Consider the following 70,331-nt stretch of genomic DNA (forward strand, 5'->3'; position numbering starts at 1 on the left):
GACATAATTTGACACAACAAAATATAACTTTCAATTTATGACCGATAAAAATTCGAGCATTGGGAACAGTCGAAATAGACAAAAAAAAAATCATTGCACTTCATTTCAACATGTCAAGTTATTACGACAGCATTTTTTGTATTCAACGATATCCCTATAAACACACTTTATTTTGTATTACAGGATGCCGCATCGATTCATTCGATTATATTTTGTCTTTTCCAGACAGCCTTTTATATATAACTATCCTGTTAGAAAGCTTTATTTGATGTTTCAATCCAACATTAAATTGATCTAGATTAAATCGTGACAGCTTCATTTCAAATCAAATAGCAACACCTTAATGTTTTTACAATATGAACATCATTCTTTTTTCCGATTGTATAATCTTAAATGACTTTTACGAGATCGGAGAGTACTGTTTGGCAGTGCAAGAAGTTGAACAACACAACTAATCATGTTATTTGTAAATTATATCAAGCATTGTAGCTACACGAGAAACTATGTTCACTTTCAATGTCTGATCACTATACAGTTATCTTGTTAAACTTAAAGCATTTTTTTCTTCGGTATATAAAGAACACTCAAATAGTCAACCTTTGGACAGTTGTAAACCAAACATGAAATTGAATATTCAGGAGACTATATAACATACTGTGTTTTCTGTGTAATGCTTTGTTATTTTTGTTCGTCTTTTCGTCTTTTTAATTTTTGGCCATTGTGTTGTCTGTTTTATTGGACTTTCAATTGCCACCTTTGTAGTGGGAAGATAATGTATATATAATCTATAGAATAACCTTCTTATATAGTTTTGGTTTGAAATGGAAACATCCTTCTGTAAACTGTTTTGTTAATTACTAAACTTTTATCATCAACATTTGTCAACGTTGCTGTTGTGAGTCGTGGTTAGTCATTCATAAATAGTTCAGAAACACACCAAAGGATTGTTCCACTCTTTTAAGTATCCGCAAGACGCTATCATACTATGAACTTTAGTAAAGCGTGAATGTCCTGTTGTGAAATAAACAAAATTAGGCCTACCTCTTTTTCTTATTATTCCTTATTGCTGTTGATATGGTGTACAGTCTGGATTTAAAAGCTGCATATAAATTTTTTACCATAATGATGTCTGGGAATTTTGTTATAAATGCTGCAAAGTTTAAATTGTTACAATACAATAATTAATTCATTTAAACTTATTTACGCGTAAACCAATCTTATATCTTATATCTTATCAAAAGTTTACCTTAGGTGGATTTCGCTATTCTTTTCATGTTATTTTGGTCATAAAGCTCCCCAGGTATTCAATTATGTATGACTTCTTGACTTTTTTAGCTTGGGCGTTTCTGGTGAAAGTTAATCCAGAAAAGCGCGTCGGACAGACCAAATTTAAAAGTGTTATTTTGATATTCATTAACATTACACTAGGTATCACTAGCTAGTCGAACAGAAATTTCTTAACCTTCTTAGCATCTGCATTTTTGTGTATTTCGTGCTGCTCAATCTTTAATTTTTTGTGAAGTGTTTAATGAACTTTTGGTTGGTCTCCTCGTCATTCATCTTTTAGTCGTGGCGTGTCTGTTAATTTTTTGAGTTATGGGTTTTTGATTGCCCACTTGGTGTCTTCTCCCATTTTATAGTACCTATAAAACTGAAATATGAGTGGCTTGTTCTGCATTGTCTATTAGTTCCTCCATATCGTCTTATTCATCGGTGCAGTACAACTTTTGATATAGCTACATGTACCATAAAAACGAAAAAAAGACAAAAAACTATTAAAAGAGAAACAAACAAAAAAATCGAATCCAGCTATGTGTAACATGTAAACATTTGTTTGGTCATTTAAAATTATTCTTTATCAAATGATTATTAAACTGTAAACTACAGTTTAATAATATCATCTTAACAAAGTCTTGCTATTTATCTTTTCAATTCTTTTCAGTTTATTTTTTTTGTTTTTTTGTTGTTGTTGTTTTTTTTTTTTTTTATCTCAGTTGTCCGCTTTAAACTATAATTGTGGGGTTTACATTTCTTGATTTTGTTTTTTAAATTACTGTCGTAGTTTTTCGCAGGTTAACGTCAAAAATAAGATTCGGGGATGCATTGCTTATTCTTTTTTGCTATCCCTTCCAATAAAACTGACCCAGTCTATATGTTTTCAAACGTTGTGATAATCAGTTATAAATCAATTCGGAGAATATTGATTAACCTCAACATTAATTTGTTTAAACATACATATAAATATCTTTTCCGAGGCAGAGACATTAATTTAAAATCAATTACAAAAAACAAGGAAGGTTGTTAAAAGTTATCAAAGGTACCAGGATTATAATTCAATACGCCAAACGCGCGTTTCGTCTACATAAGACTCATTAGTGACGCTCCGATCAAAATAGTTATAAAGCCAAACAAGTACAAAGTTGAAGAGCATTGATGACCCAAAATTCCAAAAGGTTGGGCCAAATACGGTTAAGACAGTTACTGTAGTTATACACCTACCATCATATTGTGATAACCCATATTTTAAATGTCGCTACCAAATAAATTATTTTAAAAGATAAATTTTAGCAAGAAGTGATGTTTGTTTTCTTGATTTATTTTTATTTTGTTTGTTCAATTGTCGTAACCACAATCCCGTCCTCTTTTCCTCGAATGCTTGTAACATCACAGAATGAGATTGATCACCGAATTTGTACTTTCAATAAACAACATGATGGATGCCACATGTGGAGCAGGTCTGTTTACCCTTCCGGAGCACCTGTGTTCACCCCATTTTTTTCGGTTGGGTTCATGTTGCTCAGTCTATCTGTGGACTTGTTTGTCTTTTCGTCGTATTTTGTTTGGTTTTTTTTTGTCTAACCGTTGTCAGTTTCTCTTCGACCTATGCGTTTTGAATGTCCCATTTGGTATCTTCAGCCTCTTTTTTACTGTATCGTATTTGATTCGGCATTATTTCAGATTAATGAAAGTTTCATTCCAGTCTCATTTGCGCTTATCTCATATCTTTTGCTTTTACCAATCACTCCTAATTAATATATTATTTTGAAAAATGCACACTGAATGTTACAAAGCAGCATCACACATTTATGTTACAGCCATCGAATAGGCTCAGTCCAAATGGTGCAATTCATCGAGCAGTCAATTCTTCTGTATAAGCAGTTTAATTTTTTTGCAACTTTACTTTAACATAGGTTGTAACTCTTTTGGGCAAAGTTGTCTTAAGACGGATTTAGTGCTTTTTCTGCACTTGATCTTTAGCTTTAGTGCTTACCATTTTGTGTTTATGTCGGCCACAAAGAAATGGGTATTATACGTTTATACACAATTACTAACACAATTCTATATTAATATTCTTGTAATGGTTAGAAAATACATCAAATATCACCATTACAAACTTAATCCCAATTTTATATTGTGATTTTAGAAATTTACCTGTGACGTCACTTTTTGTGGCGTTGATACATTCGTGTGACGTACAGTTCATAATTTTATTTTGCTGTTTTTGTGTTGTGTCGTAAATTAATTGTAGGTGGTCGTTGTTATTCTCTGGTTTACATGTTGAAATGTACTATTATATTATTTATTTATGTATTTCTCTGTCCTGAATGTTCTTACATTTATTTGTACTGTATTCCTGTCACATTATGTCGTCATTTTAGCAATTTTTTTAACATTGCCATATAAGCGGGAGGTTTGGCTAGCCATAAAACCAGCACCATTTTTTCTTAAAATGTCTTGTACCAAGTCAGGAATATTGCAGTTTTTATCACATAGTCCGTTTCTATGTATGTTGGCGTTTGTTTTTGTAGCAGATTCAGTATTTCTGTTGTGCCGTATTGTTTCCTCTTATAGTTGATGTGTTTCCCTTAGTTTTAGTTTCTGACCCGGATTTGTTTCGGTTAATTCGATTTATGACTATTGAACAGCGGTATACTACTATTGTCTTTATTTATTTTGATTGAATAATTGTTGTTTGCTAAACAAATATTTCATGCGTAATCATCACGAGAACAAATGCACACATGAGTCATCAACATCAATAGGGATGTATAATTTTAAAGAAATTTGAAAAGAACGCAAAATCTGTAGTTTTCAATGAGGTGTTTGCATAGACTGCTGTTTGTTTGTTTGTCTGTTCGTATATATTTTCTTTTAGGGGGGCGGGGGTATTGATCAATGGATGTCAATTAATAACAACCAATCAATCAATCTTTTTTGTGTTTCTTCGTCTTATGGGTTTTGCACCTTTCTCCCTTTTATAAAAATCAGTTAAGAACCAGAGGCTCCAAGAAGCCTGTACCACTCACCTGACATTTTTCCTTTGCTGATGAATTTTGCTGGATCAAATTTTATCCATTCATTATGATTTTCAAGGTAATAAGCGAAATTAAAAAATAGGGTACAAATTGTGATTAACAGACAACAGGTCGATTGAAAATGTTATTCATAATGACGTATTCGTAAATCTTATGTTGCTGATCATTTTTGCTGTTAAAAGTGTAGTTCAATCTATCATAGTATTAAAGATATCAGTTCAGAAACACTAAATTGGCCGAAAATCATCATTCAAAGGTTAATAACTCGTGTATTGAGTCACGCTGGTGATTTGGGTTATGTTAACTTATTTGTAGATCTTATTTAGCTTATCATTTTTGCGATTTATTTTTCTCTCTATCTACTACAGTTTCCCCAAACAAAACAAAAAAATGGTTATAAAAGTCATTTAAGGACAACAACTCCAATATGGAGATGACTGACGATTTCCACCATTTTTTACTCGTTTGCTGATCTTATTTTGCTGTTAATTTTAGCTATTTACAAGTTGTCCATCTACCATGGTTTCCACAAAAAACAAAAATGGGTAAACATTTCATTCAATTACTCAAAATAGAGTGTCGACCTGTTGATTTCACAGTTTTGACTTATTTTGGGATCTTATTTTGCTGATCTTTTTTTTTCCTTTATACAGTTTCTTACCATCTACAGTAACTATAGTTTCTGCAAAAAAAGGCCGCTAAATCTTGGTAAAAATCATCATTCTGAGACAATTACTCCTATAAAGGCGAAGGGGTTACCCTTGTCCGTCCGTATGTCTGTTCGTATGTGTGCTTCCCAAAATTAGTTTCCGTTCTCTAACTTTTATAGTTTGCCTCAGCCAAATGTTATGAAACGTATACTCAATGCTCATTACCACAAAACACAGATCACGTTCAAATTTGGGTGGCATTTGTAAGCGGGCCATTATGTGTGTCCCATGGACACATTCTCTATTTATTTTGCTGTAGTTATGTTCACTATAGTACAGATTTAACATGTGCTACGGGATATTTTATCAATGCTATCTTGAATAGCGAAAAATGTCAACGAATGAAAATAAGCAAGTGTATCTTTTAGTGTATTCAGATATCTGACAGATATAATTCATTATATGACGAATTTGATCAGTTCAAAGATTGGGATCAAACATCTGTGGAATTAACGTGTATGATAGCTTGAGGTCATTTCATTGATTGTCCAACCATTTTGTAACTAAGATGTTCACTTTGTTGTGTGTGCTTAAATCGAATGTTATTTGATAAAATTAAGGGTTTTTTGTCCTGATATTTATACATGTTAATTCCACAGATGTTTGATCCCAATCTTTGAACTGATCAAATTCGTCATATAATGAATTATATCTGTCAGATATCTGAATACACTAAAAAATACACTTGCTTATTTTCATTCATTGACATTTAGTATTTTAAGGTTTCTTATTTCATAGTCTGCATGATATTTGAACTATTAGCGTAACTAAATTTGGCTATATACTTTTCGAAACTAAAAACAGGTCCTATGACTTCCTTGTACGTGAACACCTGTTTTTCAACAAATTGTGATCAGAGTTATACGAAAATGAGAGTTTTGAATGGTTTCTGTGTTACGACAATAAGTTAAAATGATGTTTTTAGAAAGGGAAACTAATTCGAAATATTCTCTTTCTCATATAAAACCGAAATTCGAGAAACAACTTTTACCAAAAAATAACAGATGTTGTACGACTTTACCCCCAGCAGAGCTACAGAAAAACAGTACATTAACGGGTGTTACACGGACACTTTTTAGATGATACACGGACATTTTTTAGTTGTTACACTGACACTTTTTATGAATAGAATCACTCGTGCATGATCAGTGAGTTCATGGGCACTTTAAATTTCAATTAGATTTGAACTTTTTGTTTCACCGACATATTTCCTGTCTTTTTTATTAAAATATTTACGTTGGCATCAATAACTATATCTTTGTCAAACAATTCCCGTATATTACTATTCATATCAGTACACTTAGGGATTGACCATTTAACTTCAAAAGGGGGGTTATGGTATTTTCCTAAAAAAATATTCTGATCCCCAATTTTATGAGAACAAATATATTGTGGTCAAGCAGATGACAAAATAATGTTCTGCACTCAGTTTCACAAAAAAACTTACGACTAAGATTGATCGTAAGTATACTGAATTGTTCATGACTTACGATCAATCTTAGTCGTAAGGTTTTCTGTGAAACCGACTCCTAATTCCTGATTTTCCGAATACCGTATATAATAGCGCTAATTTCAAAAAGAAATATTTGGGCGATAGCGTTGAAAAACTAAATAATTTTCTTCCTCAGAAAAAAAACATACCTCCTTTTGAAGCTAAATGGTGGGTCCGTAAATGTATATTTTTTTTTCAATATATGGACAAGAATAGTATTCTGGACAATGCTGAAAGTAAAAAATGCTGGTACCGACGTTTATTTTCAATAAAAAAGACAGGAAATATATAAAAAAAAAAGCAAAAGATAAAATCCCTATCAACTCACCAATGCACGATTGATCCTATAAATAAAAAGTGTCCGTTTAATACGTCATGTTCAAATAGGCAGCAAATCTTGAAGAAAATCATTCAAATTATGTCACCAATTTTGGACGGTAAGCTGCGATTGGATCATATTGTGACACGTGTTTAATCCTGATCAACACTATCAGAGATATAAAAACCTACAAGCATGAAACATTTTTTAAAAAACCAAAATATATGCCTATATATATCTAATAACAGGACAAAATCCATTTTTTTCATAACATTTCATTCACTAATGAAATAGGAAATTCATTCTTTTGATAAATTTATATTGTTATTAAATTTATATATATTGAATTCATATATTTGGGAGCAAACGTACGATTTTAATTTTCTTGAAACGTCGTACAAGTCAGATACAAAACAAAGGTAACATAAAAACCAGGCCGGAAACAAACTGCCGTATAGTTTTTTTGCATTTGTAGTCAGGTCAAGGTCCTCGGCTATCGCCTCGGACCTTCACCTGACTACTCGTGCAGAAAAACTATCCGGCAACGGTTGTTACCGGCCTGTTTCTTTTTTACCTTTGTATTGTATCTAATACATGTGTACATCTACATGATACTTAGAAGGCACATACTAGGGAAAACATTTTAAAAGCTGAACATATTTACAATAATTTCAAAAACATTTTTTTTCTAATTTTTGTATTTAGGTAAAAACATGATTTTAATCTAGCAATATATATGTGATTTTTGCACCAGACTTAAATGCTTCTAAGTCTTGGCTACAGGCTATTTGGTATGGTAAGGAATTCCACAACCTTAATGTTCTAGGAAAAAATGTAGGTTAAATCAATGAGACAGCATTTCTACAACACAATAAAATCAGATAACCGATCTAGATGTCAACAAGACAATTATTCTCAGTGGTTAATCAGCAATGCCAAATAAAACAAACCACTTGGTTAACCATTGACGAAGTTTCCGATTTTTAACAGACACTAAAGCTCGTGGTTCGGCTATATTCCAGTCATCCACAAGGGTTGACTGTGGATTAAAAGATGGGTCACCTAGTTTCATCTCTTTCAGTCGCAAAACCGTGAAGGATTTTTTCCTGTAGTGAGAACTACCCGTCAAACAGGAACTGGTTACTCTTCCGTGACTGCAAGTTCTAGTATTGATTTTAAGTTGGGTTTGTGATATCTCTCGCTTTAGCTATCTGTTTAGTGTTTTGTCGACTGTCCTATTCTGCTTATTTCTTTGGGTTGTCTTAACGGGTTTTTTTTAATCTTTTCTTACTCCCTTGGCATCTTTTCACTTTTTTATCTTCACCTTTTCAAATGAAACTATTAATATTGTGTTCTCTTAAACTAAAATATATAGAGTTCACATAATTTGTTACACGAATCTAATCAAAGCAATGGAGAACCGAACAATGTCAATTATTGAAGTCTTACAAAAGTGTATCTTCTTATTGAATCAAGATAAGTTACATACAGACACAATTAGTTATAGGAATAATTTGATTATTGCAAAGATCGGAAAAAATCTGTGGCGTTCGAAGTGTATATTAAACTTTTTTATGCTCTCTATCGTTATTTATGTTTGTAGTTCAAATTTTAAACTTGAGCGATATGTTTATTAGTTTGTCAAACGCACATGTTGTGTATATGGACTGTTAATCAACTCGGGTTTCATCAGTACGAGATGTAGTGCTTCTGCATTTGCCTAATTTGAATTTTAAAGCTTAATTCAAAACTTTAAGTGTATAACATTATTTACTTTGTTGTAATACTGAACATAAGGTTACAACTCCAACAGGCTTAGCTTACCATAGATTGTGTTAAATATACTGAAAAAATACATTTCATTTTAGGTTCCAACCTATTTAAGCATGTTGGGTTTCCTGACGTTTGGTTTTGATAAAGTTTATTATAAAAACACATTTAAAAGAGGGATCAAGATTTATTATTCTTGTTATGCTCTTTTTTAAATTTGTGCGGCTTTTTCGACTTCGGTCTTTCCTGTCTGCTTTTCATATTTCATAAGGTTATGACTGAATTGTAAATTATTGCTAACCCTGTCATGTTTTGACATGTTTAAAGGAAAGAGAATATACAAAATCATAAATTCGATAAAACACATACAACTTGACAAAAATATAAATTTCGAATTAAACAAACCACAATAACAACTTCACTACACAGAAAACTATTAACTGAGCAATACTTACCTCACCGAAAACCGTATGCACTCAAATAATAAAGGCATTGACAGATTGCCGGCATTTAGAATTATCAAACATTAATTTTTTTTCTCCTCATAAATGATGTTGACTACATGAGGAAAGGTGATCAGCGCATACAAATGCCAAATATGAGGGTTAGTTTGTAATGATTGGCAACATCTACAGGCAATGCACTTGATAAATTATGTTTAGTGTGTCGAAAGCTAAATTTGAACACATTTATGCGACAAGTAAAAATTATATACCGTGGCCTTGATTAAAAATATTGGTTATTAATATCCACGGTAGATAACTGTGTAAAATCGAGACAGTGTAATAGATATTGTGTTTGAAGATAAATCTGCAAATATTTAGAAGGTAAACACATTTAAATTCTAATCTTTTAATTGATTTCAGTGCTAAAAAGGCCTCAAGTGCTTTATTAGAGTTCGCAATTGAATTTCAAAATAAATTTTAGACATACAATAAGAATATATATATACTTACGTCAACATTTCACTTCCTGTTAAGATAATATCTTATTTATATATAATTATTTATCTTTTCATATTATTATATACAGTGGAAACAAATTCTAAGTAAAAACTGTTTATCACACAACTTTTCGACCAACCAAGAAATTAAAGGCCCAAATATTTCATTAAATGTTAAGCATTCGTCGTTGAAGCCCATTAAGGCCAAAACATATTAGTTTTTGATTTTGTTTGGAGTCTACTCGCTGATTTATATCTGATTGTTTTCGAAGAAAAAAGTATAATAACAAAATTAACGAACTCCAAGGGAAATTTAAAACGGAAAATCGTTTACAAAATGACAAAATCAAAAGCTCAAACACATCAAACAAATGGAAAACAGCTGTCATATTCCTAACTTGGTACAGACATTTCCTTGTGTAGAAAATGGTGGATTAAACCTGGTTTTATAGCTACCAAAACCTCTTCCTGAAATCTAAAACAAATATTATTTCAGAAAATCTTTTGCAAATCAAGAAAACTAGTGATTGATAGAGAAATTTGCATGTGATCTAAATCATTTAAAACATGCAATACTTAATAACATAAACGGTACCAATTTTGCTGCACTTAACATGTGTAATGTTCATGATAAAAATTATTGAACACGAGAATGACCTTGATAGTTTAATATTGTATACCATAATATGATAATCATTTCGTCCTTCTTTTGTTATAGATCAACTGGCCATAAGGCCAAGTGAGCTATTAGCATCATTTTGAGTCCGTCGTCGTCCGTCCGTCGTCGTAAACATTTTCAAAAATCTTCTCCTCTGAAATCATCTAATCAATTTCAACTAAATTTAGGGTTAATGATCCTTATGGGGGTATCCAGTATCACATTTGCATGGTTTTCTCCCGGTCAGTCATCAAACATGGCTAGAAATTGAACATAGGAAATAAAATGCATTTATTGGGTAATTGAAAACCATAAAAGATAGAATAAAGTCTGCCTGATCAAAATTTTGAGATCTACGTATTTCCTAAATGCACTAAACTTTTCAGACGAATCTTTAAGTTTAATTCTCCTAAATTACTATTTCTTACTCATTTTAATTGTATTTTCTTTCAAAAACTGTATAGGATATATAGAAACTGTAAAGGCAAATTTTACCAGCAATATGAGATATACCAAAATGTCAATTTGACCGAAACATTAGATTACTGCCTTAGGAGCATATAGCTTGAAACACTAATTTTTGAACCTGTCACATACTTTTTCAAAGAACTCCTCTGAAACAAGCAAACCAACATCAACAAATATTTGGGTAAATGTTCATTAGGGTATATAATATTAAGTTTGTGGGTTTTTTCAGTCAGTCAACAAACATGACTGCCATGGCTGAAACTAGAACATAAGAATCAAATGCATTAATTGATTTAAATCTTGAAAAAACCCACATTAAATAGACAAAATCAGTTAAGCTCCTCATGTCAAGGTCTATATTCCTCCAATAAATTGTTGCATTTTATCAATTTTGGCAAAAAATGCCGGGTGACTTTAACAGGATCATGAAAACCTCTTGTTTTATGGTTTTCATTTTTTGCATTGTAGTTAACTGAAAAAGATAATACATGAAATAATATTTCGCTCAATGTTGAACGACTTATATGTTGCTCTTTGGTTTTATGCAAGTTTTTTTCTCATCTATAATCATATTCAGCTGCCTTTAATTAGTTTGTAGGAACTACAATATATACCTGATGTAATTGTCACTATCTTAGGAAATAAGGGTAAAAAAGTCATTGTTATTTTTCAATCACAACATGCCAGTCAAAAGGTCCTTAATAGTGTCAATGGTAAATAAAATTGGATATTTTTAGGACACCATCATTTAGTAGGGTGACAAATGTCTAAAAGTCCTCTAGTTAACGAGTTTAAGTTAACGGATAACACACGGTTAATGTTTTGGCAAAGTATAGAAAAATCATTATATTTTACAATCATGATTGTCGTCGTAAGTTCCCATGGTCACGATTTTCTAAATTTCGTGTTTTCCAGGGTACCCGCAGAAACCGTATTGTACGGGAAATCTTTAACATGAAAATTAAATTATTGCGCTCTTTGTTGGTGGTTAAACTAATACTTATAATATAGTTTATACATTAAATATATCATATAACAAAAACGGAAAGTATTTAAGTTATTTTAGAACAATTATTTCAGCATTTTAGTAAGACTAAAATTTTACCATAAATCTACCACATTTTCATCGAAAGCAAAATTATTACGTGTATCATCACGATAATTTGAACTCTGATTAAAGTAATAAGACACGGTTCATGTGTGTGCTAAATTTCATGTGTGAAATAAAAGTAGTTTTGAAGAAATAAGCAATTAAAAACACAAATTAAATCAACATTCTGGCATTGATTAAACACGGATTATCCCGTGACATAAACATTTTGTTGCTTACACTATCAGGTCATTAACAAGGACAGTGGTCACTCATTACAATTCTCATTTGTGCTTGTTGTGTGGTTGATTTATTTGTTTTGAATAGCCAACTAACTTTGTAAATTATTATTTTCTTCGGAGGAATATGTTTATTGTCTGCTTTTCAATACGTTAAACTTTTTGTTGAATAGATATTTTTGTTATAATTGTATAAGAATAAAATCGGTCGGTTTCGTTTCACATCCGGAATATGGCACATCAAGAATATGTTATGGTCTTGTTAGGTTTTCGACCTAAATCCCCCTCGGTGTGACAAACAACAAAAATTTATCACCGTTCCTGCTATGAATTATACACCAGCAAAAACAACTGCAAAAATTTGAAAGCTGAATTGGCAATAGGTTAGTTCGAGGAAATCACCGAAGCCAAGCTAGCAGCAGATAAAATTTTCCGGAGTGAACATTTTTTCTTTCGTCTGTTCCTACGCTTTCTTAATTTTTTTCCGCGTCATTGCTGCACGAAAGTTTATTTTCACTTTTGTACACATTTATATCCTCAAATATCTTGCATTTCATGTTGCAGCGTGTTCATTTTTATCCGATTTGTACAAAGTCATTGATTTTCAGTTCATACCAGGCCAAGTTATTGATTTTCAAATCCTCCTCCCCATCTCCTTTCGAAATCAAATGGTCGTTCCCTTACCGAAAGCTACTGAAAGGACGTTATCAATTTATAGTAAGAAAAAAGTATGATCATAAACATCATTACCGTAAAAACTAGGATTATACTGGTACAGCATGTTTTACTAACTGACTGAATTTTTTATGTCGAAATTCTTAGAGAAAAGGATTGTATACATTCTTGGCGCGTTATATCATTGTTGTGCTGATGCGGCGTAAAGCAATCAATCAATCAATCAATCAATCAATAAATCAATAAATCAATACATTCTGTATATGCCTGTTCCAAGTCTGGATCGAGTCGGTATTTGATGTGGTTGTCGTTGATTCAAGTCTGTCATTTTTGTTGGTAAATTGTTTTTTTTTTTAAAATAGGCCGTTAGTTTTCTCAAATGAATTGTTTCATTTTTTTTGTATCCGGGCCTTTTATAGCCAACCATACGGTATGGGGTTTTCTCATTGTTGAAGACCGTGGGGTTGCCTATAACTGTTAACTTCTTCATCTCCTTATGTTATATTATACAAATATTACATAAAATATAATTATCAATGTTACATACAAATGACGTAAGGTCAGATGAACTCGGCCACAAAGACATGTACACCTTGCTACCATCCCATACACCAAATATATTTGACCCACAACTTATAGTACCTGAGATAAGGACCTGACCACTAAAACTTAACCTTGTTCACTGATCCATTCTAGGATTCATTAAATGAGGTCTAGGTCAAGTGAACCATGTATGACCGACATGTAGACCTTGTAAGGATACCATATATAAGTAACCAAATATAGTTATCCTAGAACTCATGATAAAAGAGATGCGAAGGATACCAAAGGGACTTCCCATTCAAACGCACAAGTAAGACATTCACATGAAGACAAAAATGCTATACAGGTTTTTTGCATTCACTAAACCATGAAAATGAGGTCAAGGAAAATAATTATATGACAGACGGGAACTTCGTAACACAATGAATCTATATATATACAAAGTATAATAATCCGATTCCTCTACTCTCTGATATATGAAGATATACAAATAGTGAACGGTGTTGCGGCCTCCACAATCAGATTGTATGCTGTATGCCTCGCATTCTGCGACTTCCTTCGAATCCGATTTATAAAAGAACAACTGAAATCGCCATCTAACCTAAACCTGGTCGGCGGGCTTTCGACTTAACAGAAGACAATGAAACGCGATAGCTACTGTTAGCTTAGGCAATTATTTTTATGTTGTTTCAATCTGATTAAAGTCCTTATCTATATTAACTGGCGTGTTCGTATGTATACGCTCATATGAGGATAACGAAATCAGAGATCTATATTTCAATTAGATTGAATTTGTTACAACCCTCTCTTTGTAGATAAACTTCATGTCAGTTGTAAACCAATTTATGCTCAATAAGGCATATAAGTGTATAAGATGGAGTGATTAACCTGTTTTTAATTGTCATTTTGTTTTCATAACTTTGACGGACAACCCTCCCCCTTTTTCACCGTTTACAGTCTTTCGTATTTCTATAAAGCAAAGTTATACTCAGACCTGCTAATTCAATCAATTATACGTTAATATTTCACCGATTTTAGAACTAAGTACAATTGTATGTGCTTCCACACTCAACAAAAAAACTTGGATATTTTCCCAGAAAAACTTTACGAACACCTTCTATCAAAAGACGGAAAATAACATTTTGGAAGGGGCAACTTATAAATGTTAATATCTAAAAAAAACATCTGTAGAGATCACTGGTATCGAATCTTACGAAAAAAATCCGAATTTGGAAATTTTAATAGGTCAAGGTCACTGTTGTTTAACAGCTGAATGAAAATTGTTAATGTGCACCCTATAAGTACAAATGTCAATCTCGAACCATATCTGGCAATAAAGATATCAAATTAGTCATTATTATAGAAACTATAGTTATAATCCTTTGAATTATTTGAATTTATTTTGATATAAACGCATATATGTTGGGGCTACCAGCTGTCTAAACGTGGCTCTGTGTTTTCCTTGATATTTGACCTTTGACCCAAATTTAAGAAAAATGTGACCACTGTAGACAACGACGACATCAATATTTCGATGAGGCTTGTTCTCCCCTTTCCAATGATATCAAATACAGCCGTGTGTTATTCCGTTAACCCAAATCGATAAAATTCGTTGACTGGGCACCCTACTAATTCATTTTATCTTCCAGGATGAAATGAGGTGAAAAGTAAAATCACAAAAATACTGAACTCCGAGGAAAATTCAAAAAGGAAAGTCCCTAATCAAATGGCAAAATAAAAAAAACAAACACATCAAACGAATGGATAACAACTGTCATATTCCTGACTTGGTACAGGCATTTCCTTATGTAGAAAATGGTGGATTTAACCTGGTTTTATATCTAGCTAAACCATGACACATGGTCTGCATGACGTAGCCAAAATCCATTCAAAGAATGTAACTTAATACCAATCAAAATCATACGTCAATATAACAATGGGCAATAACCATGAAAACTGACACGACAAATGATAATTAACAAAACAATGCAAAAAAAAAACAATTTTTCGAAACGATGACTACTTTAAAACGGGAGTGAACTCGTGTCCCTTTAAACTACATGTAATTATATCTGAAGAAAATGCGTCGAACAGAATTTTGTTAATTCATCTTTCAGGACAAAAATGGCATCAAAAATAGTGATGTGTGATCCATGTTCTAGACTTGATAAATCATCCGAGGGATTAAAATATTGTACAGATTGTGAAGATGCTTTATGTTCCAATTGCACCGCTCTACACAGTGCAGTGAAAATCCTTGCTTCTCACCACTTGGTTGATGTTTCTGTAACAACTGGAAATACGTTCAACATCAAGAAAGACTGCAATGATCATGAAGGAATGTGTTTCGAGTTTTATTGTCCCGATCATGATTGCTTAATATGTCGAACATGCATGGCAAACGCGCATCGCACTTGTGGTAAAATTCAACCAATAGATGTCGCTGCCAAAGGATGCAGATCCTCATCATTGTTAGAAGATGTAAGTAAAGACATTGCCTCATTACTCATTTCAACAAAAACATTGTTAGATAGACAAATGAAAAAGACAAGTGTACGAAAAAGTAAAGAAACAGTTTTAAAGGAAATAGTAAAGTTCAGAGAGTACATCAATGATCATCTTGATCTACTTGAAAAAAAATGTTGCTCAGAAGTGGATATTCTTGAACGCACGATTAGCAAAACGGTAGGCAACGAACTGGGTGAGGCAGACAAAAGGCAACATGTTATTCAAAATATATGGCAACAAGTGGATTTCTTTACTAAACACGGTTCCGAAAGTCAGCTATTCATCTTTCTAAACACCGTGAAGTGGGACATCTCAAGACAAGCTGTAAGTCTACAAGACCTAATTCCATTACTTGAAACTAATGATATAAGATTCGAACCGTCGGATTTGATTTCGGGTATGAAATCTTTTGGATCGGTAAAAAAAAGTGCTACCCCATGTACAGTGAACTATCAACATCCTAAACACATGCAAGCACAAACACGTAAAATACCTCAAAAAGTGCCAACAAAGTTTGAGTTCGAAAAGAAAGTTAATATATCAGGAAGAATCACATGTATTGCAGTAACAATCGACAATAAGCTACTCCTTTTAATGATCGAACAAATCAAATTTCATTAATGACTGAAACTGGACAACACCTTCAATCATGTACTGTTACTGCGGGTAGGGTATGGGGAATAGCTCTCATACCTGGAACAGATGAAGCAGTAGTTACATTGCCTGATAATTGATTTATTCAGTTCTTCAATATAACCAGCTTCACCTTAGGAAGACAAATCGATGTTAAAGGTAGCCCGTATGGTGTTGCAGTAGTAAAAGATAATGTGATCGTAGGTAACAGAAATGGAAAAGTAGTTTTCATTGAGAGAGTAAGCGGAAAGTATCTGAAGACTCTGGATGTTGGAAGCGGATATATTGTGTCAATCGTTTCTGTTGTGGATGATAAAGGTGAACCATTATATTGCTGCGAATATTCGGATGGAACCAAGGTCATTTGTTTAAAGGGGGATGGAACTCGTATTTTCTCCCACTCGTTGAGCGAACCAATGTGTCTAGCATTAGATTCGAAAGGGAATTCGTATGTAACAGCATACAGTACAAATGAATTACATCGTCTATCATCAGACGCTAAAGTAGATCATATACTTCTAAAGAGATCTGACGGATTAGACAATCCTTTAGCTGTTGCCTTCAACAGGACCTTTGGAAAGCTGTACATTTCAAACGGCGGGAATGATCAAAGTGTTATGATATTCAACTGTAAATGAACGATTCACATGTTAAAAAAAAAGAACGCATTTTACTTATATAATATTCTTGAAAATAATTTTCTGAGTTACACTGACACTTTGAATTGAAAACAAGTGACTAATCATTTTGATACATGTTTGTAATTTGTGAAAAGAACAAAAAGGAGAATGAAATTTGATGTATGTTCGGTATGATGTTCATAACCCCCTGCATCATGCCATGGTACCTCTTTGTGTTATCAGAAAAAAGTCCTTCTTATCTCATTTCAGTCAGTATGTAAAGAAGTATACTTCTGTCAAGAGGTTCAAATCCATCCAGGAATGATTCAGATGTACATTGTATTGATAAACTAGGAAATAAATAAGAACAACAACATTTATCCAAAGACGTAGAATAAAGTATTTTCAATCATAGTCCTGTACATAGTCAAATTTTCTCGTTAATCTTTCATTTCTTTTGCGTGTAATTTGTGTACATATCTGTTTTTATTCCTTTAGTATCCATATAGTTTTTAGATTAAATTTTATTTTTACTTCATACATAGTCGGTTCATTAATCCTCCTACTGCTGCTTCTATTTTCGCCCGCCTCGCTTAAAGAGCCAACTCAGGGACTAGTATTTTTCTAGGGCGGTAACGACCTAGTGCTAGAAGATGAAAATAACAATTTATAGTTTGGGTGTCCGAAAGAACGCTTAAATCCAAAAATCTAGTATTTTTCTAGGGCGGTAACGACCTAGTGCTAGAAGATGAAAATAACAATTTATAGTTTGGGTGTCCGAAAGAACGCTTAAATCCAAAAATCTAAAACCCAAGGTTATAGATAATTGAATACTTGAGGACCTAACATAAAATTAATAGCCAAATCCACCTACGTTCAACATTGTCTGAGGGAGATTGAACCTTAACAGTTTTTCTGTCTGTTTTCAGTTTTCTTCGCAGATGTAATTCAGTTATTTAATTGATTATTTTATATTGTATGCTTTATTACAGATCTCAAATAATTCATTCCCATTTACCTATACGTTTGACGTGGAACAAATTCTTGAAAATAACATTTTTTGCACCATTGTAAGTCTTCGAATATTATGATTTGGTTTATAATAACATATTGAGAAGTTGCGTGTATCATAATATATGAGTTTGGCTCTAGTTTACCTAGTTTTGAAGTAATAAGGTCTTTGGATTTTAAAAACAATTCATGAAATGGCAGCTCTCTTCTCCGTCTTCACTTCTATTTGGAGATATATAACTTATATTCGATGAAAAATTGTATTAGGTAGGTAACAGACCACAAATTAATTTAGTTCTAGTTGACTTAATTATGATCATTGGACTATGAAAATACATGACAAAAAGTGTTTTTACAGCGATTGAAAAATTACTTTGATAAAATAAAAATTCTGAACTTTTTTTATAATATATTTTTATTGAGGATTAATGCATTATTTTTATTGAATCTTGCGCCTACGACGTCGTCATTTTTACCGTGCCGAAACGGTTTTCATACTAGGTTATGACATGTTTCGCTACATGTATCATAGACGTAACAAATTCTATCAACAATCACAGTAAAACAAAGAGAAAAAGAATGAAAAGAGAAAGACAAGCTCGTTTTTTCTGTGTTTTTAATCAAATTCAACCATTAATGTAAGATAATTGGGCCTGACCTTTCAAAAATACAAATGATCGTGTTTTTTTTAAACTTATCATGCTCTTTATTTTGTACAAATCCATTCCGTCAGTACAGTACGCCCCAATAGTGAACAAAATATGCATCTTGAAATTAAAAAAAAAATACTGCCGTCAAAGACGAAATACGCGACGTTTATATCGTTTTCAGGGTAAAATGAATCGACCATTTTCATTTTGTCAATTACATAAGGAAAGAAAATCACTTAGTTTCCTGGAAATTCTCTTCTATGTATCCAAAAGAGTAACTTTGTATGTCTCAAAGGTGTTTTAAAAAAGAAACGTCAACCTAAAAAATCGTTCAAACGAGAACTATTTGATTTTTTTAGAAAAAAAAAAAAAATTTTCATAATAAAACTTCTTAACAATATTATCTACATCGAATAACTGAGATAGTATTATATATGAACTATGTAAGAAGATAAATATTTAAACTTGTGAAAACCAAGTTATTCCTACAATTAATCCTCTTTTTTTTTTTGATTAATCAATTTTATTGCACCTTTGCTGTTAACAATTTACACAATCTACAGCTTCAATTAAGTATCCCTTTAAATTAGTTATTGAATATCTAGGGAAAGATATTCAATAAAGTATATCTATAAAGTAAGTTATATTAATACAGATCAATACATTAGAACAGTTCTACATATTTTTTTTTACCGGAATACGGTACGTTTCTTAACCTATACTGTATATGATTTTTTTATTAAAGCTTCACTGAACCGCGAAATTGATGATGTATTGATCTTTGATACTAATAGCATGACTCTTCAGCCGACAATAGAATTTTGAACTTAAAACTTTTTGTTTTGTTTATACCACTGAATTATATAAGAAGTCTTGGATGATGAGGTAAGAATGTTTTTTTTCACACATTATTTTTAACAGTACATGTTAATTTCTATGATAAAGTTAAAGATCGAAAGTTGATCGAAAGTACACGTGGTCTTCAACTTATACATGTATGCAGTAACGTTGCATTGTGTTGTGAATTCTGCTCGCTCTCCTGCTCATTATAATTTTGCATTGTGAACAGGAATAAACATATTTAATAACAATACTAATTCAGTGTAGCTGTAATAAATTATTAAAGAGTAAAATTGCGAATTTCAGTTAATGCACACCAACTGACTGGACACATGTGCAGTCATGTATTAATGAGGTCACAGCTAAGACTTGTATCTAATAATTATCATTTCATTTAAAGGAATTCGAAATATTTCCTTGTTTTAAGTATTATTTTCTTGTTTTTTTTTTGCTTCTGATTTTATTTATATTAATAATGTCCCAGATTTCATTTTTGAAGATTTTGAAGATATCAATGACCTTGTCTTTCTTGTCAGACATATAATATGCTTTATAGGTGGAAAAGAAAATTATAGTTAATAGATAGTTCAAATCAAAATAAGCTTCATCTTCAATTTTATAGCCAGTTACTAAACTTTCAAGACTAAGTATACATGTATGCTTATCAATTCTTAAAAATGCTAATAGGTGGTCAACTTTATGCCAATAATGAACATTATATGAACAGGAAAAAAAGAAGTGTTTATAATCATCATGTTGCCTACAATGGAAGCACAAACCACTTGGTACTAGTTTCCATTTATAAAGTAATTCATTACAGGCTAATATATAATGTATTTTTTCCATTTAAACATTTTAAATTTGTTGTTTTCAAGGTAGTTAAAAAATAAAGTTAAATGTGGACTTCAATTTTGTAGTCATTTTTTTATGAAAAATTCTTTCCCACATTAAAACTCCTGTCGGTTTATCATGTGTAAATTGACTTTGCAAGAAAGTATATACTTCTTTGTTACTCATATCTGGTGAAATTTCATGTTTTAGTAGTATATTTAACTTCACTGATGTTTTTATATTGACAACAGTTTTGTAAGAGCTTTCTTGTTTTAAAATATTTTGCCAGTGCTTTGGTATAGCTTTTTTAACTAATGAAAATTCTCTAATCCAGTCTTGTTTATTCTTTAAATTTTTTAGTACAGTTTCTGATGACATGTATCCGTTTTCATCTAATATATTATTGATGTACAAAATATTACTATTAATCCAGTTTTGAAAGAACAGACATTTCCCATTTTCTTTGATAAGATGATTTCCCCATATAAGTTGTTTTCTAACCTCAAGAAAGTTTCTTGGTATGATTGTTTGACCTCCTTTTATTTCTACCCATGTTTTAATTAATTGTTTATAGAATTCAGGTAAAGATTTATAATCTATTTTATTAAGCAAATTAACATTTGTTAAATTCATTCTGAATAAAAGAAAATATTTCCCAAAATTTATCAAGGTAAAATGTTGGAATATTTTTTCAGTTATCATTTTCCTTTTTTATTAGTTTTAAAACCCATCTGATTTGTTATGATTTTAGATAGCAGTCTAAATCAATCATTTGTAATCTTCCCTCAAGATATGGTTTACATAATATAGTACGTTTAACTCTATCTTTTTTTCCACTCCATATAAAATTATATATTAAATTCTTGAACTTTTGCTTTATTTCATGTGTTATTATCATACTTGAGGAAATGTATATTAGGTTTGGTAAAATTAAAGACTTAACTACAGTTATCTTTCCTATTAATGTTAAGTTTCGTTTGTTCCATCCTTGAATTAATTTTTCACATTTATCTTTTTGCTTTTCTGTGTTAAATTTATGACATTCTTGATAATTGTATCCAAAATATATTCCTAGACTCATCCTAATAAATGAAAAATGATCTTCAAAATAATTTGTTTAGTCACTTATTAAGTTACTTGGGGCAAACATGGTATTTTGACTATGGATTGATACGTTGATTGGTTACTTCTATTTCATCGGGTTGCTGTGACCCATATCAATTAATTTTAAAACAAACACAAAAATTATCATATTCGGAAAATTTCATTATCTTGTTTCGGAACGTGTTTGTTTAGGACAAGATCAAATCAAAGTAAGCAAATTATATTGAAAAATACATCTTACAAGGTCCATATAGTACGTTCAAGTTGTGTCAAACTCTGTTGTCGAGATGCTGTCTCAAAGACGCATTCTCCTCATATTTCTTTTCTAAATCAAACTTGCAAAAAAGTAGACTGCATTTTTGTTACTCCTATATGAATTAATATTCTATCCAGAAAACAAAGGGATTGATAAATCATCCTAAAAATCTGAATTCATATTTTTTTATATATTTTCTATCTTTGCTATAATTTATACCAACTATATTTGTATTCCCTCACGTATTAAGGTTAGTTTGTACGGTGTTCGTCGCTATGTACTTTCGTTCTGTTACAGCTGCATCTGCAACTGATCCAGTAATCAAATAAATACCCACGGACTTTGTTATTTTTTTTTAGTAGCTCGTGGTCTTGAATTTACTATGGTAAAGAGCGAAACATTTGCTCCCAAGGTCCCTCGAATGTGTCATCACCATTTGAGACTTATCACCACATTTGCACATATAACGTATTGACCTCGTCAAAAGTCCATAATTGATAATTTATCTTACTCATGGGGTTGGATTGTTTCATATACATTCAGTATGAATCAAAGGAGATGTATAGTATACACCCATGAGAAAGCAGTCCAACGATTATTATTTCTTATCATTTCATCATGTCACGTTTTTCTCTGTTCATGACGTCTTTACTTGAAATCCATTGGATGTGTACTGATTGATTCTTTTTCTGGGAAACATCATTTATTGTGTGTCTATTTAATATGTCAATCTCTTAATCGTCTGTTAATGTATTGTTTTTAGAAAGTTCTCATTGGTCATGTTGGTTTTATCTTAATATCTATCTGTTATATTTCTATAACATGAAATTTGAAATTCACGAAGAAAAGAACAGTTATAAACACATTTTCTTCTCAAGGTTGAGTTAACTGTCTAGTCAGTTATTTGTCGCTTCACTGTGCAGTTGGGGGTAAATCTGCTCAATAATTGCAACATTAAATAAATGATTTTGTAAAATTTTGCATCCAATGACATCGTTAAATATTGAATAATCGAAACCGGACACAGAATCTTTAATCATTATATATACCTGGTTTTGTGCTACTTTCTAAGATGTAAGAACACTGGACACTTTTAATTTGCAAAACACTCATTTGCAAATCCGCCGCCGCCTCTCCTTAAAGCTACAGTGTCGTGTATATAACCAAAATGTGCGGAATTACATGGGATTCAATAATTTCATTGCTTTTCTGCTGTTATTATTATATATATTTTGTAATTTGATTTAGAAAAACATGGGATTTTCAATACAGTTATTTTGTAGTGCAATTCTTTAAGACAATAAATTAATTATAAAAAAAATCGCATCAGCTCTATCTTAAAAGATTGTTTGCAGTGTAGTGTACTACTTTTGGGACAAATAAAATCAAAATTATAGAAAAGTCTACTAGTTCTAACTCAAAATATAAAGATTAAAACAAAACTCGAAAAAAGAGATCTACATATATTATTATAGTAAAATGACATCTTATTCATATACATGTACTAGTAAAGTTTAAAATAATCTTCTATCAAATTTGAAAGTTTTAACCTTACATTACGTTGAACCAGATACAATATTGATATTATATGAATGAAGAACATGAGGATATACGTCAATGAGACAGCAACCCAATGACAAAAATAAACAAAAAACATCCACAGGCCAACATACTGTCCTAAACAATAGACATGTGTCTATACAAAATGTCAAGCTCTCAATCACCCCGTGTCTACAAAAACTGTGAAAACCTAATTTCAAATCAATGAGTATAACGACCGAAGTAGCTACTAGCGTTTCTCAAAAAATCATTCTTTTGTTGATTGTGTAATCTGTACAAGTTTTACGATGTCCAATTATACTGTTATAATGGCGGTGCCATAAATTGCAACAAACATTAAGATCCGTCATTTGAAATTTTATTCCATATTACAGTGATAGTATTTTGTCTTGAGTATGAAAGGGATAAAACTGTGAAATAACAATATGCCACAGAGGGAAGATTTATTCTGAGTACTGTTTCTCGTCAAACAATATGGGGAAACATGTATTCTATTAAATTATATAAAATGAAAATTGTTTTATTTATCTAAAAAAAATTAAATATATGATTAATTTTAATTACAAATAGCCTAACTACACATTTCCTCTTTTTTTTTTAATAAAATAAGGATAAATTAGGGGGGGTCAGTAGTTTACTGAAGCTAAACTGTAAAGGAAGCGTAATTTGGACAGCAACTATACATCACAAAAACCCAAAATATCATTCAGAGGTCAACATACGGTCTTAAATAGTGAACTTAAGCTTATGCAATATGCCAAGCTCTTAACCCCCTTGATATAAGGAAAGTAGTTAATGAATTTAACATACACTTTCAAAGATATACCATCAACTCATAATTGAGGGGCCTGATGGAGGGGTCTCATCACGATTCACGAGTTAATTTTTCTGTCAATCACGATTCACAGAAAATAAATTTCCATGATCACGGATCACGAAAATATAAAAAAAAAAAAATCTGTAGAAAAACGGATCACGATAGCGAAAATGCGCCGATCACGAAGAACGAAAATAACCCATCAGGCCCCTCATAATTCCCCAAAATTACAATAACACATTAGGATAAACTTCCAAACAAGGACCGCAGATCATAAACCCGGCAAACAAAACACAGGACTTCGGGAAAGTTCGGATAGCCGACAACTTTGCTTCGGAAGTTGACATCATGATTCATGACGGGAGAGGCAAGTGAACATATTTCCGGGAGATCTCAACTTTGAAGCTTTTTTATACATACTGGCTTCCTTTTGGAAAACATCAGTCAACTCACCAATAATTCTTACTTTTTACAGGTATGATACACTTGTAACACTCGATGGAACATAGCCACACTGTGTATCAGGGGTACAAGCTGACTCAAGACGGATACCAAGTTTTACTCTTACATTGTTTGCTTAGTGATGAAGATGTTTGCCTAGATATACTACAAGTTTCACTTTACAAATTTTCCAAAGAATAAATGAATTTGTTGTAAAGGTTACATTTTTATTCCATTTCTCAATAAAACTAAATCTTTACAATATAATGAAGATGTGTCTACAGCTTTTTCTCTGAACAATAACAGCCCTAGCAAAAAGATTACTTTCTAAATTCCCACGATCGCTACATTCAACATTTCAACTCTGACATGTGTTTTCTATCATTTCTCACTCCTATATATGTGATACCAACTTTACACTAAAGTGCACTCGCCACGGGCACAAGAACACATGCTTTGGTTATCCTATTTTTTTTAATTGACTTACCCTCTTTTTGATATACTTACTGTATTTTGGAAAACATTATACACGTGAAATTACAGATAATAAAAATTCTCAATTGAAATAAGACATAATTTGACACAACAAAATATGACTTTAAATTTAGGACCCATAAAAATTTCGCGCATTGGGAAAAGTCGAAATAGACAAAAAAAATCATTGCACTTCATTTCAACATCTGAAGTTATTTACGACAGCATTTTTTGTATTCAACGATATCCCTATAAAACACACTTTATTTTGTATTACAGGATGCCGCATTGATTCATTCGATTATATTTTGTCTTATCCAGACAGCCTTTTATATATAACTTTCCTGTCAGAAAGCTTTATTTGATGTTTCAATCCAACATTAAATTGATCTAGATTAAATCGTGACAGCTTCATATCAAATCAAATAGCAACACCTTAATGTTTTTACAATATGAACATCATTCTTTTTCCGATTGTATAATCGTAAATGACTTTTACGAGATCGGAAAGTACTGTTTGGCAGTGCAAGAAGTTGAACTACACAACTAATAATGTTATTTGTAAATTAAATCTAGCATTGTAACTACAAGAGAAACTACTAGTATGTTCACTTTCAATATCTGATCACTATATAGTTATCTTGTTAAATTTAAACCTTCTTTCTTCAGTAAAGAGCAGTCACATGGCCAAAATTAGACAGTTTTAAACCAAACATGAAATTTTTCTCTGTAATGTTTTGTTAATTTTGTTCGTTTTTTCGTCTTTTTAAAAAAAAAATTTTGCTAATGTATTGACTGTTTTTATTGGACTTTTGATTGCCACCTTGTTATCCTCTCTCTCTCTCTCTCTCTCTCTCTCTCTCTCTCTCTCTCTCTCTCTTAGTGTGAAGATAATGTATAGAATAACCTGCTTATAGAATATTTGTTTGAACTAGAAACATCCTTCTATTAACTGTTTTAATAACTACTAAAATTTTATCATCAAAATTTGTGCAGTTGTGAATTGTGTTTAGTCATTCATAAATAGTTCAGAAACACACCAAAGGGTGGTTCCACTCTTTTAAGTATTCGCAAGACGCTATCATACAATGCATTTTAGTAAAGCGTGAAGGACTTTTAGAAAAATAGTCCTGTTGTGAAATAAATAAAATGGGGCCTAATTCTTTTCCTTATTATTCCTTATTTCTTTTGATATGATACACAGTCTGGATTTATAAGCTGCATAAAAGTGTTTTGCCATGGTGTTGTCTGGCAATTTTGTTATAAATGATGTAAAGGTTAAATTGTTGCTATACAATAATTTTCAATTAGATTTATATACCGATCTTATATAATTATTATCAAAAGTTTACCTTAGGTGGATTTGGCTATTTGTTTTGATTTTTGTTGTTGCTCCGTTTGGTCTTATAGCTCCCCAAGTATTCAAGTATTTATGACTCCTTGGCTTTCTTTTTTTTTTAGCTTGAGCGTTCCTGATGAAGGTTTATCCAGAAAAGCGCCTCGGACGGACCAAATTTATAAAGTGTTATTTCAATATTCATTTGCAACACACTAAGTATCACTGTAGCTAGTCGAGCAGGAATTTCTTAACCTTCTTAGCATCTGCATTTTTTTATGTAGTTCGTGCTGTTCAATCTTTAATGTTTTGTGTAGTGTTTGGTGAACTTTTTTGTTAGTTTCCTGGTCATTCATCTTTTAGTCGTGGTGTGTCTGTTATTTTTTTTTCGAATAATATGTTTTTGATTGCCCACATGGTATCTTCTCCCCCTTTTTAAAACCTACAGAACTGAAATATTAGTGACGTGTCATACATTTTCTGTAAGTCCATCTATATCATCGTGTTCATTGATGCAGTACAACTTTTAATATAGCTACAATAAAAACGAAACATACCAAAAACTATTAAAAGAGAAAAAAAATCGAATCCACCTAGTATGTGTAATATTGATCCATATGTTTGTTCCAATTGTTTAAAATCATACTTTATCAAATGAGTATCAAACTGTGAATTAAAGTTTAAACAAAGTCTTGCTATTTTTCCCTCCAATACTTTTCAGTTTATTTATTTGTTTTTTTTTTTTCTATATGTTGACGTCAAAAATTAGATTAAGGGATGCATTGCCTATTCTTATTGCTATCTCTTCCAATAAAACTGACCCCAGTCTATATGTTTTTAAACGTTGTGATATTCAACTATTAATCAATTCGGACAATATTGTTTAACCTCAACATTAATTTGTTTAAACATGCAATATAAATATCTTTTCCGAGGCAAAGACATTAATTTATAATCAATAACAATAAACAGGGAAGGTTCTAAAGACAGTTTCTGTAGTTATACACTTATCATCATATTGTGATAACCCATATTCTAAATGTCGCTACCAAATAAATTATTTTAAAAGATAAATTTTTGCAAGAAGTGATGTTTGTTTTCTTGATTTATTTTATTTGGCTTGTTCCAATTGTCGTAACCACAATCCCGTCCTCTTTTCATCGATTGTTTGTATCATCACAGAATGAGATTTATCATCGAACCTGTACTCACAATAAGCAACATGACGGGTGCCACTAGTGGAGCATGATCTGCTTACCCTTCTGGAGCACCTGTGATCACCCCATTTTTTTCGGTGGTGTTCGTGTTGCTCAGTCTTTTTAAATTTTCTATGTAGTTTTCTGTGGACTTGTTTGTCTTTTCGTCGTATTTTGTTGGGTTTTTTTTGTCTGACCGTTGTCAGTTTCTCTTCGACCTATGAGTTTTGAATGTCCCCTTGGTATCTTCAGCCTCTTTTTTTTACTGTATCGTAGTTGTTTCTTCATTGGTTCAGATTTAACGAAAGTCTGATTCCAGTCTCATTGGCCCTTACCTCATATCTTTTGCTTTTACCAATCATTTTTTATAAAATTCTATATAATTTTAATAAATGAACCCTGAATGTAACAAATTCGGAAAATTTCCCATTATACTTGTATTTTAGCTGTGAAATGTTTCCTGCACTAGAAAAAAAAACCAAATGCCATTGCCGAAGTTTTTCTTTCGTTCAAAAATTATTATATTTTTTCCCGTAGATCTGAAAAAGTAAATGAATGATGAGCACAGATGTGTTCCCATAAACTTAAGGTCCCAAGATAACTCCAGACTCGCGTGTCTTCTGCACTGAAACCGGCATCAAACGTTTATGTTACAGCAAACGGATATATTCCGTCCCGTTATGTTGCAATCCACCGAGCAGCCGATTTTTCTGTATAAGCAGTTTTTTTTTTAACTGTACTTACACTTTTGGGCGAAGTTGACAAATACGGATTTTGTGCTTGTTCTGCTCGTGATCTTTAGCATTAGTACACAACATTTTGTGTTTATGTCGGGGTAAATTGATTGATTAATTATTGTTTGCTAAACATTTAGTTGCAAATATTTCATACATTATCAGCATGAGAACAAATGCACAAATAAATCATCAATCATATCAATATCAATATGGAATTCTAATTAAGAGATTAGAAAAAAGCAAAATCTTTGGTTTTTAATGAGGTGTTTGCATGGAATGCTGTCTGTCTGTTCGTCTTTTTTTCTTTCTTTTTTTTGAGGGGGGGGGGGGCAATTGACCACTAGACGTTAATTAACAACAACCAATCACTCAATCTTTTGAATGTGTTTCTTCGTCTTATGGTTTTTGTACCTTGGTATCGTTTCTCCTTTTTATAAAAATCTGTTAAGTACTAGAGGCTCCAAGAAGCTTGTATCGCTCACCTGATATTTTTTCTCTTGCTGATCAATTTTGCTGGATCGAATTCTATCTACTAGTATTCATTATAATTTTCAAGATAATAAGCAAAATTGAAAATAGGTAAAAATCGTGATTAACAGGCAACAGGTCGATTGAAAAGTAATTCATAACGACGTATTCGTATATCTTGTACTGCTGATCAATTTTGCTATTCAAACGTCGTTCAATCTGTTATAGTGTTCAAGATATTGGTTTAAAAACACTAACATTGGCCGAAAATCATCATTCAAGGACAATAACTCATGTTTGGAGTTGCCTAGTCACGCTGGTGAATTGGGTCAAGTTAATTTATTTGTAGATCTTATTTTGCTAATCATTTTTGCTATTTACTTTTCTCTCCATCTACTATAGTTTGCACAAAAAAACGAAAAAATTATTTTAAAAAATCGCCATTCAAGGGCAACAACAAGGATAATAACTCCTATAAAGAGTCAACTGACCGGCCATGTTGCCTTATTTGAAGATCTTGTCCTGCAGCTAATTTTTTTGCCGTTTACAGTTTTTTATATCCGCTATAGTACAGATTTTAACATGTGCTGTGTGCTACGGTATATCTTATAAATGCTTTCTATAAATAACAAACAATGTCAAAGAATGAAAATAAACAAGACTTGTGTAACTTTGATTGTATTGAGATATCTGACAAATATATAGCCGGGTCTAATGGCGTTCCGGCTAAATGGAAATCAAGAAGGAATATTTCGCTCCTTAAACTTTTATTTTAGCAGTCCGGCAAGACCGAACAACAAACTCCAAACCAAATGTAAAGTTACATACAAACAATAACAATATATATAAGCACAAGCAATTAAAGGATTAAGATGATTAACATATGCCAAATAGAAATAACAATGGTTTAGAAGAGTAATTGATGTCCGACACGTATAAGTAAATTATTGTCTAAACTGTTACAGAGAATAAGTAATTAAATGAATAGAGTAAATGAATTTAAGTCCTTTGTCCAAGATTATGACACATAATCCGTGTAAAACACTTATGCCTAAATTTACGACAAAGTTCAGAATAATAAAATAAATGCAAAACAAGAATACACATTAAAACAATTGAAAACATTAAATGTTGTTTAAAAACTAATTTCATTGCACAGTCCAAATTGTCCGGTCATATATTCCCGCGGCCCTTGAAGACACGACCCGGGTCTTACTGTTCATCTGAAGTTATGGTTCCGAAAGTTTCTTCTGCGGTTGTGGCGTCCTCTGTAACGATAGTTTTGGTTTTGATGATTATCTTCTCTTGTATTATTTCGAAAATTGTCCAATTCGTCTTCTAGTTTTGTGATTCGATCCCGCATATGTTCTTTGTCGCGTTGTAATTGGTATTGCTGGTCGATTGCTTCACATCGTTGATCGTATATCCGAAAATTAGCTTCTTCAAGATCAGTAATGCGTTCCCGTAATTTTTCCATATCTTTTTTATCATCTGCACCTTGTTTTTGAACTTTTTCTAGATTGCTAACAACACTGGTATGCTTTTGATTTAACTCTTTAAACTTCTTCTCATAGTGTACACTTTTGATTTTGAATTTAACTCTCTCGGAATTCACTCGGTCGTGCCTGAGTCTTAAGTTTTCTATGAATTCCTTGTTATATTCTAAGGTTGGAAAGAAGTCCATCAGTTCAATAGTATTGAGTTCCGCACAAGGAAAAATTGACATAGCTTTCTGTTCTTTGAATTTTCTCATTCTTTCTGCGTCACGACGTAACTTCGATTTGGATTTAACTTTAACTACTTTCACGTCCGGTTGTCTGTGAAAGATACACATTCTGGCGAAATGTCCAAAATTTCTGCACTTATAGCAAAATGACGTTTTTGCTATACATTGTCTAAAATGAAATTGATTGTTTACAGTCTTTCCACAAAACTTACATAGGTAGTTGTCCATATGTTGAAAATTTCTTGTCTGAAAGGTAGTTCCATGATCAGACATCTGGTATCTCCAGTCTCGGCCAAAATTTCTGGTTCTCCGAGTATCCATTTTTCTGTTTGCTGGGGGATCAGCTTCACAGGTAGGACAAGGTATCCGATAGATGCGTTGCCCGGATGTCCTAACACCAGATATAGCCGGGTCTAATGGCGTTCCGGCTAAATGGAAATCAAGAAGGAATATTTCGCTCCTTAAACTTTTATTTTAGCAGTCCGGCAAGACCGAACAACAAACTCCAAACCAAATGTAAAGTAACATACAAACAATAACAATATATATAAGCACAAGCAATTAAAGGATTAAGATGATTAACATATGCCAAATAGAAATAACAATGGTTTAGAAGAGTAATTGATGTCCGACACGTATAAGTAAATTATTGTCTAAACTGTTACAGAGAATAAGTAATTAAATGAATAGAGTAAATGAATTTAAGTCCTTTGTCCAAGATTATGACACATAATCCGTGTAAAACACTTATGCCTAAATTTACGACAAAGTTCAGAATAATAAAATAAATGCAAAACAAGAATACACATTAAAACAATTGAAAACATTAAATGTTGTTTAAAAACTAATTTCATTGCACAGTCCAAATTGTCCGGTCATAAATATAATAAGTTATATGAAGATTTTGAGTAGTTCAAAGATCGGAAACAAGCATCTGTGGAACTAACATGTAGGATAGCTTGAGGTTATTCCATTACGTGTCAATCTACCTTGGAACAAAGATGTTTACTTTGTTTTGCTTGCTCAAACCGAATGTTATTTGATAAAATCAAGGCTTTTTCTGATATTTATAGTTACTTTGAATATTTGAATATTTCTTATTTAATAAGTATGTAAGGTAAGACGTATATCTGTTCAATTGAGTTTAAAAATGCCTACTTCGGTCTTTTCAACAATAATTCGAACATCTTTAATTCAATTATTTCTATAACCTTCTGTTTCCATTCAAATTAAAAATGAATTTCTATGAAAAGGACAGTTTATCAATATTTGTTTTTCATGTATTCATTTATTTCTATATGTCTTTGGTTATTTTTGTCGTTGAGTTGCTGTCTCATTGACGGGTATTTTTGAAGGGAAACTTACGTACCTCAACGACATTGTTCATTTCTTATATATTTACTATTTAGATAATATTTATCTTGATTTAGAAACCAAATGTATCCCCAAAATCTCTTATTACATTTTACTCATAAGGAAATGCCTGTACCAAGCCAGGAATATTACTCGTTTGGTGTGTTTGAGATTTTATAAGGGACCTTCCGTTTAGAATTTTCCTTGGAGTTCGGTATTTTTGTTGTTTTATTTTTTATATAACAATTCATTCAACATGTTCAATGTATAGATCCTTACTTGTATTTCGAAATGTAAAAAGGGCATGAATCTACAATGCAGATGCATCCTATATATGAATTTTATTTTCGAAGGGAGGTTTTAAAGTAATCAAAAATGACATGACAATATACGGTTTTCAACAATAGACAGGCGTCTAAACAATATGTCAAGCTCTTAGTCGTCCCGAGCATATAAAAGCATATAAAAAAATCAAAGATCTGACACTTGCAATTTTTCACTATATATGTCATATAAAATTATGTTTTTTTTTTCAAAAAAAAATATTATGGAGTCAGATTTTATAAACATGTTAACGATAGAAGCAGAATTGTCCAATGTTTTAATTGGTTATAATTTTTGGGTTACACTAAAGACCTAAAAGTGGACCTGAAAAGACCTGAATAGACCTGAAGATATACGACTCAAATTATTCAAATTGCAATAACTTTTTTATTATTCCATGGAATTTCCTCAAGTTAGAATTTTATTAAATGTTAATATCCATATTTCATTAAAAATTATTTTTTTTAAATAAAAAAACATTTTTTTGATGCCAAAAGTTGGACCTGAACGGGGAAATGAAAAGACCTGAACGGACCTGAAAATCTATTGTCGGCAATAATGGATGTTAAGTCTGGAAAAACAGTAACTTCATGGATAAATCCTTCCAAATGATAAGCCAATAAAACCAAATTATAAATGTCATCTTTGCTGATTCGCTTATCTTCATTAACTTTTCTCACGATATTTTCCACTTGCTTTACATTTCTTGCATTCAAAATGCCTTGATGAGTTCCAGGTACTGCATTATCACAAACACTTTCTCTATATATAGCCATGGCCGTCTTGTCACCTGATTGTAATACGTTCTCCATCCTCCTAAGTACAGATGGAGCTGTCCTAGCAACTCTGAGTCAGTTTTCTTGCTGTTACCGTGATGGGTCGGAACATGAACAGTTTCATCACCTTCATAATACACCAAAACAAGTTTCTTATTGTCTCTAAAGTAATAAGCAGTTCGCCTGAAATCTAAAGATCCGACTGGTCTTTTTTTTCTTTTTGGCGTTGTTAGTCTTCATTCCGGGTAGTTTTATCTTATAAATTTTTTTTCCAAAATTTTGTCCCCGATTATCACTGAATTATTGCCGTAATTTATCCACTGATATTGGTCACATTTCCAATCGTCTTCATGCTCACTTTTAATTAGATAAAGATCATTTGCACAGGGTTTCATCGGCGGGATGTCCGAAATACGAGATTCATCTTGGTCACATAGAATGTTCAAAATATCACTCTGGTTAAGGGTGGTGGTTGTTTGGTAAAGCACAACTCCCCCACCTTTAACTTGTTGAGTGTTTCGTCAAAGTGTTGTCACTGGTCGTAGTAAAGCCTGAAGTGTTGGTTTTGGTGTTGGTAGTACTGGAAAGACAGCATCATAGTTGGAAACATGTAACTGTGCTGCTGACACTGTAACTTGTTTCTGCAAATAATAATAAAAAAAAATATTTTATTGTGTCACATATTGATTGACGAAATATTAACATTTCACAGTATTGAATAAAACAATCATTAACCAATCATAAATTTGACTTATGAGACACTTACCACATGCTATGTACATATCAACATAGTTTCACATGAATAAAATACATCAAATTATCATCAAAAAAGTTTAAATAAGTTTATTAATTTTAAAACATATATATTTTTAGCAAAATAAAAAAAAAATCTGAAATGAATGCTGTTTAAAAAAACAATATATATGTATGACTTTAAAATATTACCTGCAAAGCGTTTCGGACTTGTGTCTGAAAAGCGTCTCGGTCTTGTGTCTGCAAAGCGTCTCGGTATGGTGTTAGTCTGGTAAGCACTTTGTTGAATATTTTTATTCTGACTAAAAACGATTCAAAATTGACTATTTATAAAAAGTTAGAGCGTTGATCTGAATTCACTAATTACTTGATATATGCTTATATAATTTATTTGTAAAGTTTATAGTTAAATTTGTGACCGAGCAATGTTTAGTTCGTGTTACTATACATATTTTATTTGAATTATTGAAATTGGGAAAGAAAAGGTTACATTGTGCTTTTATCGACTTTGACAAAGCATTTGACTCTTTACAGCGAAATTTACTTCTGTTCAAATTATTGCAGAATGAAGTAAATGGGAAATTTTTTCGTGTTATTCAGAATATGTATGATTTTGCCAAATTATACATGAGGGCAAAAAATCCGATTTCTTCCCTTGTGAGATGGGGGTACGGCAAGGGGAAAACCTTTCACCTGCTTTGTTTTCTATATTTTTAAATGATATTCAAACTTTTTTTGAACAGAAAAATATAACTGGCTTAAAATCTATATCACAAGATATCGAAAATGAGCTGTCAGTATTATTGAAATTATTTCTACTTTTATATGCAGATGATACTGTTTTATTAGCAGAAAATAGCACTGATCTACAATACATGTTAAATACCTTTTACGAATATTGTGAAGAATGGAAAATGAAAATAAATACAAATAAAACTAAAGTTTTGATCTTTTCGAGTGGCAGAATGCCAGCAAATCTTAAGTTCACAGTAAATTGCAATGATATTGAAATTGTAAAAGAATACAAATATTTAGGTATTTTATTTTCTAGAAGTGGATCCTTTTTATCAAATAAAAAATATTTAAAAGAACAAGCCACAAAAGCTATGTATAGTGTTTTAAAAAAAGGTAGACAAAACAATTTGTCAATAGAATGTCAACTTGATTTATTTGACAAAATGGTTTTACCAATACTGTTATATGGATCAGAAATATGGGGTTTTGAAAATATAGATATACTTGAACGTGTACATTTACAATTTTGTAAAATGATTTTACATTTAAAACAGTCTACTCCAAATTTCATTGTGTATGCAGAGCTTGGCAGATACCCCATTACCGTGTCTGTAAAATTGCGAATGGTTAATTTCTGGAGTAGACTTCTTAATGGAAAAGAAGGTAAAATTTGTGTTATATTATACAAACTTGTATTTTTATATTATAATGATAACGGAATAGAAACTAAGTGGATATCATATGTTAAAAATATTTTTGATAATTGTGGTATGTCCAATATATGGAATGCACAGTTTGTTGATAAATGGGTGACAAAATGTATTGAGCAAAAACTCAAAGACCAGTTCCAACAAGAATGCTTTGCTTTTGTTGCAGACTCGCCTAAAACTATATGTTATCGTATTTTTAAAAAGAATTTTCAATTTGAAAAATATTTTTCTTCTTTGCCTTACAAATTTATTCATACATTTTGCAAATATAGATGTGGAAGTCACCTCTTGCCGATTGAGTCTGGAAGGTGGCAGGGTATACCGAGAGAAGACAGAATCTGCCGTCTCTGTGACTCAAACGACATTGGTGACGAGTATCATTACATTATGAATTGTGGAACATTTAATTTGGAAAGAAAGAAATTTTTACCGAAATACTGTTTGTCAAACCCTAATATCTACAAATTTGATCAACTGTTTAATTCATCAAATACTGTAATATTAGAAAAACTATGTAAATTTATCAAAGTTATAAATGTGAAAGTCAGTCCTCCAAGTTAATTTTATTGTATTGTTCGCACATGCATGCAAAAATTGTACTTTATAGTTATATTCATGTATGTTCTCTATAACTATGTAATTGTAGTTTCATGAGAAATAAAGTATTCGTGTAACAAGATATAGTGATAATCCAATTAAAAGATTAAAATGAAATGTTTATTTAGACTAATGATCCATTTATCACCTAATATCAATAAAAGGTGTGAATTACAACCGGCACACGTTCATGTAATTAAAACGTTCCAATCGACGAACACGCGCGCGTCTTTAAATTACATATGGTTTATTGGCAAACAATTCTATTATGTTCAATGTATAAATAAAACAGTTTAAGACCTGTTTATATTAATACAGTTTAAGCAAGTTGAATTAGTTTGAATAATTTCAACGGGCAATCTTCTTTTTTTCTCTTACGGTCCAGGTTTCATCATCAACAAGGTATTTGGTATTCAAATATGTTCCTGCATAAATATAAAGTCATTCGTTCTCTTCAATATAATTTTATTTAAAATAAAAACAAATAGAAAAATATTTCAAGGAGATTGATTGAAAACAGTTAAAGAACTTGAATAAATCTGACCGCAGATTTTCAAGTCAATTCAGGTTATTTAATTTTCCGTTCAGGCCCGAGTTTTGACACCCCAACGATATTTTTCATATTTTATTTTAATATTATCATTATATTGAACTTTTAGTTTCATAAAACCTAAGGTTGAAAGATATCCATCGAATATTAAAAACGTTATTGAAGTTAGAATAAGTCCGACCATAGATTTTCAGGTCCGTTCAGGTCTTTTCATTTTCCCGTTCAGGTCCGACTTTTGGCTTCAACAATATGTTTTTTATTTAAAAAAAAATAATTTCTAATAAAATATGGATATTAGCATTTAATAAAATTCTAACTTGAGGAAATTCCATGGAATAATAAAAAAGTTATTGCAATTTGAATAATTTGAGTCGTATATATCTTCAGGTCTATTCAGGTCTTTTCAGGTCTTTAGTGTAACCCATAATTTTTTTGTACAGAGTTTTCATTTCTGGATATAATTATTTGTGCGGAAATTTGCTACAAATTTCAACCAAATTAATTTGTAAAAAATATATTATGCATGTCCACATTTTAAGAAAACAAAAACAAGTGAAGACAAAATTATGACCAAATATACCACAATTCTGCATATTTCAAAGCCTGGTTTGTCAAAATCCAATAAATACGATAAATGCCTTTAATTTATGTATATAATTTATTAGATATGTTATTATATGCAATATATTATAGCAAAACATTGTAGGGACGAAAACATAATGAACTATATATCTATAGAGTCTGAGAGCAAATCAAATTTTTAGTTTGTCCAGTCACTTGTAAATATTGAAAAAAAAATCTACCAAGGGTATCATCCGATCTCACTGTTGTGAATACGAAGGTGCACAGATCAAGATTTTTATTTTAAAGAGAGTCTACCTTTATTTTTGTCGATTTGTACTTTATATAATATACTATATACTAAACCCCTAACGGGAAGGATTGTGCCTGATATTCATATGATGAAGACATAATCTTTCAATCAGTTTAATTGAACTCTGGAGCTGGCATGTCAGTTAACTGCTATTAGTCTGTTGTTATTTATGTATTATTGTCATTTTGTTTATTCTCTTTGGTTACATCTTCTGACATCAGACTCTGACTTCTCTTGAACTGAATTTTAATGTTCGTATTGTTATGCGTTTACTTTTCTACATTGGCTAGAGGTATAAGGGGAGGGTTGAGATCTCATAAACATGTTTAACCCCGCCGCATTTTTGCGCCTGTCCCAAGTCAGGAGCCTCTAGCCTTTGTTAGTCTTGTATTATTTTTAATTTTAGTTTCTTGTGTACAATTTGGAGTTTAGTATGGCGTTCATTATCACTGAACTAGTATATATATTTGTTTAGGGGCCAGCTGAAGGACGCCTCCGGGTGCGGGAATTTCTCGCTGCATTGAAGACCTGTTGGTGACCTTCTGCTGTTGTCTGTTCTATGGTCGGGTTGTTGTCTCTTTGACACATTCCCCATTTCCATTCTCAATTTTATATAAATATTCACATGGGGACAAAGAATGGCTGAAGACTACTTGTCGTGTAATAGAAAGTCGAATATGCTAAATGCTCTTAACAGACTGTTTCTGCTAACTCTTCAAAGGTTAAATTCGCCGATTTTTACTTAACAAAAAGAAAATTAAATACCGTGTCCTTGATTATAAAAATAGAATATCAAAGGTAGATAACCGTGAAACATTTAACATGTATTTTGATGTAAAGGTGGCAAGTACCAGTTTTGGTGTACCAGAACATGTGTCCCAAGCAGAAATTTGGTTATAGTTAAGCATTGAGGTATATAATTGCATCATGTGGACTGAAAAAATAAATGAATGTAAATTCTATGCTATTGTACTACACAAGTAAGTAGTTGCATACACAGGTTGGGGATTTCCTTCACAAATGGGTCCAATCAGAAGTCAAAATTGTGGTCTCCTCACTTGACGGCATCCAATCAAAGTGGGGAAAAAATTCAGTTTTATGTAAACAAAAATATCTTGAGATTTTGATGGTAAGGATAGGTTCGGACAAGGCTCTAATTCACTGAATATCATTTATCTCTTGCATTTTGCCTAAAATTCTTGTCGGCTTTTAACAGGATTCTGCAGGTAAGGATTAGATTGGTATCAGAGCATCACATTTTTTGCCTTATTTGCAATGCATTTATAAATTTTAAAATATCCATGCTGGACAGACACCCAAATTTAAAGGTTTTCTATATATTCACATAAGCACGCACACATCTTAGTTACTTGAATCCATACATTTTATTTGTATATAAGCTTGAATGAATTTTCAAGAAAATAAAATCATAAATCCATGAAATTCTAAAGATTTATTGTAAAATAACTGGTTTCTGCCACCTTAAGCCTAAACATGATTTTAACATATCACAAAATGTGCCTTTTTAAGGGTTCAACAGGTGTGTGGTGTTACATTTCTTTTATTCACAGTCAATGTATAGGTCTGTTTGGAAGAAAATAGTTTTTACATGGATTTTAAGAATTATCAAATATCAAGACAGATAACTCTGTATACCAATACAAACAATGACACTCAATTGATTAGTTTTAAAATGATTATATTCACCAAACAATGATTTTATATCATAAAATATATAGAAATAGCAATTACAAAGAGAGAAAAAAGTAAAATAAGCCTCAGCATAGCACTAGAAAAAGCTGATTATACTGTATATTACCTGTTATAATGATTTATTTCACATGATATGGACATTTTCTTATTTATTTACTTTTTAACTATGAATATATGAATTCTTCTTTTTTTATAGGTCTACTACATAGTTGATACTGTAGGACAGGCTACAGAAATAAGAAAACTGGTCTCTCTCATCAGCAATAGTGTGGCAATTCTAAAATTTCAACATGCGGCCTACACAGCTAGCTCATGTGGAGAAGAGATATGAGACTGATTGCGAATAAATGTACACTTAGTTTAGTGCAGCATGTATCTACAAAGTGAAATATATGTACCAAAAATATTAGTTTATTCAAAACTAAGCCTTTTTCAGCACTGCAGTCAACAGAACAGTGATAGTGACAAGAATTGAGACTATTTAATACCTCAAACAATGGAAAAATACTTCCTGAGATCAGTTGTAAGTGGTTTTATATCATGCATGAAACAATAAACTAAAGTATTTTTGAGAACTGTTGGATAATTCATACACTGAACCAGAAAACTCACACAATAACATTTATTAAATATGAACACAATCCTTTTTTTCTATTTTTTTTTTTTGCATTCAAAGCAGTTTGACGGCAAAAGACACAAATATTGCTTTAATAAATTTGGTCTTACAAAGCCTATTAATGTTTTTTTTTGTGCCGTAACCATATGCACTGCATGTATTTTTAATGGTAAATGACTACAGAACTCAATCAGACTAAAAAAATGGAAATATATTCTTTTTAATAAGTGGTTAAAGGTGGCAAGTACCAGTTTTGGTGTACCAGAACATGTGTCCCAAGCAGAAATTTGGTTATAGTTAAGCATTGAGGTATATAATTGCATCATGTGGACTGAAAAAATAAATGAATGTAAATTCTAGGCTATTGTACTACACAAGTAAGTAGTTGCATACACAGGTTGGGGATTTCCTTCACAAATGGGTCCAATCAGAAGTCAAAATTGTGGTCTCCTCACTTGACGGCATCCAATCAAAGTGGGGAAAAACTTCAGTTTTATGTAAACAAAAATATCTTGAGATTTTGATGGTAAGGATAGGTTCGGACAAGGCTCTAATTCACTGAATATCATTTATCTCTTGCATTTTGCCTAAAATTCTTGTCGGCTTTTAACAGGATTCTGCAGGTAAGGATTAGATTGGTATCAGAGCATCACATTTTTTGCCTTATTTGCAATGCATTTATAAATTTTAAAATATCCATGCTGGACAGACACCCAAATTTAAAGGTTTTCTATATATTCACATAAGCACGCACACATCTTAGTTACTTGAATCCATACATTTTATTTGTATATAAGCTTGAATGAATTTTCAAGAAAATAAAATCATAAATCCATGAAATTCTAAAGATTTATTGTAAAATAACTGGTTTCTGCCACCTAAACAGGAAACAGTTCAATATAGAAGGTAAACATCTTAAAATGTTCATACTATCACTATGCTAGAAATGTCGCAGATACCTTCATGTATTTTATTTTCAACTGTAAATGATTTTTTTTGTATGTTTCAAAATTGTTAAAGCACAAAGTGACAAACTTACTTTACCGAGGCTGATCATTTTTATTCAGGTTAATTTTAACGTAAACAGATCAAACATGTAAACAGGTAATAGGTAAAATATAAATTTGACACAAGCTTCGTACATAGTTTGGATTTGTTCGAACCTATCTTCATGTATGTGTCAGTAAATACTAGTTCTCCTTACACCTTTAGAACAGTTTTTCTGACAGAGTCACGCTGTTCTACCCTAGAGGTTAAATTGGACAGTTCTTCCTAAGAACAGATTCCGAAAATTCTTCAGTTCTACCCTAGAACAGATTATGACAGGTTTACCCTAGAACTGTTTTGGAAAGTTTAACAATAGAACATTTCAAACAAAATATGCTAGAAGATCTTCGTTGCTTTTTAATGATTATCATAGTTGTTCATTTTATAAAACTAAATCAATCATTACACACGATTGTGTAATGACGTTAGGTTCAACCAGGTAGACCACTCACTGTTGAAATGATAAATAAAAAAGTATTGTCATTGTGTAATCCAAATACATGTATACATGTACCTCGTAACCTGTAAATAGATGGTACACGTCAAAGTGCATCTAGTTTTGTACAATTTTCTTTCCAATACGATCACACTTCGGTTATGCAAGGACGTATAACTAACATACGTCCTTGGGTTATGCAAGGAATGACATTTATTGTAAGTTTTTATACCAGTTTTTTTTTTTAAAGGTACAATCTTTCAATTCAAGAACGGATGCTGGTTTGATATATTTTACTACCTAAATTAGGAAATTAAAGCTATTTTGACCAAAAAATTGCCTGCAGAAAAAAACTGGACTTTATAGTTTAGTCAAGGACGTATCTAATATACGTCCTTGGTTTAGTTTACTATTCTTTCATTTTTTGTTTTCAGGAGACAGGGGCGGGTCCAGGTAAGGGCGTAATGGGCGTACGTCCCCCCTTCTCAAAAAAAAAAAAAAATATCGTTATTTGCTTATATTGTATTAAATATGGCAATTTATCCATTAAATAATTTATCATTAATTAAACACATACTCTGATTTCTTTTTATACTGATTCCCCCATCTGATGGGTGACTTGGACACCTTTTTTTAAACAACCAAAGCGGTAAGTAAATCTATACATGAAATGGTTGTTTTGTGTGACACTTCCCCAATAACCATTCTACATCTACCAGTGGGATACTCGCTATATATATGATACCGGGTATGTTCCGACAAACGGGGTTGCATTTTCAGCTAAATTGTCTGAAATGGGGTTATGTTTTTTCGCCTTGCATTGGAAGGGGTCAGATTTGACTATCTAGAACGGGGTATTATAAATACAATGTTACACTATTGTTTCAGATAAGGGTGGATGTTTGGTACCATTAAAACGTTTAAACCCGCTGTAACTGTTTGCACCTGTCCTAAGTCAGGAATCTGATGTTCAGAAGTTGTCGTTTGTTGATGTGGTTCATAAGTGTTTCTCGTTTCTTATATAGATTAGACCATTGGTTTTCCTGTTTGAATGGTTTTACACTAGTAATTTTTGGGGCCCTTTATAGCTTGCTGTTCGGTGTGAGCCAAGGCTCCGTGTTGAAGACCGTACTTTGACCTATAATGGTTTACTTTTATAAATTGTGACTTGGATGGAGAGTTGTCTCATTGGCACTCATACCACATCTTTTTATATCTACTAAATTGAAAACAACGTTCAAATCTATGATTGCGTTGGATAAAAACTGCAATTTTTATACGTGTGCATGCAAAATAAATTTCTTTGTAAAGGGGTCTAAATACAGCACAAACAACATTTTCCAAAAGACCAAAACAGTGAAAAGGTATATTTTAACAAAACGGGTATATATATCAAAAGTTCAGAAAAAGCTATCGTTAAAGATTTATTTTTCATTTTTCATGCCCATTTCATATAACCTTTTAACTGAATTTACAACTTCTTCCAAAGATTTGATATCCACATGTTAATCAATACATAATTTGAATGATCAGAAGGCAGACTATTTTCACCAATTTGTCTATCATGGAGTCTGTTATAATACTTCATAATTTGATGCTAAATTGTTGAAATCCAGGAGCTTCTGACCTTCCCCGTGGACCCTATACCAGGGCAACCAGAATTACGCCTCCCGTTCATAAAATCCTGGCCTAGGACTATTAAAATGTAAAGTAACGCCCTATACCCTAGAATTTGGAATTTCTCGTTATTGGTCTACTGCTGTTAAGATCCATCCAATCATTTTAATATACCATAGACAATTGATGGAGAGAATTCGGCATAACAAATATCAAACCCTGACACTTTAACTATAAAATATACATGCTCCAAATCAGTAACCGTTGCATTAGTTCATTTCACAATTATTTTATGTTTTTTAGCCCAAAAAAGGTCCAAAAAAATTTTCGCCTCGGTCCGCTCGGCCAAATATAGTATTATACGCCCCCTCTTTCAAATATCCTGTAAACGCCACTGGGAGAGGAGGGGAGGGAAGGGAAGTAAAGACAATTATTAATTGTTCTGACCCCACTGTGGATTAGATCAATCATAAGAATTTTACTGAATTATAACAAATAAGATGTGGTGTGATAACCAATGAGACAACTATCCATAGACCAAAGGACAAAGATGTAAAAAATTACAGGCCAGTACGACCTTCAACATTGAGCAAAATCCATACCATATACATGTATAGTTCAGTAAGCCTTAAAAGGCCCGGCAATGACAAAATGTGAAACAACCCTTTAGTTCCATGACTCAATTTTTTCTGTTTGATTAAAAGTTTATGCTGAATTGAAACATATATTTAGATTTAAAAAACAATATTGCATCTTTTCTGGGATATCAAACCAAGAAAGTGGAAGGATATCATGTTTACTGGAAGTGGTGCAGCCTAGTAAAAACAGCAAACAGAAAGTTGAAAAAAATAGTTTTGACTTCAGGGTTTCATAACTTTTTATTCTTCGTGGCATGAGGCACTTTTTTTTCGATTAAATCATAATTTCACATTACTTCATACATGATATGTACATGAAATTTTTTTCGATGTAGCATTTTATTTTTTAAAAAAATTTCAAAAATCAGTGTTTTGCATGTAAGCCTATGCCCTATGGAGCAGTCAATTACAAGACTGCAACCTTGACATAGGGAATTTTTTTAATATGTTCACTGCAAGAAGGATTTTTTTCTCCTTAAAAACTTCTTGTGATGAAAATTCTAGTTGAGCAGTTTCATTTAAAGTCAGTGTAAAGTTGAATAGACAGTTACATACAAAACTCATTTTTATACGACCGCAAAAATCGTGTATTGCTATCACATCGTCGTCGTCGTCCGAAGACATTTGGTTTCAGGACAATAACTTTAATCAAAAGGTTGGGGGTGATGGTCCCAACCGTTTAGGAATTAGGTTTTTTAAGTTTATGTGTATGGATGTCTCTTAAATTGTACCACATTTTACAAAAAAAAAATTTGGGGGGGGGCAATTTTTTTTCCTCAAGATTTAAGAAATTAAAAAGAAAATTTCTTCAAATATTATTTTTTTGGAGGGGGGTAAAAAAAAATTTTTTTGAGGGGGTGTCAATTTGTTTTCCTCAATATATCAGAAATTCAAGATATCAGAAATTGTCAATTTTCCAAAGAAGAATTGGGGGCACAATTTATTTTGCTAATTCTTTGGATATAGTCTGAAAACAGATTTACTAAGTATTGCGCATCAGCACAGTGTATTGCACAACAGCAAGAAATCTTCAATTCAAATCATATAACCAATTTCAAGTTCTTTGACTACATTTATTCTGTGTCAGAAACCTTTAATGTGTCAAATATTTAATTATACCCCACGCAACGAGTTGCGGAGGGTATAATGTTTTTGACCCGTCCGTCCGTCCGTCCGTCCGTCTGTCCGTCTGTCCGTCTGTCCGTCCGTCAGTCCGTCAGTCCGTCAGTCCGTCAGTCCTGTTTCTTGTCATCGCAACTCCTCTCAAACCACACAACAGAATTTCACGAAACCTTTTTAGATAATAAGGACATACTATATAGTTGTGCATATCGACAGGAAATTACGATTCAATTCTTTTTCTAGGAGTTACGCCCCTTTGAACTTATTTACTTTAATGTACTACTGCAACAGTTTGTCATCGCAACTCCTCTCAAACCACACAACAGAATTTCATAAAATCTTTTCAGATAATAAGGACATACTATGTAGATGTGCATATCGACAGGAAATTACGATTCAAATTTTTTTCCAGGAGTTACGCCCCTTTGAACTTATTTGCCCAATATACTACTGCAACCTTTTGTCATCGCAACTCCTCTCAAACCACACAAAAGAATTTCATGAAACTGTGTAGATAATAAGGACATACTATGTAGATGTGCATATCGACAGGAAATTACGATTCAATTTTTATTCCAGGAGTTACGCCCCTTTGAACTTATTTGCCCAATATACTACTGCAACCTTTTGTCATCGCAACTCCTCTCAAACCACACAACAGAATTTCATGAAACCTTTTCAGATAATAAGGACATACTACGTAGATGTGCATATCGACAGGAAATTACGATTCAATTTTTTTCCAGGAGTTACGCCCCTTTGAACTTATTTGCCCAATATACTACTGCAACCTTTTGTCATCGCAACTCCTCTCAAACCACACAACAGAATTTCATGAAACTGTGTAGATAATAAGGACATACTATGTAGATGTGCATATTGACAGGAAATTATGATTCAATTTTTTTTTCTGATACAATTTTTTTTTCTTACACTTATTTTATTTCTCCAATGACAATGTGGGGACGTGGGGTATGTGAGCGCGCTCACTAAGGTTCTTTAATTACAATCCAAATTCTGACCTGTATCAAGCTTGAATATTGTGTCCATTTTTGCCCCAACTGTTCAGGGTTGGAAATCTGCGGTCGTATCCAGCTGCGCACGGCGAAGCAATTTATTTTCTTTAGGGCTATTATTGTTATGGCTCAATTGCTGACATTAAGGTAGAATATATATAAAATGAACTTTTGGTGAAAATATTTTCACTTTACAAAAGTCTATGACTTTTTTTCCTGTCTGAGGCACTGCATCTTTTATTGAAAATTCCATATTTGGGTTAAAAATTTGTTTAAAAAGTAGAATTTTTCTAATAATATCCATGATTTATGTGTGACAAGAAATCAATATTCTTACAAAAAAACCCAACTTGAGTATTCATTTTGTTAATTCTAGGATTTTATTGAAAATTTTTATATGCATAGGGGTGTAAAGTACAGCCTAAAAACTATGATATAGTAGGCATGTATAAAGACATGTATAGTCAAAAAAGAGAAAGGTATAGTCTTTCTTGTCTTTAAAAAGTTGTATTGCAACAAATTCTTCATTATGAAAAAGTTTTTGGGTAGTTTTTCATTTTGACTAAAACTTGGATAGATTTCATGGAAAAAAGGGGGAGGGGTAAAATAATGTATATGGTACGTTCAAAGCAAAGGAAACTGAAAAAAAAATAAGACTTCTCCTCTAGCTTCACAGTATCCAAATAATTAGTAAACATTTATAAAGATAAACTAGAATGAGATTTACAGATCATTTGATTGGCATGACTTATTTCCAAAATTTGCCCTCTTTCAGAAAAGGGTACATTGTACTCCTATAATAATGGGATTATATTTGATAAGCCTATGGAGCAGTCAATTACAAGACTGCAGTGTTGGGATCAATACAACGTCGTCTGCATGATGAAAACAAACTTATGGGTAATGTCACCTTACGGTAGGTTTTCATCAGGTTGAGGGGGTCAAAACAGAAAAGTGTGGTCAAGTATTTCCAAGTTGAATCCATTTAAATCATTCCATTTACTTACCTCACCTGTGTGAAAAACTAGGTGGGTGCATAGACAAATTTCCAGTGATACGACTTTTCCAATCTCCACATTGAAACATCTCTCCCATTCCTGATTTGGTCCTTCATTTCTGAATTAAAAAAAATAGGTTTCAGGCATTTTGCGTTTTTTAAAATTTTTTCACCAATGTTTATCTATCCAATTAGAAATAATAAAAATGTTCATTTACTATTACCCAATGACTTTTTTGAAAATTACACTATATACTGTTATATATATATATAAACCTAGTTCTTATATTAATATATAACATAATGTTTTATGCCCCCGCCGTCGCGGAGAGGGCATTAAGTTTTACCCTTGTCCGTCTGTACGTACGTCCCAAAATTGGTTTCCGTTCTCTAACTTGAGTTTGCCTGAACCAAATGTTATGAAACTTATACAAAATGCTTATTACTACAAAACACAGATCAAGTTTGAATTTTGGTGGCGTCACTTTAACCGTTCTAGAGTTATGCCCCTTTATAAATGGAAAAATTGCTAAATTTTTAGTTTCCATTCTCTAACTTAAGTTTGCCTCAACCAAATGTTATGAAACTGACACTCAATGCTTATTACCACAAAACACAGATCAAGTTTGAATTTTGGTGGCGTCACTCAAACTGTTCTAGTGTAATGCCCCTTAATAAATGGAAAAATTGCAAAATTTTTAGTTTCCGTTCTCTAAACTTAAGTTTGCCTCAACTAAATGTAATGAGACTTACACACAATGCTTATTACCTCAAAACTCAGATCAAGTTCAAATTTGGGTAGCGTCACTTTTACCGTTCTTTAGTTATGTTCCTTTATAACTATATGATATGCAAGCGGGGGCATCATCTGTGTCCACATGTGGACACATTCCACATTTATCTAAATTAATTTACCTTTTAAGTCAGCAGTTTTCTAAATTATAGGAGACCTAGGGCTTAACAAATTGTAAAGATATCTGTCACCAAGGTCCAGAGCACTGTTAGATAAGGGGGAGCTAACTCTTATGTACTTGAACCAAGGGACAGGGGGTCAGTCTATTGCTAGACTTAATGTTCTAATAGGCAAAGCTAAAACGCAAGGAAGGTTTTCATAATTTAATCAACGATAACAATTTAGATGAATGATGATAACAATCAATTAGTGAACAATGCCAAATAATAATAATCTAATTAAAGTACAAAGTATCAAATCTAAATATCAAATCCAAAGTAAAACTAATTCTCTTTACAATGTAAAATATAAAATAAATGCCAATACTACTAAATCATAAAATGAACTTAATTTGAAAATCAAACTGTAAAAGTTTCAAAAATATAATAATTCTCAAATAGAAATTGCCAAATTAAAATATGAGTCAGAGAAAAATTTTGTCTCAGCACTACACAGTCAACTGGTACACTGGTAGATAGTCTTGTAGTTCCAGTATAATGACATGAGTAGTGAGAGGTTACGGTTCCGAAACACTGACTGCTTTTCCTACTACTACTACTAAATAGAGTTTAATGGCGACTACCCTTGCGGGTATTGCACCAGATTACCTTATATAAAAACATTTCAAATAAATGTTTTAAAATTTATTATTATTTAGGAATTAACCTGTATTATATATTCATATTATAGTAAATTGTGAGTTTTTTTTTTTTTTTTTTTTAGTTTTTTTTTTTCCTTAAATTTAATCTTGATATTTAAATCTGAACTATGGTGTGTATTTTAATTATCTTAATTATCTTGTGGTTAATTTATAGTGAGAAGAAAAATTTATGTGAGCTTATTATTCTGTTATTTGTAGCTTAGCCTGCTTTGTTTATAAATATTAAATGATTTGGTAAGTAGGTGTGTTTGTTGTTTATACATGAAAACTGTAAGTATCAAATACTCTTTGATAGACATATCTGACTTTTCCAAATATGCAAATCCTAGAAGGGGTCTGACATATTCCCGTACATGGTATATACATTAATACAATTATACCGCGGCTCGTACGTCCTTGGTAAATTGTGATTCACTGTATATTGAATTTGACTAAAGATATCACCTTCACTTATATTATAAAAGATTCTTAAACTTACGTTCTAGAAGAAAAATATATATAGTATTACCGTGTATGTATAATTAGGATCTATAAGATTAATGTATTGTTTTGACATTTTTGTGTGTAATAAATTGTAAGTGTTCATGTTTTGCAGTTATGTACAGTATAGATACCAGAGAGTGCTATCTTGGTAGTACTTGATTTAGTGTACTACTTTAAAAAAAAACTTTCGTAAAAGTTTTAGTGTATATTGTCAAATTCAACGGGGTTATGTTTCTAATATTTAGAAATCATAAACTGATAAATGATACCTTCCAGCTCTGTTACAACTATTAAAAAGCCAATATTTAGTGATGACTGCTTTTCCAAAATTTAACAACGCTATTTATACTAAAGCCTAATCCTATAATGTTTTGATAAAACTTAAAATATCCTAGTGACATGTTAATTACAATAAATATTTCAAATCAAATTACTTTATTCAAACTGTGACATATGGAGTACTTGCCACAGCATAGGTAATTTAAAAGATTTAAACAAATCAATTAAAAATTTTACAAAATACAAACATATAATTTTTTTTCTAAAGAAAAAAAATATTTTTTTATACAAAATCATACTATCAAATATATAAGCTGCATTTTTATTCCTGTTCTTCATCTTTACAGTTGCTGGAGGGTCTTCAACAATGAACGAATCATTCATACCCTACAACAAGGTCAAGACGGCTCCTAGCGTCGACTTAAGCAGTACTTAAAGAATTGTACTGTGAATAAATTTCATTAGTCACAAAAAAAATACACCAAAGTCTAAACAAAATACAAGACCAGAACAGACAGATCTGAGATTAATCAGCAGGTACACATATCAAAAGAGCACAAAAATGTAGCAATGAGGTCTAAGAACTGTTTTCCCGAGTCTACCCTTAGTGTACCCTTTTATCCCAGTTAGGAACTACATCAAGTTGTAATTGAAAAGTGTTTTAAAAACTGAATTGACATAGTTATATCAATGATCATCAACCCCCTCTTAACTTAATTTGAAAAAAACATAATTGACAGGTACAATACGCTTTTCTGCAAGCCGAAACTTAAATTGAAAAAAACATAATTGACAGGTATAATACGCTTTTCTGCAAGCTGAAACTTAATTTGAAAAAACATAATTGACAGGTATAATACGCTTTTCTGCAAGCTGAAACCTAATTTGAAAAAACATAATTGACAGGTACAATACGCTTTTCTGCAAGCCGAAACTTAATTTGAAAAAACATAATTGACAGTTATAATACGCTTTTCTGCAAGCCGAAACTTAATTTGAAAAAACATAATTGACAGGTATAATACGCTTTTCTGCAAGCTGAAACACAATTAAAAAAAAAAGCAGCCATACACTTAACTATGTGAATTACATTTTTTGCTTTATCCTATATATTGGTCTTTTGATGTTGTCCCTAAAAATTAAAAGTCTTACACTGAATCTATATGCTTTGCTTTGAGACCAGAATATTGTCGAAAAAATAGAATCATGTGCAAAACAGTGTAGCCGAGACTATTGATTTGCGCGCTAAAATATCCCATTGACTGGGTCAGATTAGGTGAACGTTCGTCTGTAACGCCCACAACTCACGACGTATTTATTATAGACATTTAAACTGTGGGGTCACCAAAGGGTCTCAACGCCTAAATAAAATAATTCGAAAAACTAATCAGGAATAACCTTTGTGTTTTGATTTATATTGAATACTTAAACGATCTTTACTTGTGTTTTTGTTATGTTTTGATAATGAAATTTTATGATATCGGACGTTCTTTCAGCAAAAAAGGATTTAACTGGCTTTAAAAGTTACAATGGATGTGTTGATTATTATCTTTTTTCGGACGTCAAAGCGATTTAACAATTGCGGTTGTCCAATTATGTCATCTTTTAACTTTTATCTGGTCAAAATTTTATTTTAGAACGAATGCATGATCAACTTTAAAAAGTGTGCATACACAAAACATATAGACAAAATATACTTCTTTCCTGTCTTTTTCGTACTTGCAAGTTATTAGACAGTAAAAAGGCTATTTGGATCAAGCCTTGTGAAATTTGCATTTACGTTTTTGAATAGGTACAGTCAAGTTTAGCGATTGATAATTCATTGATAACATTCTGGCGTATCACAAACAAACAACTTGTAACGTCTCATTTCATTGGCCGAAAGATTTAAATACAACAACAATTGTAGTGTGCACGTGAATTGACACAGGTGACCGAAAATGGAATGTACTACGTTACTTCGAACGTAAAAAACAATGATTTTTGGTCGAAATAATTAAATAAGTATTTAAATTTGTGAATTTCAAATAGTGGGGTCGAAATATTATACTAATAATTTGTGTTAAGTAATATTCTTTATGCATGCAGCACTTGTACCGCACTATGAAAAATATAAGGATAAAATAAAATACATGTGCCGCTTTTATACGGATGAATGTATGAACCACTTTAATTTCTTTCATATTGACGCTAGGTTATTATCCTGACAATGTCGTAGTTACTTATAATAAGGATCTCATAATACTGATCCATTTCAAATTTATGATGGGTTGCACATTCCTCTTTTATTGTTTTCATGCTATAAAACGAAAATAAAGAAGCTAAGCGTTTGGTCATTCAGAAATGACGTGTCATAAACGAGCAAATTGTCCCCGAAAGATCGTATCATGTGTGCACGTGAATATAGATGTACTATGCAATGTACTATCATGGTCACCACGAAATTCAAATGAATTCAGTGAAGGCATGTTGGTGTAAAAAGGTTTGAAATGTTTCATCGGCGAAGATTTTATTTTTGCATGTGTGGAACTAAAAAATAAATAAATACTTGTGAGAAATGTCGTAGTTTATAAGGAACTATATAAATGTACTGTTTTCGATTTTAATTGGTTGAAAATTTATCCTTCTGAATTTACTTAGAATTTCGGGATTTTTTTTTCAAAATCAAATAAACTAAATCAGAAAAAAAAATCACACTATCCTAAAACTTATGAAAGAATATGAATAATGAACATGACAGTTTATAACACAAACCCATTTACTATAAAAATCGAGCAATATCTTTAGTATGTAATTTGGTTATTTTTGTAGTTAAGTACGGTTTCATTTCAAGTACAACGTTAATTCATCAAGTCCATTGAATAAAATATAAGGCAGGGTGGGCAACTTGACAAAAAAAGGCAGGATGACGATTTATGTAAAAAAATCAGGATAGACTAATAAATATAGTCAGGACCTAACGGACTGAAAAATAGAAAGACAGGACAGAGATAACAACTTAAAAAAAAAGCAGGACAAAATGTTTCATCGAAGTCCCCCACCCCCAATCAAAATAAAATGGTAGCTCCCTTAATCCAGAACCAATTGAGAGGAGACAGTTGAATTAAATATTTCGACGTGACTGTTAAGATTAAAGTTTAAAATTTTACATGCACATGTATAAAAGCTAGAATTGCCATGGGATAATCAAGAACACGATCATGTACGTGAATACGACGATGGAAGTTTTTAACGACCTTGACCGGCTACGTGAATACTGATCAGTCCATTCAGCTTTATAGTACGCGTGTTCTATTTTCGCAGGTGTGAGGTCGAAGGTTTGAATTGACCAATGAAAACGATCGTTCCTTAACGAGTTAATCTAATAAAGTTTGTTTGACTGATTATGTTGCACGACCTTTCGCTAAGCTTGACCGCAGTTCAGTATACAATGTATAGTTTGATGATCTTTTCTGCTAACTACTATACTTGTGAAAAACCCTTGGCAACAGAAACATATTCATCTTTTTTTTTAATCGACCCAATTTACATGTACATAGTAATGGACGACTTCGTACATTTTATGATCGCAAATAAAATATGTATATAATATACTGTGCACTGTAGTTCGTATATATACTGAGACCCTTTGGCAACCCCACAGTTTAAATGTTTATAATAAATACGTCGTGAGTTGTGGACGTTACAGACGAACGTTCACCTAATCTGACCCAGTCAATTGGATATTTTAGCGCGATAATCAATGGTCTCGGCTACACTGTTTTGCACACGATTCTAATTAAAACAAAACTTACGTTTCAGATTAAGAAAGGGTACGGGAAATGCTCCGAATGCACGATTTTGGGTAATTTTTTCCAGAGCCCCCTCCCCTCCGCTCGGCAAATATATTTTGCATCACTTTTGGAACAGGCTACTTATGGCCCTGACTTTAATACCTTTTCCATTTTAACCTATATTGTTTTTTGTACGTTTGCAATATATGCAGTTTTGAATTCAGAAGATTCACTTCCAGAGGATGATGATTAATTTGGATTAAATGATACATAATGACTTGACTAAAAAATTTTAAAAAATGAACTTAAAAATTGTGTATTTTCAAATATTATAAATATAATCATTGTGAAAATAAATAATCAGTCCCTTGTTTTGCTGAAAATGAAAAATCATGCTTCAACAGTGCAGAAAATAAATAATCTGTCCTTATAGTCCACAAAAATAAATAACCCATCCAAAACAAATCCTTCTGAACTGTCACAAATACGGGTATACTGGATAGGGGCAGACATTTTGCAAGGCATTTTGCCTTGTAAAAGACAACCTATGGAGCCCCCAAAGTGTTGTTGCAATGGTCCTTTAACGTTCAGAGAGTCTGATACTCATCATATACTATAGGCATCGGATGTAACTTCCATATATTCCGACTTGTTCTCTCCCTTGCAAAATACGGATATCTAAGACACCCTTTTTGTCAGATCCAACAGATAAAGGATCATAGTAGAACATTAATATATAAGCTCCATGTACATAGATACAAACTTTTAAATTTAGGTCAGAAAAGATCTAGAAAAAATAATTTAAGCTATTTTATTTATAGTGGATTTTAAATCTATCATCTGTGAAACGGATATTCTATAGCGGTCAACCAACTCGTGATGGCGTCCGTAAAATTTACGAAGGGATTAAGTATAGTTGTTAAGTGGGGCGTCCGGTTGGAATATGACTGGTTCCCTATCTGTATCTTTATATTTTCTGCCAATATAGGCACACCTTCAGTATGAAGTCAACAATATCCGTTCACCAGTAGAATGTTATAAGTTAAAAGTATCCAATCACCAATAGAATATATATTGCGATGTACACTATATAGAATTGTCGGTATATCCCTACACCAATATCACACGCGTTCTTATTTATAAAATCTAAAAATAAGTCTATAAATAGCAAGAGTTTTGCAGTCCACACACAACCATGATAGCGGATATGTTCCTAATGTCGTAACTACAATCCCGTAAGGCGTTCCCTTTTCACGAATGTGACCTACCGAATTAGACTATTTACCGGGTTTGGACTAACATGAGCAACACGACGGGTGCCACATGTGGAGCAGGATCTGCTTACCCTTCCGGAGCACCTGAGATCACCCCCAGTTTTTGGTGGGGTGCGTGTTGCTTAGTCTTTAGTTTTCTATGTTGTGTTTTGTGTACTATTGTGTGTCTGTTGGTCTTTTTCTTTTTTAGCCATGGCGTTGTCAGTTTATTTTCGATTTATGAGTTTGAATGTACCTCTGATATCTTTAACAAGAGTTATACTGCCGGAACGGGAGAAGTCCAGGGATTACAATATTTTTCTACCTCAGTCAACCCTTAGGGTCGTACGAAGAAAATTCAATACTGAAATAAATTACAAACAATAACGATCATTAAAGTTGGCCATGTATGAATATACCTTACTGGTTTCTATTTTTGAGTACTTTTTCATCGGAAACCTGTATTTATACATCCAACCATACTGACGGATGAAATAATCTGTTTATACCATCTGGGGAAATACACTTAGTTTTTTTTCCCAAATCTCCCGATATTTAAATGTAAGATGATTTGAAGGAAAAGACAATTTGTAACTTCCAACTGTTATTTTATTGTAAAATGATGAAATATAATGACATATGCGGTTTTTTTATGATTATTTATATAGGAATATGATAGTTGTTTACCATTCGTTTGATGGGTTTGAGCTTTTGATTTTGCCATTTGATAAAGGACTTTCCGTTTTGAATTTTCCTTGGAGTTCGGTATTTTTGCTATTTTACTTTTTTTGTATGATAATGGAACAACTCTCTGTTTTTTTTTTTAATTCCAATAGCATTATAAATTTTTAGTCTAAAAGATAAGAGTACAAACAAGTCGCCTCGGAGACAGAAAAGACAATCTATTTGAGTAAAGTGATGTCTTTCTACAAGGTTAACTTGCAGGAGTAATACCACCATTGTTTTTCCCCCATTATTCTTTGTTAAACTGGCATTTTTCAAAACATTGTGCAGAAATTATCTTTGTTTCAATACATGGCATGAGTAAAGTTTTATCTTGCCCAGTACTACAGTAAAAAAAATTTCACATAACATTTCATTGCAAATAAGATAATAACCATCACCGGAAATAAACCAATCAAATGTTCACCCCTATTTTCCTTTTTGCAAGCTTTAGTAACCATGACACCTCAAGTTTCCAAAATATTTTGAAGAAACACAAAATAAAAAAAGAATGGTGCCTTGAAACACCCAAGACATAAGTTAATGACTCAGAATTTGTTTTCTCTAATGAAAAGCAGGGTTAACTTCCTACAACTGTCAAATTAAAGGGAATATCTTTTTTTCGACCCTTTTTCGTATGAAACCGGATGTGACGTACTATCATTTGGTGGTATTACACCTTGCAAACTAGATTTTTATATAACGACTCTGCCTGTCGGTCTCGTACCAAGCAGTATTTCTTCATATCTCTTTAACATGCTACCGTCCCGAATATACATGGAATATTTGAACTGGATAATGAAACTAACACTTCATAAATTTGATCATCTGGAACGATCACAGCGTAAGATTTGAAATCCAAGAATGTATAAGTACTTTGAATCTTGAGGAGCTACTGTGTAATGCAAAATATATTCGTCACCTACAGTTTGTTGCTATATTTTTATACGACCGCAAAAAATTTGCGTTCGTATATTGTTATCATGTCGTCGTCGTCAGAAGAAGAAGAAGACATTTGGTTTCCGGACAATATCTTTAGTATAAGTGAATGAATCTCTATGAAATTTAATCACAAGGTTCAATAGCACAAAGGGAAGGTGGGGATTGATTTTGGGGGTTATGGTACCAACAGTTAAGGAATTAGGGGCCAAAAAGGGGCCAAAAATAAGCATTTTTGTAACTTCCAAACATAACTTGTGTGTTAGTGTATTGATCTTTCTGACATTGTACCACAAGGTTCCATATCACAAAAGGAATGCTGGGATTGATTTTTTGGGTTATTGCCTCCAAATTTTAGGAATTAGGGGCCAAAAAGAGGCAAAAAACAAGCATTTTTCAAGTTTCATGACAATAACTTGTGTGTAAGTGTATGGATGTTTATGAAATTGTACTGCAAGGTTCCATATCACAAAGGGAAAGCTGGAATTGATTTTGGGGGTAATTGCCTCAAAGTTTTAGGAATTAGGGGCCAAAAAAGGGGAAAAAAACAAGCATTTTTCTAGTTTCATGACAGTAACTTGTGTGTAAGTGTATGGATCTTTCTGAAATTGTACTACAAGGTTCCATATCACAAAGGGAAAGCTGGAATTGAGTTTTGGTAATTGGTAATTGCCTCAAAACGTTTAGGAATAAGGGGCCAAAAATAAGCATTTTTCTAGATTCCAGACAATAACTTGTGTTCAAGTGTATGGATCTCTCTGAAATTGTACTGCAAGGTACAATAACACAAAGGGAAGGCTGGGATTGATTTTGGGGGTAATTGCCTCAAAATTTAAGGAATTAGGGGCAAAGAAGGGGCAAAAAACAAGCATTTTTCTAGTTTCATGACAATAACTTGTGTGTAAGTGTATGGATCTTTCTGAAATTGTACTACAAGGTTCCATATCACAAAGGGAAAGCTGGAATTGAGTTTGGGGGTAATTGCCCAAAACGTTTAGGAATAAGGACGCCAAAAATAAGCATTTTTCTAGATTCCAGACAATAACTTGTGTTCAAGTGTATGGATCTCTCTGAAATTGTACTGCAAGGTACCATAACACAAAGGGAAGGCTGGGATTGATTTTGGGGGTAATTGCCTAAAAATTTTAGGAATTAGGGGCAAAGAAGGGGCAAAAAACAAGCATTTTTCTAGGTTCAGGACAATAACTTGTGTGTAAGTGTATGGATCTTTATGAAATTGTACTACAAGGTTCCATATCACAAATGGAAAGCTGGGTTTGAGTTTGGGGGTAATTGCCCTAAACGTTTAGGAATTTGGGGCCAAAAAGGGGCCTAAAACAAGCATTTTTCTAGTTTCCATACAATTTCTTGTGTTCAAGTGTATGGATCTCTCTGAAATTGTACTGCAAGGTACCATACCACAAAGGGAAGGCTGGGATTACGTTTGGGGGTGATGAATCATAAGGGGGTTCAAAAAAAATTGGGGGAAGGATTTTTTTTCCTTTTTTTCCTTTTTTTTTTCCTTAAAAGTTTCCATTTTGAATTGGTTATTTCTTATTTATATATAAAAGCAAATAATAATGATATGGTTTGAATAGGTAAATTAAAAAAAATTAAGTTCTCAGACCACATTCATTCTGTGTCAGAAACCTATGCTGTGTCAAATATTTAATCACAATCCAAATTCAGTGCTGTATCAAGCTTGAATGTTGTGTCCATACTTGCCCCAACTGTTTAGGGTTCGACCTCTGCGGTCGTATCAAGCTGCGCCCAGCGGAGTATTTTATTTACAAATAATTTATATCTTACGATAAATTTACACCCAATTTATAAATTGTTATTTCATGTACTTACACTGGGTCGATACCACTTCTGGTGGACTGTATCATCAGCTCCGTAGTCATTGCTTCGGTACTGACATGATATAGTAACACACATTTCTAAAGTTTCCCCGTTGATAAATTAAGAAATTATTAAGAAACTTAGGTTCCAACTCCCTCAGGCAAAAATTACCTTGGATGAATTTGGATCCCATTTGGTCATATAAATGCTACGTTTTTGCGTAAATTACGAATGTACATCCCTGGTTTTCAAATATTGAAGTTTTAGCGTTCTCGGTGAAGGTAAATTCATAAAAGCCTTTAGAACGCATGAAATTTATAAAGTATTATTTTCATTTAGAAAACTTAAAACCGATAATATGCAAAACAAAAGATTACAAACGAATAAACTTTGCATATGTCGGTAATAAAAATTTGACATTTTACGACAGCTACATGTCATGTACACTTTATTGTTAACTCTTTCAAATTTGAGGAAAAAAAAAACTCTTGAGAGTTTAAAAGTGTTATAAAAGTAGCAACACTTATATTTTGATTCTTAAAAATAAACAAAAAGAGATGTTGGGTATACCTCAGTGGGATAGCAACACAACGACTTGTATTGTAGGAATGTGGTACAATGAAAATAACACTTTAGTAATTCGGTGCGTCCGAAGTGCTTTTCTGGATTTACCGTCCTCAGGAACGCTCAAATCCAAACATTCGAAAGCCAAGGATGTATCAATACTTGAATACTAGAGGAGCTAGTATCGTAGCCCTGACAACTGAGCTGATCATACTCTCAAAGACTAGTAGTCAACCAGCAGCGGTATAAACTAATATAACATAAAGCTTTGAAATAAAATATATTCGGTTTGTTATTTTATGTAACTTTTGAGTTGAGAACATTTTGATTAGTTATATTCTTTATTTGAACCAGGCAGACGATGGCATCTACAATTTTAATGTGTGATCCCTGTTCTAGACATAACAAATCATCTAATGGAATAAAGTATTGTACAGATTGTGAAGACTCTTTATGTACCGAGTGTACTTCTATGCACTGTGCTGTTCAACGTATTTCTCTTCACCACTTGGTTGATGTGTCTGTCATAGCTGGGAATGCGTTCAACATCAAGAAGAACTGCATTGAACATGAAGACTTGTCTAATGAGTTTTACTGTTCCGACCATAACTGTCTGGTATGTCAAATATGCATTGACAACAATCATCGTAACTGTGGTAAAATTCAAACAATAGATATCCCTGCTAAAGGATGTAGATCCTCATTAATGTTAGAAGATGTTACAAAAGACATTGCATCGTTACTCAAATCGACAAAGGAGTTGGTAGAAGAAAGTCAAAAGAATAAGACACGTGTAGGGCAAATTAAGGCAAAAGTTTTAAAAGAAATAGCAAAGTTCAGACACGATATCAATGATCACATTGATCAACTGGAAAGGAAACTTTTCTCTGAAGTGGATATCATAGACAAAAAGATATGCAAAAAGGTAGGCAATGCTCTCTGTGAGGCGAACGAGAGGCAAAATTTTGTTGAAAATGTATGGCAGCAAGTGGATTTTTATACTAAACATGGTTCAGAAAGTCAGTTATTCATCCTTTTAAATACACTTAAGTCGGATATCTCAAGACAAGCACAAGGTCTTCAAAACTTGATTCCATGTTTGGAATCGAACAATATCAGTTTCGAACCGTCGGATATGATTGCAGTAATAAAATCTCTTGGGTCCGTAAAAGAAATTTCTACCCCAAGTGCAGTGACTTCTAAACATTATGGACAAGTACAAGCACCAATAGAAGACAATCGTCAAAAGATGTCGACACAGTTTGGGTTCGAAAAGAAAGTTAATATACCATCAGGAAGAATCACCGGCATGGCAATAACTAACGATAATAGGTTAATCCTCTGCAATGATATTACCGATGAAAATAACATTTCAGCATGGACAGAAACAGGACAACACCTGCAATCTTTAACCATTCCTGATCGAAGAGTATTCGCCATAGCTATCATACCAGGAACAGATGAAGCGATGATAACGTTGCCTGGAGATGGATTAATTCAGTTTATCAACATCAACAGTTTTACAGAAGGAAAAGAAATACAGTTGTCAGTAGTATCTCCGCATGGTATTGCAGTTATAAGAGACAATTTGATTGTCGGTTCCAAAGATGGAAAAGTTTCTTTCATTGACAGAACAAGTGGAAAGTGTCAGAAGATTCTGAAAGTTTGTAAAGGTGTATTAACGGCACTCGTTCCTGATGTGGGCGATCAAGAAGATGAACGATTATATTGCTGTGAACATAATGGTGGGAACGCTGTTATTTGTTTAATATTGGATGGAACACGTATTTTCTCTTGCGTTATGAAAGAACCAGTAGCTTTAGCATTAGATTCTAAGGGATATGCTTATGTGACAGAATATAACTGTCATAATTTACATCGTCTATCTTCAAATGGGGAAGTAGATGATATACTTCTGAAGGAGACAGACGGGTTACATTGCCCATTAGCCGTTGTTTTCAACAAAACCTACAGCAAAATGTATATTTCAAATTTTTGGATCTATTAGCAATTTCAAGATATTCAATTCTAACTGAACAGACATTTCAATTCAGATGAAAACCATTAGGGACATCATTACACGTATTTCTTTTAATTATTCCTTAGAATAGAATTTATTAATAATAGTAACAGTGACAAGAAAACCAATAATGAAAATTATACGTTTGTTATTTGTACTTGCTTGCTATCAATCGTTCAATTTCTGTACGGTACAATGTTGAGCATAACATTCTTTGGTATTTGAATAAGCTGAGGAGATTTATTCCTTTCTACACGGACGATTTCTGCGGTCGGTTTATATATATATAAGTTTGCATATTTGACGTTTGATTGAAGAGAGTTGAGACAAAGAAGTTAGTCCTGTTTACTTTTTCTCAACCGACCGTCCATACCGCTACCCATCCTTCACATATACCCTATCCATGTCTCGGATAAATCTATGTTTTAGATTTCGGATTATTTGTATTTGATACACCGAATTTGTACTTACCATGTGAACTGAGCAACATGACGTGTGCCACTAGTGGAGAAGGATATGCTTACCCTTCTAGAGCATCTGAGACCACCCCATTTTTAGCTCACCTGGCCCGAAGGGCCAAGGGAGCTTTTCTCATCACTTGGCGTCCGTCGTCGTCGTCGTTAGCTTTTACAAAAATCTTCTCTGAAACCACTGGGCCAAATTTAACCAAACTTGGCCACAATCATCATTAGGGTATCTAGTTTTAAAAATGTGTCCGATGACCCCGTCAACCAACCAAGATGGCCGCCATTGCTAAAAATAGAACATAGGGGTAAAATGTAGATTTTGGCTTATATCTCTGAAACCAAAGCATTTAGAGTAAATCTGACATTGGTCAAACTGATTATCAGGTCAAGATCTATCTATCTTTCAGACAAATCTGACAACCCGTTGTTGGGTTGCTGCCCCTGAATTGGTAATTTTAAGGAAATTTTGCAGTTTTTGGTTATTATCTTGAATATTATTATAGATAGAGATAAACTGTAAACAGCAATAATGTTCAGCAAAGTAAGATCTACAAATAAGTCGCATGACCAAAATTGTCAGTCGACCCCTTTAGGAGTTATTGCCCTTTATAGTCAATTTTTAACAATTTTTCGTAAATATTTGTAATCTTTTACAATATTCTTCTTCTCTTAAATTACGGAGACAAATTTAACCATACTTGGCCTTAATCATTATTAGGGTATCTAGTTTAAAAAATTTGTCCGATGACCCCGCCTACCAACCATCATGGCCGACATGGTTAAAATAGAACATAGGGGTAAAATGCAGTTTCGGTTTATATCTCTAAAACTAAAGCATTTAGAGCAAATCTGACAGGTGGCAAAAATGTTCATCAGATTTAGATTATCTGCCCTGAAATTTTCAGACGAATTCGACAATCCGTTGTTGGGTTGCTGCCCCTGAGTTAGTAATTTTACAGAAATTTTGCAGTTTTTTGTTATCTTAGATATCATTATAATATCTAATATCTAATACTATTAATTATGATTTTAACCTTATTTTACATGATTTCCAAAGCATCAGTAAATACAGGTGAGCGACACAGGCTCTTGAGATCCTCTAGTTTTTGTTGGGTTCGTTTTCTCTGTTTTTAATGCACTATTCTGTGTCTTTTCGTCGTCTTTCGCTGATTTGCCATGGTGTCGTCAGTTTCCCTACGACTTGTGAGTTTTGAATGTCCCCTTTGGTATCGTCCGCCTCTTTTTTGCATGTCATATTAGATGATTCTGTAGTGAACGCACAATTATGTACTGTGTATGGTTTTATCTACAATATAAAGTAATTTGTAAACTGGAATTTTACAATAGAATATATATCATTTACATTCTATTTTGTTGAATTTATGTATCATAAAGTTATAAACAGAATAAGTGTTTTGATTCGCATATTTCAAAATGATTCGTAGCTGTACTAAAGCATGTCATTTTATTCTAAAAAGACGAACAATATTTTATAGTGTATGTATAATATAAACATATTTCATCATTAGCGAATTTTGTTCCATGCTCTAATGATATATTAGTCTCTTACAATTTTGCATGAAATGGCTCTCTAATTTGTATCTACATGTATACTGTAAACTAAAATAATTGTTGTAAAGTAAGATATTTAGAGATGAGATTATAATTTCAATAATTACTAAATTTGATTAAAATTAAATGCCAGAATTGACACACATGTTGTGTTCTGAGTACCAAGTTGTTTAGTAAATACAACTCAAAGAAGATCAAGAGTTAAGTCCGTTTCTATTGATTTTTTTATCTTGATCATTCAATGATCTAATGATATATAGTCTCTTATAATTCTGCATATAATGGCTCTCTAATTTGTATCTATACTGTAGAAATAAATAAATGCTGTACTGTAAGTTATTGAGAGATGAGACTCAAATAAATATAACAATTATTTAATATGGAATTAAAATGCCAGAATGGCCACACTATACATGTTTTGTCCGAAGTACCAAGATGTTAGTAAATACAACTCTTCCTGAACATCCATGATATGTTTGCCAATGGACATTTAGCAAACAACAATCAGTCCTTCATTTTGTCATTAAAGCATTGTATTTTAAACAAACTGATCGATATATGATGCTGAGCATGTTGCTATATTTTTTATGCCATTTAGTGCTTTCGAAAAAGGAGTCAGAAGATACCAAGTGGGAAATCAAAAATATAAGTCGTCGAAAAATACCATGGCAAAAACGAAAAACGACGAATAAACAAGCGCGTTTTCAAAACACTTAACAGAAAATTAAAGATTGGACAACACGAACCAAACCAAAAACCGAGGGTAATTTGAAGCGCTCCGACAGGATAAGCTGAGAATGTGGCTATTTTATTATGAATTAAATACTTTGGAAATCTATAAACCAGATATATGCACAACAAAATATTAAATTGATTAAACTTTGAATATGCCGATAATAAAAATTGTGACATTTAACGACTTCTACATGTGATCCTTACACGAAGCCCTTTTTTTTTTAATTTTCCTTCATCAGGAAAGCTCATACCTGAACAATTTTAAAAGCTTAGGATGTATAGATACTTGAAGAATTGTGAGCTATTTTACCAAAACGGACCTAAAACAAGAGCAAAATCCACCTATTATCAACTTTGCCTGAGAGAGTTGGAACTTTAGTTTCTTAATAATTTCTAAATTTATCAGCAAAGAATTTAAGAAAGGTATGTTATGAATCATGTCAGTATCGAAGCACTGACAACTGAGCTGATGAAACCCACGGGACTAGCTGTCCTTCAGCAACATTATTGACCAAGTGCAAGAAACGAAAATAACCCTTTATAAACTTAGTGCAGTCGAAATGCTTTTCTGGATTTACCTTCCTCAGAAACGCTCAAACCAAAACAGTTGAAAGCTAAGGATGTATAGATCCTTGAAAACTTGAAGAACTTTATGATCAAGAGGTACATAAAAAAGAATAGCGAAATCCACCTAAAGTCAAATTTATCGAAAGGAGTTTTAACCTTACTTTCTCATTAATTCATAAATTTATCAACGCAGATTTTTAAAAGATATGCTTTAAATCAAGTCAGTACCGAAGAACTGACTACTGAGCTGATGATTCCATCAAGGACTAGAAGTCAACAATCAAAATAGGTTTTAAAATCATAATCAAAAGGTCGACATAGTGCTAGGAAATCAGAATAACACTTTTTGTTCAGATTTGTTGCGTCCGAATTGCTTTTTATCTTGTTAAACAGTACTCAAATTTACAAATAGAGCTAGTGCAATATGAGAGTAGTTATTAATTTTGTAATACAACTATTATTAGAGGAGCTGTTGAGTATATGTAAGTGAGATAACAACCCAACAGCATGTATTTAAAGACAGGTTAGAATAACATGAACATTTGGAATACATTTTGCTTTGTATATTATCTCGTGTATCTATTTAGTTTAGATCATATTGATTAATCATTCTTTATTTTTCCTATGTAGATGATGGCATCTCAAATTGTAATTTTTGATCCCTGCACTTGAAAAAAATAAATCATCTGTTGCAATACATTTGTGTACAGATTGTGAAGACTCCTCTTCATAGTGTAAACATTTTCACTTCTTACCGATTTGTTGATTTGTTTGTCATAGCTTAGAATGTGTTCGACATAAAAATATAAAGACATGTCTTATAACTTTTACTGATCTTATCATCATTATGGTATGTCAGAAATGCATTGACAAAAATCATTGTAATCGTGGTAAAGTTCAAACAACAGATTCTTTGATAAAAAATGCAGACTGCCATTAATGTTAGAATATGTTACAAAAGGCATTTCTTGTATACATATATATAAAAGGCAACTGAGAACAACATTTAATTGTATATAAATGCAACACCTCTTTCATCTTTATTTTTGGTTTTCAAAAAGATGAATATTATTCGAAAAAAACATTTCGGGCTCACGGAAGACAATATCCTACTCTTTATTTCACTTTGTTGTCATCGCTGTAACAGGAATGTCAGCCGTTGATGGTATCGTTCACCCAACAGCCAGTGCTGTCGTACTTGCATGCATAAAATGATACAGTTTGAGTTTCATTGGGATGTCCATATAACATAATTTGAAATTTTTCAGCCCCGGTTAACTTTAGACGATTTTTTGGTTGTTTGTTTATAATGCTATCGAAAGTTTAATATTATGGCTTTCAAGGCTTCCAGTTTCTAGCGTGTCATTTGTAAGATAGTTTACTTTAATCATGATATATCAAATAACTGTCCCTTTGGTATTGTCTGCCTCTTTATTATAAAGTAAAAAACAGTTCAAATTATACTTCAGTTTACTTTGAATTTTCAATCAAACATAACATCATTATAATGTTATGTTGGGTTGAAAATTCAAAGTAATTTATACATGTTATGTAGATTGAATTATGATCCTGTCAATGAACAAAACGACAGTGAGTCTCAAAAAGAAATAACTATTTGTTCAATCTGAATGACTTTTACTGTCAATGACTGAATGTCTGTTTGTTTTGCTCACACATTGTTGTCAATATGACGGAATTCTATGCGACTGTCATACAAGTGAGAGGTTTAGCTAGCTTTAAAACCAGGTTAAATCCACCATTTTCTAAATAAGGAAATGCCCGTACCAATAGCTATCAAAGGTACCAGGATTATAATTTAATACGCCAGACGCGCGTTTCGTCTACATTAGACTCATCAGTGACGCTCAGATCAAAATTATAAAGCCAAACAAGTACAAAGTTGAAGAGCATTGAGAACCCAAAATTCCAAAAAGTTGTGCCAACTTTCATAAATACGGCTAAGGTAATCTATTCCTGGGATAAGAAAATCCTTAGTTTTCCGAAAAATTCAAAGTTTTGTAACAGGAAATTTATAAAAATTACCATATAATTGATATTCATGTCAACACCGAAGTGCTGACTACTGGGCTGGTGATACCATCGGGGACGAAACGTCCACCAGCAGTGGCATCGACCCAGTGGTGTAAATAGTTATCAAAGGTACCAGGATTATAATTTAATAAGTCAGGAATATGACAGTTGTTTTCCATTCGTTTGATGTGTTTGAACTTTTGATTTAGCCATTTGATAAGGGACTCTCCGTTTTAAATTTTCCTTGGAGTTCGATATTTTTGTTATTTTATTTATTTCAAACGTCCAATTTGCGAGAATTGCGGGAGACTTATACTATGACGTCATATTTAGTGTTTTGAAAAAAAGACAACTCTTTTTTTGAAAACAAATGCGAAAAAAACATGAAAATTGCTCATAACTTTTTTTGAAAGATCGATGACATATACTTTTTGGGGCTTTATTTGAGAGAGTACACAAACTACTTTCCTTTTTGAATTTTGTATGAAGAAATCACTGTAAGTTATTTTTAATCCTGGAAACGTTTTTCATTCTCACATACTATTTTTAGCGGGAATGAAATAAATCATACTTTTTCAGATCAAAACACCAAGAATCTTTAACTCTATTATCTTTAATTGATAGATACAAATCTACTGTTTAATATGAAAAAAAAAATATTCTTGTAAGTTGAGGTTGCTATAGCGACGAAACGAAGTCGATGAGCCCCAATTATTTTCAACTTATTTTGTTTCTCAAATCATGAAATACCTTCACACAAAATTTTAAGAAAAATCACAGGTAGAAATTAATAGACTGTTTGTTTTTTAAAAAGACAATACTCAAACAGACTAACTGATCTCATTCCCTAAGTGGTCCTTATGGTGTCGCTGCTGTTATTCTTCCACTTAATTGTACGTAAAATGAAGAACAATGTTAAAGCTAAAAGATGAACCTATAAAATCGGCTTTCAAATTAAAATAATCTTTCAATAAACATATTTTTATACTAACATTTTCTAAAATGTACTAATAGGTTCAAATTTGCAACACAATATCTAATCAATGCTTAACTAAAGTAAAGAACTATGTAAAACATTAATGATATCAAACAAAAGTGTATCTTTTCTTTGTATCAAGAAATTTGACAAATATGATTAGTAATAATGAGTCGACAAATTGATTATTTCAAAGATCGAAAACAAATATCTATGGACTAAAAGTGTAGGGATAATTGGGTGCCAATCTTACTATGTTTATTTATCAATACTGAATGTTGGTTTGGTGATATTAAACCTACTGCTTATATTTTAGGAAATATTCGATATTTGTAGCGTTTTATTTTATAGGTTTGCAAGCTGAAACGTATATTGATTTAACCTAGGAAAAATGCTTATAAGTTTTCGCGTTACTAATTTTTGTATATGTGTACTTGATTTGAAACATAAATTTCGAAGGGATTGATTACAATACTGCAAATTTCTGTTTGTCTTGTTTATGGAGTGGCATGCGCAGTGCAAATTACGGACTGCTTTTATGATTTAAGATTTTATTCGCTGTTTTTTATTTTCTCACAAAGATCAAATTAACTGATTGGCTTTATTTACAACAATCAGACTATCAAAGGTAAATAACCGTAGAATATTTAATAGATATAGTCTTTGATGTTGAAGCAATTATACATATATAAAAGGTAAACATATCTGAATTTAATCCTGTATCACGATTATTACAAAGGCTATGAATACTGTCAAGCGCTTTGTATTCACATGTTTATAAATTTGTATATACATTAAAAATTGTTTAAGGTTCATGATAAAAAAACCTTTTAGCAAAAAAATAACGGTTAACTTCGAAATTTATTTTTTGTTCAGATGAACCTTTGCAAATTGAAATATTTTATGTCATGACAGAATCTTGAGATATAAAAGGAAAAAAAGAGTGACCGATAAATTGAAAACTTTCCGGATTTCAAGATTTATTCTCTTTTCGTCACTTCACCAGATGGTGAAATTAACGGACATATTAAACTATTTTAATTTGATAATGTCCACTTTTTAAATCAGTATTGTTGTGCAGGTTACTATTGTCCTTGTGTAGTAAACATAAATCGATATAAACCAAAACAGTGCAATTATTACCTAAGGGAACATCTCAAAGGTTTTACTTAACCTAATTTAAATTGTAATGTTCTGTAACGAGGAAAAGGGGTACTTGCATATTAAAAGCCAGGAAAGTATAAAATTTTCTGAAACACATATACATTTATTTTTTTATGGATTTATATTCTGCCATACTTTAAGTCTGTCGACCAGCTAAAGAAATTGTTGTTGCAAACAAATAATTTTTATATACATACATACATACATACATACAATTAATTCTGAGCGCCAAATTGGATGTTGAGCAAGCGTCAAAGCTGTGGGAGTCAGCCTTTTGATTGGCATATTTAAAATAACATCCGTTAAACATCCGAAGCTATATAGAAATTTTCAAAAATGTGCTTTAAAATGTAAATGAAATAATTAGTGGTAACAATTTTTACTTATTTTGCAGGAATGTCTTTAAGATATATTAAGTTCATATCCAGTAACCTTGCATCCGTATTGGACATAACTTTTAAGAGAATTTTAACATATGAACTCGTAATATATTGAATACCCTTTTCTGTTTATAATGTAACCCAAGGTGTCAAATATACTAGGAAGGTATTTTCATGATTGTATCTTATGATTAAACCTACTATAGGATATTCGTCCTTGTGCATAAATACATCTATCTGGTGAGGAAAGAAAACGTATTGAACTTATTCATAGTTTCATTTCCTCCTCTGTTCCTTTTCTAGTCTCATTTACGTCACCTGATTCATTAGTGTTTGTCTTGTTTGTCATAAATATTGCAAGCAATTTGTTATGTGCTTCTTATTGATACATACGCAAGGATTTTTAAAGAAAAACATGTGTTGGTATTGGTGGTGTATTGGTGGTAAGGCTACGCCAAATTAATACCTCGTTCGTCGGATCCCCCACGTGAAAGTACCTTTTTTAAAAAACCCGCGTCCAGTACGGAGCCGCGCGCGTCCGTCTATAAATTTTAATCAGTTGTGCGTTTGAAAGTAACGCCATACAGACACGGAAATTAACATCTAAAACGATCTAGATCAATCATTCACAATGTGTTTACAATACTTTTATGGCCAAAAATACATAATATGAAATATATTCTAAACTTAAGACATGTCAGAGTGGAATATTTGTAGTAACAGTGGTATCGCAGGCAAAGACCTTACTGCCAAACACAGCAGTGTAATGTGATTTGGACAATTCTTATACCGATTTGTTTGAAGTGGTCCGTGCAACAGAGCAAGGCCACAAAGCACCGACGCCACCGAATTGAAAGATTCAAGTTATTACTGTATAACATGCATAAGAAAAAAAGAGAATCACAAAGATGATGGTATATGCATTGAAATGGCACCTCAATGAAACTATTATGTTTTTTATCTTTAGTATCATTACAAAGTTATCAAGCATGGATTTGACAATAAAGATTTTGTGGTAATTGAATACTAGTATAACACATCAATCCATCTTTACAATTCACACAATCTTCTAAAAAATAAGAATTTGTATGATTGTCAATGAGACAAACTTCCAACAGAGGCTTAATTTGTTGAGGTTTGCAACCGGTATAGTTCACGGTATGGCCTTCAACACGGAGCAATATTTCCATATATATGAAAATATGATTGCTATTAAATTCTTCAGCAAAGCAATGACCAAGTAGAATGTATTGAAATGTCCCTTTTGTTTATTTAGTATATGGCATCTGGTGTGATGCATTTGAATACTAAGTAGTATAAATTGGTTGGTACGAGACCACTCGCCCCGGAGACAACCCGGACGATCTACAAAAAAGACAACTCGGGCCGTCAATGAAGAAAATTTGGACCGTATAACTATATAAGTCAATGAGGGTCGTTCATAATGCCAACTCAGATTAATTATAAAATTTGAGTTTTTACCATATAAAATTGAGAATGGAAATGGGGAATGTGTCAAAGAGACAACAACCCGACTAAAGAGCAGAAAACAGCCCAAGGTCACCAATGGGTCTTCAATACAGCGAGAAAATCCCGCACCCGGAGGCGGGCTTCAGCTGGCCCCTCAACAAAATTGTGTACTGGTTCAGTGACTATGGACGTCACACTAAACTCCGAAACATATAAATGAACTAAAATTAAAAAAAAAACATACAAGACTCACAAATGCCAGAGGCTCCTGACTTGGGACAGGCGCAAAAATGCGGCGGGGTTAAACATGTTTTGTGAGATCTCAACCCTCCCCCTATACCTCTAGCCAATGTAAAATAAACAAAAACACAGTAAAACTCAGTTTAAAAGAAGTCCGAGTCCGATGTCAGAATAGGTAACAGAAGAAACTTAGCAAAATGACAATGAAAACATAAATTAATCAAGGACTACTAGCAGTTACTGACATGCTTGCTCCAGACCTCAATTTAAATGATTGAAAGATTATGTCTTCATCATATAAAAATCAAGCACAATCCCTCCCGTTAGGGGTTTAGTATCGTACCATCATAAAATATATGAGAAGAACATAACCCGTATCATGCCAACAACTGGTTTTAGAATAAATGTGTTTATTTCCGATGCAAAGACCGTATGAGTGAATCAATATTAATTCCAAAATATGCCATCTTTAATGACCTGACAACAATATTGTAACTATATCCCTTCTGATTAAGTCTGTTTAAAGATTTTGTTAGCTTTTGAGGTGAATGACGACATTTTTGTGCTTTGTATAGAATATTACCATAAAAGATTGGATGTGAAATACCTGAACGTATAAGATGACTGAATGTTGATTTATATTTACGAATGATGTCCTTGTACCGATGATAAAATTTAGTAAATGTTTTGACTAGTTTGTGATATCGAAAACCCTGGTGTTATAATTTTTCAGTAATACAGAGATTTCTTTCGTTAAAATCATATAAATGATTTAATGAAAAAGACTGGTTCTCAAGAGAAGTCATACCGTCTATAATGCAAATAATAAAGGGAGAATGTTTATGCCTATTTTGACTATGCAAATGACAAAGAAGGCAACTTGGACTGTCTATGAAGAGACTTCTATATAGACAATTCAAGATCACAACTTATAG

At 32.3% G+C, this 70,331-nt stretch overlaps 1 protein-coding gene across 1 annotated transcript; it reads left to right on the forward strand.

Moving 5' to 3' along the window:
* The first annotated feature begins 40,317 nt into the window (after positions 1–40,317).
* LOC127738800 (E3 ubiquitin-protein ligase TRIM71-like) lies at positions 40,318–60,546 on the forward strand. Its single transcript, XM_052250177.1, has 2 exons — positions 40,318–40,338; positions 58,129–60,546. Exon 2 carries the CDS (start codon positions 58,136–58,138, stop codon positions 59,780–59,782), a length of 1,647 nt encoding a protein of 548 aa, XP_052106137.1. The 5' UTR covers positions 40,318–40,338; positions 58,129–58,135; the 3' UTR covers positions 59,783–60,546.
* Positions 60,547–70,331: the final 9,785 nt, after the last annotated feature.

This window comes from Mytilus californianus, unplaced genomic scaffold, assembly GCF_021869535.1.
Source record: "Mytilus californianus isolate M0D057914Y unplaced genomic scaffold, xbMytCali1.0.p SCAF_4, whole genome shotgun sequence".
NCBI classification, from domain to species: domain Eukaryota; kingdom Metazoa; phylum Mollusca; class Bivalvia; order Mytilida; family Mytilidae; genus Mytilus; species Mytilus californianus.

Bases quoted from the DNA above. Each gene is read 5' to 3' on its own strand.
- LOC127738800 (XM_052250177.1), top strand. From the start codon at position 58,136: ATGGCATCTACAATTTTAATGTGTGATCCCTGTTCTAGACATAACAAA.